Here is a 69,682-nt window from a genome sequence, read left to right on the forward strand (position 1 = left end):
GTTGTCGCCAATATATGTGTGTTTTAGATCCTATCTTGTAAGTTGTAGTCACCTACTATGTGTTATGACCTGGCAACCCCGGAGTGACAATAGCCGGAACCACTCCCGGAGATGACCATAGTATGAGGAGTTCATGTATTCACCAAGTGTTAATGCATTGGGCCGGTTCTTTATTAAAAGGTGAACCTTACTATCCTATAGTTTCCATTAGGACCCTGCTGCCACGGGAGGGATGGACAATAGATGTCATGCAAGTTGCTTTCCCTAAACACGTATGACTACATACAGAATACATGCCTACATTAGATTGACGAACAGAAGCTAGTTACATATCTCTCCGTGTTATAACTGTTGCATGATGAATCACATCCGGCATAATCATCCATCACCGATCCAATGCCTTCAAGTCTTTTCCTACTGGTCCTTGCTACGTTACTTTGTCGCTACTGCTGTCACTGTTGTTACTGTTACTCTGCTGCTACTACTGTTACTCTGCTGCTACTGGTTACTGTTGCTACTGCTGCTATCACCCTACTTTGCTACTGATACTTTGCTGCAGATACTAAATCTTTCAGGTGTGGTTGAATTGACAACTCAACTGCTAATACTTGAGAATATTCTTTCACTTCCCCTTGAGTCTAATAAATAAATTTGGGTTGAATACTTTACCCTCGAAAACTGATGCGACCCCCTATACTTGTGGGTTATCAAGACATTTTTCTAGCACCGTTGCCGGGGAAGCCCAGCTATATTCTCTGAGTCACTTGGGATTTATGTCTGCTCATCACTATGAGGAATCCGATAGATCCAAGAACTAAAGTCTTGCCCTCCACTACGAGGACAGGTAAGGAACTGCCATCTAGCTCTGCACTTGATTCACCTTCAGTTATGAGTAAGTTTGCAACATCACCTCCAGCTAAAATCTTGATATGTCGTCTGTGCTTGATGATGCTACTTCTGCTGCTCATGATGCTTATGATGATGCTATGCTTGATACTGCTTTGCCACTTGGTGCATTCCTTGATGCACAAATTGCTAGAGTTGCTGCTAGATGTGATGATACTTTTGAAACTGCTGATACTATTGAAGTAGAACCTGCTATTATGCCTGAATTGCATGTTAAGCCTGAGCGTTATGTTATGGAGGGAGAGATAGCTGAAGATTTTCTTGTGTGTAAGGATAGCTATGATGTTGAGAAATTACTGCGCAAGTGGAAAAAAATCTCTGAACGCTAGGATGAAATACGACCCGAAGTTTGCTACTTCGCGTATCTTTGTGACCGATAAGGATTACGAATTCTCTGTCGACCCTGAGTTAATCACTCTGGTCGAATCTGATCATTTTCACGGTTATGAGTCTGAAACGGTTGTATCCCATCTTACCAAACTACACGATATAGCCACCCTACTCACTAGTGAGGAAAAGATCTGCCACTACTATATCCTCAAGCTGTTTCCTTTCTCGCTAAAGGATGATGCTAAGACCTGGTTCACTTCTCTTGCTCCTGGTTGTGTGCGTAGCCCCCAGGATATGGTCTACTACTTCTCTGGAAAATATTTCCCTGCCCATAAGAAGCAAGCTGCCTTGCAGGAAATATACAACTTTGCTCAAGCTGAAGAAGAGAGTCTCCCACAAGCTTGGGGGAGGCTTATCCAGCTACTGAATGCTTTGCCTGATCACCCTCTTGAGAAGAACGAAATACTTGATATCTTCTATAATGGACTTACTGATGCTTCTAAAGACCACCTAGATAGTTGTGCTGGTTGTGTTTTTAGGGAACGAACCGTAGAACTAGCTGAGATTCTATTGAATAACATCTTGTGCAATGAGAATGCTTGGACTATTCCCGAACCACCTCCTAAGACAACTCCGAAGAAAAGAGGTGTTCTATTCCTTAGTCCCGAAGATATGCAAGAAGCTAAGAAATCTATGCGAGAGAAAGGCATTAAATCTGAAGATGTCAAAAATCTACCACCTATCGAAGAGATCCATGGTCTTGATAACCCGATATAGGTAGTAGAAGTAAATTCTCTTCGTACGTTCGATGAGAGTGATATTCCTTTTGATAAACCTGCTAGCCAATGCATGGATGAATTTGATAACTTCGTTGCCAAACAACAAAGTTTCAATGATTATGTTAGCAGACAATTGGAACAGAATGCTCGTATGCTTAGTCATTTAAGTGCTTGTGTGGACAAAAATTTCAATGATCTTAAACTTCTGAGTAAACATGCCTCTATGGTTACTACTCAAGTAGAACAAGTACTTAAGGCTCAGAATGACTTGCTCAATGAGTTGAATGAAAATTCTGTCAGAGTCATCACTAGAGGCGGTAGAATGACCCAGGAACCTTTATATCCTGAGGCTCATCCGAAGAGAATTGAACAAGATTCTCAAGGAGTTAGCACTATTGCACCTAGTCATCCTAGAAAGAAGAAGAAAGATGATAGGAATTTGCATGCTAGCAACCCTATTGCTGCTACACCTGAGAGTCCAAACGATGTCTCTGTCTCTGATGCTGAAACACAATCTGGTGATGAACATGAGCCTAATGATGATATCAATAGTGATGTTCATGATGATGCTCAACCTAGCAATGAAAAGGATGTGGAGATGGAACCTGTTGATCTTGATAACCCACATCCTTAGAATAGATGATACGATAAGAATGACTTCGCTGCTAGGAAGCATGGTAAAGAAAGGGAACCATGGGTTCAGAAACCCATGCCCTTTCCTCCAAACCATCCAAGAAAAAGTATGATGAGGATTTTGAGCGATTCGTTGAAATGATTAGACCTGTCTTTCTGCAAATGCGTTTGACAGATATGCTCAAAATGTCTCTGTATGCTAAGTACATGAAAGATATTGTGACTAATAAGAGGAACCTGAGGTTGAGATTTCCACCATGCTCGCTAATTATACCTTCAAGGGTGGAACTCCTAAGAAACTAGGTGATCCCGGTGTGCCCACTATACCTTGCTCCATTAAAGGTAACTACGTTACAACTGCTTTATACGACCTTGGAGCCGGTGTTAGTGTTATGCCTCTCTCTCTTTATCGTAGGCTTGAACTGGATAAGTTGACACCCACTGAAATCTCTCTGCAAATGGCCGACAAATCAACTGCTTTCCCTATCGGCATTTGTGAGGACGTGCCTGTTGTGGTTGCTAATGTCACGATCTTAACAGACTTTGTTATCTTGGATATTCCCGAGGACGATGCCATGGCGGTCATCCTCGGAAGACCCTTTTTAAACACCGCAGGGGAAGTTAAAGATTGCAACAAAGGCAATGTCACTTTCCATGTCAACGGTAATGAGCATATAGTGCACTTTCCAAAGAAACAATATCGAGTACATTGCATCAATGCTATCGAAAAAACTTCATCGATTCTTATTGGGAGATTTGAATGCCCTATTCCTCCTGTTAAGATGAAGTGTGATTTGCTTGTTGGGGAGATAGACATCCCCATTGTGGTAACCTAGTGACAATTCGAAAATTCTTCGTCTTCTTTTGTGATTCGAAAAGTTTGTCAAGGAGACTTGATCAACCTCATTGACGGATTTCTTTCGATGACCATTAGATGGATGAATCGAGGAGTCACAAACCTCTGTTCCAAGCTTTCACCTTCAATGGCTTAGAAGAAATGATAGGTTTAGTTTAGTTTTCCCTGTTTTCTATTTTAGCGTCCCGTGGAAAAGTACCCCGAAAATAAAAGTTCTCCGAACGTCGTGAAAATCAAGTGTGATTTTTTCTGGAATTTTTGAAAAATACTGGGACGAAGAGCTAGTGTGGGGGCTGCACTAGTGGGCCACAAGCCCTGGAGGCGCGGGCACCCCCCCTGGCCGCACCTACCAGGCTTGTGGGGCCCACGTGCACCCCCTCCACTTATTCTAGCTCTCATCTGCTTCTCCTACCTCCAGAAAAAATTGTTTCGCGACTCAAACCCGTGTTCTTGCTCTTCTTGCTGGGATTTTCTATCTCCTTGCTCAAAGCACCATTCTCCGAACTGTTTTGGGGAAATTGTGTTGGAAATATGCCCTAGAGGCAATAATAATTAGTTATTATTATATTTCTTTGTTCATGATAATCGTTTATTATCCATGCTATAATGGTATTGATTGGAAACACAATACTTGTGTGGATACATAGACAAAACACTGTCCCTAGTAAGCCTCTAGTTGACTAGCTCGTTGATCAAAGATGGTCAAGGTTTCCTGGCCATAGGCAAGTGTTGTTACTTGATAACGGGATCACATCATTAGGAGAATCATGTGATGGACTAGACCCAAACTAATAGACGTAGCATGTTGATCGTGTCATTTTGTTGCTACTATTTTCTCAGTGTCAAGTATTTGTTCCTATGACCATGAGATCATATAACTCACTCACATCGGAGGAACGCTTTGTGTGTATCAAACGTCGCAACGTAACTGGGTGACTATAAAGATGCTCTACAGGTATCTCCGAAGGTGTTCGTTGAGTTAGTATGGATCCAGACTGGGATTTGTCACTCCATGTGATGGAGAGGTATCTCGGGGCCCACTCGGTAATATAACATCACACACAAGCCTTGCAAGCAATGTGACTTAGTGTAAGTTGCGGGATCTTGTATTACGGAACGAGTAAAGAGACTTGCCGGTAAACGAGATTGAAATAGGTATGCGGATACTGACGATCGAATCTCGGGCAAGTAACATACCAAAGGACAAAGGGAATGACATACGGGATTATATGAATCCTTGGCACTAAGGTTCAAACGATAAGATCTTCGTAGAATATGTAGGATCCAATATGGGCATCCAGGTCCCGCTATTGGATATTGACCGAGGAGTCACTTGGGTCATGTCTACATAGTTCTCGAACCCGCAGGGTCTGCACACTTAACGTTCGATGTTGTTTTATGCGTATTTGAGTTATATGGTTGGTTACCGAATGTTGTTCGGAATCCCGGATGAGATCACGGACGTCACAGGGGTTTCCGGAATGGTCCGGAAATGAAGATTGATATATAGGATGACCTCATTTTGTTACCGGAAGGTTTTCGTGCATTACCAGAAAAGTTTCGGGCTCATCGATAGTGTACTGGGAGTGCCGGGAGGGGTGCTGGGTGTTGGGAATATGCCCTAGAGGCAATAATAAATTAGTTATTATTATATTTCTTTGTTCATGATAATCGTTTATTATCCATGCTATAATTGTATTGATTGGAAACACAGTGCATGTGTGGATACATAGACAAAACACTGTCCCTAGTAAGCCTCTAGTTGACTAGCTCGTTGATCAAAGATGCTCAAGGTTTCCTGACCATAGGCAAGTGTTGTCACTTGATAACGGGATCACATCATTAGGAGAATCATGTGATGGACTAGACCCAAACTAATAGACATAGCATGTTGATCGTGTCATTTTGTTGCTACTGTTTTCTGCGTGTCAAGTATTTGTTCCTATGACCATGAGATCATATAACTCACTGACACCGGAGGAATACTTTGTGTGTATCAAACGTCGCAACGTAACTAGGTAACTATAAAGATTCTCTACAGGTATCTCCGAAGGTGTTTGTTGAGTTAGTATGGATCAATACTGGGATTTGTCACTCCGTATGACGGAGAGGTATCTCGGGGCCCACTCGGTAATACAACATCACACACAAGCCTTGCAAGCAATGTGACTTAGTGTAAGTTGCGGGATCTTGTATTACGGAACGAGTAAAGAGACTTGCCGGTAAACGAGATTGAAATAGGTATGCGGATACTGACGATCGAATCTCGGGCAAGTAACATACCGAAGGAGGGAATGACATACGGGATTATATGAATCCTTGACACTGAGGTTCAACCGATAAGATCTTCGGAGAATATGTTGGATCCAATATGGGCATCCAGGTCCCTCTATTGGATATTGACCGAGGAGTCACTCGGGTCATGTCTACATAGGTCTCGAACCCGCAGGGTCTGCACACTTAAGGTTCGACGTTGTTTTATGCGTATTTGAGTTATATGGTTGGTTACCGAATGTTGTCCGGAGTCCCGGATGAGATCACGGACGTCACGAGGGTTTCCTAAATGGTCCGGAAACGAAGATTGATATATAGGATGACCTCATTTGGTTACCTAAAGGTTTTCGTGCATTACCGGAAAAGTTTCGGGCTCATCGGTAGTATACTGGGAGTGCCGGGAGGGGTGTCGGGGACCATCAGGAGGGGTGTCACGCCCCAAGGGGTCTCATGGGCTATGGGAAGAGATAAACCAGCCCCTAGTGGGCTGGAATAAGTTCCCACTAAGGCCCATAAGGTTTGAGAAGGAAAAAACACAAGGTGGAAAGAGTTTCCAAGTGGGAAGGTGGAATCCTACTCCAAGTAGGATTGGAGTAGGACTCCTCCACCTCCAATTTCGGCCAAACCTTTAGGTTTTGAGGCTACCTCCTCCCCTCCCTCCCTCCTATATATAGTGAGGTTTTAGGGCTGATTTGAGACAACTTTTGCCACGGCAGCCCGACCACATACCTCCACGGTTTTACCTCTAGATCGCGTTTCTGCGGAGCTCGGGCGGAGCCGTGCTGAGATTAGATCACCACCAACCTCCGGAGCGCCGTCACGCTGCCGTAGAACTCTTCTACCTCTCCATCTCTCTTGCTGGATCAAGAAGGCCGAGATCATCGTCGAGCTGTACGTGTGCTGAACGCGGAGGTGCCGTCCGTTCGGCACTAGATCGGAGCGGATCGTGGGACGGATCGCAGGACGGTTCGTGGGATGGTTTGCGGGGCGGATCGAGGGACGTGAGTACGTTCACTACATCAACCGCGTTTCTTAAACGCTTCTGCTGTGCGATCTACAAGGGTACGTAGATCGGAAATCCCCTCTCATAGATGGAGATCACCATGATAGGTCTTCGTGCGCGTAGGAAATTTTTTGTTTCCAATGCGACGTTCCCCAACAGTGGCATCATGAGCTAGGTTCATGCGTAGATGTAATCTCGAGTAGAACACAAAAGTTTTTTTGGGCGGTGATCTGCGTTTTGTTGCCCTCCTTAGTCTTTTCTTGATTCCACGGTATTGTTGGATCGAAGCGGCTCGGACCGACATTACTCGTACGCTTACGAGAGACTGGTTTCATCGCTACGAGTAACTCCGCTGCTCAAAGATGACCGGCGAGTGTCGGTTTCTCCAACTTTAGTTGAATTAGATTTGACCGACGAGGTCCTTGGATGAGGTTAAATAGCAATTCATATATCTTCGTTGTGGTGTTTGCGTAAGTAAGATGCGATCCTACTAGATACCCATGGTCACCATGTAAATCATGCAACAACAATTAGAGGACGTCTAACTTGTTTTTGCAGGGTATGCTTGTGATGTGATATGGCCAACGATGTGATGTGATATATTGGATGTATGAGATGATCATGTTGTAATAGTTAATATCGACTTGCACGTCGATGGTACGACAACCGGCAGGAGCCATAGGGTTGTCTTTAAACTAACGTTTGTGCTTGCAGATGCGTTTACTATATTGCTAGGACGTAGCTTTGGTAGTAATAGCATGAGTAGCACGACAACCCCGATGGCGACACGTTGATGGAGATCATGGTGTGACGCCGGTGACAAGAAGATCGTGCCGGTGCTTTGGTTATGGAGATCAAGAAGCACATGATGATGGCCATATCATGTCACTTATGAATTGCATGTGATGTTAATCCTTTATGCACCTTATCTTGCTTAGAACGACGGTAGCATTATGAGGTGATCTCTCACTAAAATTTCAAGACGAAATTGTGTTCTCCCCGACTGTTCACCGTTGCGACAGTTCTTCGTTTCGAGACACCACGTGATGATCGTGTGTGATAGACTCAACGTTCACATACAACGGGTGCAAAACAGTTGCACACGCGGAACACTCGGGTTAAGCTTGACGAGCCTAGCATGTGCAGACATGGCCTCGGAACACATGAGACTGAAAGGTCGAGCATGAATCGTATAGTTGATATGATTAGCATAGAGATGCTTACCACCGAAACTATTCTCGACTCACGTGATGATCCGACTTGAGATAGTGGATTTGGATCATGTACCACTCAAATGACTAGAGATATGTACTTTTTGAGTGGGAGTTCTTAAGTAATATGATTAATTGAACTAATTGTCATGAACATAGTCTAATGGTCTTTGCGAATTACGATGTAGCTTGCGCTATAGCTCTACTATTTTTATATGTTCCTAGAGAAAATTTAGTTGAAAGTTGATAGTAGCAAACTTTGCAGACTGAGTCTGTAAAGCCAAGGATTGTCCTCGTTGCTGCGCAGAAGGCTTATGTCCTTAATGCACCACTCGGTGTGCTGCACCTCGAGCGTCGTGTGTAGATGTTGTGAACATCCGACATACACGTTTCTGATGACTACACGATAGTTCAGTACAAAATACTTAATGGCTTAGAAGCAAGGCGCCGAAGACGTTTTGAAACGTCACGGAACATAAGAGATGTTCTAAAGAGATGAAATTGTGATTTATTGCTTGTGCCCTTGTTAAGAGGTATGAGACCTTCGACAAGATTCTTTGTCCACGAAGTAAAGGATAAAAGCTCAATCGTTGAGCGTGTGCTCAGATTATCTGAGTGCGACAATCGCTTGAATCAAGTGGGAGTTGATCTTCCAGATAAGATAGTGATGGTTCTCCAAAGTCACTGCAACCAAGCTGTGAGAGCTTCGTGATGAACTATAACATATCAAGGATAGATACAATGATCCTTGAGCGATTCGCGATGTTTGACACTGCGAAAGTAGAAATCAAGAAGGAGCATCAATAGTTGATGGTTAGTAAAACCACTAAGTTTCGAGAAAGGCAAGGGCTAGAAGGAATACTTCGTGAAACGGCAAAGCAGTTGCTGCACTAATGAAGAGACCCCAGATTAAACCCAAGACCGGGACTAAGTGCTTCTGTTATGAGGGGAACAGTCACTGAGGCGGAGCAACTCTAGACACTTGGTAGATAAGAAGGCTGGCAAAAGTCGAAACAAGTATATTTGATATACATGATGTTGATGTGTACTTTAATAGTACTCCTAGTAGCATGAGGGTATTGGATACCGGTTCGGTTGCTAAGTGATTAGTAACACGAAATGAAAGCTACGGCATAAACAGAGACTAGCTAAAGGCGAGGTGACGATACGTGTTGGAAGTTTTTCCAAGGTTGATATGATCAAACGTCGCACGCTCCCTCTACCATCGGGATTGGTGTTAAACCTAAATAATTGTTATTTGGTGCTTGCGTTAAGCATGAACATGATTGGATCGTGTTTATTGCAATACGATTATTCATTTAAAGAGAATAATGGTTACTCTATTTGCTTGAATAATCACCTTCAATGGTTTATTGAATCTCGATCGTAGTGTTACACATGTTCATGAAATTGGTGCCAAAAGATACGAGGTAATGATGATAGTACTACTTACTTGTGGCACTGCCGCTTGAGTCATGTTGGTATAAATTACATGAAGAGGCTCCATGCTGATGGATCTTTATACTCACTTGATTTTGAATCACTTGAGACATGCAAAAACATGCCACATGAAACAAGTAGAGTAACTTGTTGGGAGTAATGCATTTTTGATGTGTGCAGTCCAATAAGTGCTAAGGCACGCAGTGGATGTCATTATGTTCTTACTTCAGTGACGATTTGAGTAGATACAGGAGTATTTACTTGATGAATCAAAAGTCTGAAATGTTGAAAAGTTCAAAGCTATTTTGGAGTGAAGATCGTCGTGACAAGAGGATAAACAGTCTACGATATGATCATAGAGATGAATATCTGAGTTACGAGTTTTGGTACGCAGTTAAGACAATGTGGAAATTGTTTCGCAGTTTATGCCACCTGGAACACCATAGTGTGATGATGTGTCTGAACGTCTTAGCCACGCCCTATTTGATATGGTGCATACTATGATGTCTCTTATCGAATTACCACTATCTTTTATGGGTTATGCATTAGAGACAACCGCATTCACTTTAAATAGGGCACCGCGTATTTCCGTTGAGATGACACAGTATAGACTAAGGTTTAGAGAAATCTAAGCTGTCGTTTCTTGAAAGTTTGGAGCTGCGATGCTTATGTGAAAAAGTTTCAGTCTGATAAGCTCGAACCCAAAGCGGGTAAATGCATCTTCATAAGATATCCAAAACAGTTGGATACATCTCCTATCTCAAATCCGGAAGCAAAGTGTTTGTTTCTAGAAACGGGTTCTTTCTTGAGGAAAGGTTTCTTTCGAAAGAATTGAGTGGGAGGGTGATAGAACTTGATGAGGTTATTGAACCATCACTTCGACTAGTGTGTAGCAGGGCACAGGAAGTTGTTCCTGTGGCGCCTACACCAATTGAAGTGGAAGCTAATGATGGTGATCATTGAGCTTTGGATCAAGTTACTACAAACCTCGTAGGTCGACAAGGTCGCGTACTACTACAGAGTGGTATGGTAACCCTGTCTTGGAGGTCATGTTGTTGAACAATAATGAACCTACGAGCTGTGGAGAAGCGATGGTGGGCCCGGATTCCGACAAATGGCTGGAGGCCATGAAATCCGAGAGAGGATCCATGTATGAGAACAAAGTGTAGACTTTGGAAGAACTACTTGATGGTCGTAGGACTATTGAGTAAAGATGGATCTTTAAAAGGAAGACAGACGACGATGGTGATAAGTCACTATTAAGAAAAGCTCGACTTGTCGCAAAGATGTTTCCGGCATGATCAAACAGTTGACTATGGTGAGACTTTCTCACTCGTAGCGATGCTAAAAGTCTGTTAGAATTATGTTAGTAGTTGTTGCATTATTTTGAAATATTGCACATGGGATGTCAAAACATTGTTTCCTCGACGGTTTCCTTGAGCAAACATTGTATGTGGTACAACCAGAAGGTTTTGTTGATCCTAAAGATACTAAAAAGTATGCAAGCTCCAGCGATCCTTCAATGGACTGGTGCAAGCATCTCGGAGTTGGAATATACACTTTGATGAGATGATCAAAGATTTTGGGTTTGTACAAGGTTTATGAGAAACTTGTATTTCCAAAGAAGTGAGTAGGAGCACTATAGAATTTCTGATAAGTATATGTGGTTGACATATTGTGGATCAGAAGTAATGTAGAATTTCTGTAAAGCATAAAAGGTTGTTTGAAAGGAGTTTTCAAAGTAGTACCTGGATTGCGCTACTTGAACGTTGAGCATCAAAGATCTATGGAGATAGATCGAAAGCGCCTAATAGAAGTTTCAACAAGATGCATGCCTTGACAAGTTTTTGAAGGAGTTCAAAATAGATCAGCAAAGAAGGAGTTCTTGGTTGCGTTGTGAGGTGTGAATTTGAGTAAGACTCAAAACCCAACCCCAGCAGAATAAAGAGAATAGACAAAGGTCGTCTTCTATGCCTTGGCCGTAGAATCTGAAGTATGCCATGCTAGGTACCGCACCTGATGTGTGCCTTGACTCAAAGTCTGTTGAGAGGTACAGAGAGTGATCCATGATTGAATCACTAGCAGCGGTCAAAATTTATCCTTAGTAACTGATGGACTAAGGAATTTTTCTCGATTATGGAGGTGGTTAAAGAATTCATCGTAAAGGGTTACGTCGATGCAAGCTTTGACACTAATCCGAATAACTATGAGTAGTGAAACGGATTCGTATAGTAGAGTAGATATTTGGAGTATTTCCGAATAGCACATAGTAGCAGCATCTATAAGATGACATAAAGATTTGTAAAAGAACACACGGATCTGAAAGTTTCAGAACCGTTGACTAAAACCTCTCTCACGAGCAAGATGTGATCAGACCCCATAACTATATGGGTGTTGGATTCGTTGGAATCACATGGTGATGTGAACTAGATTATTGACTCTAGTGCAAGTGGGAGACTATTGGAAATATGCCCTAGAGGCAATAATAATTAGTTATTATTATATTTCTTTGTTCATGATAATCGTTTATTATCCATGCTATAATTGTATTGATTCGAAACACAATACTTGTGTGGATAAATAGACAAAACACTGTCCCTAGTAAGCCTCTAGTTGACTAGCTCGTTGATCAAAGATGGTCAAGGTTTCCTGGCCATAGGCAAGTGTTGTTACTTGATAACGGGATCACATCATTAGGAGAATCATGTGATGGACTAGACCCAAACTAATAGACGTAGCATGTTGATCGTGTCATTTTGTTGCTAATGTTTTCTGCGTGTCAAGTATTTGTTCCTATGACCATGAGATCATATAACTCACTGACACCGGAGGAATGCTTTGTGTGTATCAAACGTCGCAACGTAACTGGGTGACTATAAAGATGCTCTACAGGTATCTCCGAAGGTGTTCGTTGAGTTAGTATGGATCGAGACTGGGATTTGTCACTCCGTGTGACGGAGAGGTATCTCGGGGCCCACACGGTAATACAACATCACACACAAGCCTTGCAAGCATTGTGACTTAGTGTAAGTTGCGGGATCTTGTATTACGGAACGAGTAAAGAGACTTACCGGTAAACGAGATTGAAATAGGTATGCGGATACTGACGATCGAATCTCGGGCAAGTAACATACCGAAGGACAAAGGGAATGACATACGGGATTATATGAATCCTTGGCACTGAGGTTCAAACGACGTTGTTTTATGCGTATTTGAGTTATATGGTTGGTTACCGAATGTTGTTTGGAGTCCCGGATGAGATCACGGACATCACGAGGGTTTCCGGAATGGTCCGGAAACGAAGATTGATATATAGGATGACCTCATTTGGTTACCGGAAGGTTTTCGTGCATTACCGGAAAAGTTTCGGGCTCATCGGTATTGTACTGGGAGTGCCGGGAGGGGTGCCGGGGACCATCAGGAGGGGTGTCACGCCCCAAGGGGTCTCATGGGCTATGGGAAGAGATAAACCAGCCCCTAGTGGGCTGGAATAAGTTCCCACTAAGGCCCATAAGGTTTGAGAAGGAAAAAACACAAGGTGGAAAGAGTTTCAAGTGGGAAGGTGGAATCCTACTCCAAGTAGGATTGGAGTAGGACTCCTCCACCTCCAATTTCGGCCAAACCTTTAGGTTTTGAGGCTGCCTCCTCCCCTCCCACCCTCCTATATATAGTGGGGTTTTAGGGCTGATTTGAGACAACTTTTGCCACGGCAGCCCGACCACATACCTCCACGGTTTTTCCTCTAGATCGCGTTTCTGCGGAGCTCGGGCGGAGCCCTGCTGAGATTATATCACCACCAACCTCCGGAGCGCCATCATGCTGCCGGAGAACTCATCTACCTCTCCGTCTCTCTTGCTGTATCAAGAAGGCCGAGATCATCGTCGAGCTGTACGTGTGCTGAACGCGGAGGTGCCGTCCGTTCGGCACTAGATCAGAGCGGATCGTGGGACGGATCGCGGGACGGTTTGGGGGATGGTTCGCGGGGCGGATCGAGGGACGTGAGGACGTTCCACTACATCAACCGCGTTTCTTAACACTTCTGCTGTGCGATCTACAAGGGTACGTAGATCGGAAATCCCCTCTCGTAGATGGACATCACCATGATAGGTCGTCTTGCGCGTAGGAAAATTTTTGTTTCCCATGCGACGTTCCCCAACAAATTGCTCCTTGGTAAGTGACTCCTCCATTGGTCCAATTAGTTTGTGCTCTAGTGCCTTATACTTCGCGTATTTTTGCTACCTCGGTGACTCTGTTCTTGAGCTTTGTATGCTAATTTTAGCTGGTCCCAAGTAGTTTTGATGCGTAATATGGCCTCTAGGCACTTGAGGGAGTAGTTGCTACAAGTTTAGTTGAGCCTTGTTCACTTTTCCTTTGGGTCACTGAAAATTTCAGAAAAGGAAGATGTTCAGGAGAAACTATCATGGTGGTTCCTCAAGCAAGAGAGGTCCCCGTCTTGCGATTCGGGAACCCGATCCTTACCAACCGAGGAACACACAGGTACAACCATGTGAATGGCCTTCTGATGAATTCATGATTGAGGCAGGTTTCAAAGACGAGTTTGATACACTTGTTCACAACGTCGGACCCAAAGAATTCATCTCCGATAAATGTGAATAGTATGTTGCTCTCACTGCCTCTTTTGTTCGTAGATTCAAATTTTTAATTGGCCGTGATACATCTGTACTATTTGATCTCTATGACAAATCGTATACCATGGATTTAGAGGATTTCAATAGAATTTGCAAGATACCTATCTGGGGTAGTCTCAATGATCCTCCTAAATCTTCGGTTAGAGATTTTTTCTCTGGTATAACTGTCGTATAAACTAGAGATATTACACAGGCTACCATGGGGAGCATTCATTTTCCTTCCTTGCATTATTTTGCCCTCTTCATAGGCAGATGCATTAATGGAAGATTGAGCATTGTCACCTCTGCGCACCTGACCTTAGTATTCTTAAGAGCACACTAACGGGTGATAAAAGTTTCAACATGGGAGCTATTATAGCAAGGAGGCTGAATAATAATGCTAATGAAGGGGATTTCTTTGGTGGGATCTATGCCACTCGCATAGCAAATTTTCTTGGAGTACCCATCCGCGAAGGAGATCCCCCGCTTCATACAGCTTTCCTTGATCGCACCGCTTTGACACGCTATCAGTTCCTTGAGAGGGATGATGAATCCCTCCTATACCGTTTGATATTTAACCGGCAGCATGTTTTCCATATTACCCTTCCTACTCCTGCCTTCTTTGACTTTCAGGTAAAACGAAGGTATTACATAACCAGAGGAGAGGCAGAAGAGTATGAGAGGGAGGCAAAGGTTGCTCGTCTCCGTGAGGCAGCTATTCAGGCAGTGACTGCAGCGCTCCCGTACAACCCTCATTATGATTTTGGGTATCGCCCAGACCATCCTTGGGAGTAGACCAACTTAGGCCAAAATCCTAAGCTTGGGGGAGTACGTGTTTCTCACCGACTTTACATTCTTGCTTATGCTTTCACTTTGTTCGTCGGTGTTCACACTTTGCCACTGTATCATCCATGCTAGTTTATTTTATTTTTCTCGTTTTCTTTTCGTGTGTCTGTCTAGTTTGAGAAAACCCAAAAAGATTTTCTTGTTCTTCTTTTGCTTGTTGGGAGCTTTCCCGTGTAAATAGTTTTCTTTTTCTTTGGGTCAAGGTAGAAGACCATGGTTACAATGTTTAGTGGCTCTCGCATGCATACCTGTTTAGCTGTTAAAGAGCCATATTACTTTGTCTTCTCCTTTGTGTTTGCCTGCAGATTCAAGCTTTAGTCCAATGCACGAGCACTCTTATTATTGTTCACATCATTCGGTCGTGCAAGTGAAAGGCAATAATGACGATATATGATGAAGTGACTGAGGCTGGAAAAGCTGGTATGAACTCGATCTATTTTGTTTTTGTAAATATGACTAGCTCACTGTACCTAGTTCAGCTTTGTTGTGAGAAAAACATGTTTACAATGACAACTTAGAGATCATAGTTGTTGATGCCATGCTTAATTAGCTAGGAGCTTATAATGGTTTGTCTTGGTTGCCCACATGAATTTTGAGATGACTATGATGTAGTATGATAGGATGGTATCCTCCTTTGAATGATTCAAGTGGATTGACTTGGCGCATGTTCACGCATGTAGTTGAAACAAAATCAACATAGCCTCTATGATATTCATGTTCATGGTGATTTATGTCCTACTCATGCTTGCACTCAATGTTAGTTAATCTCAATGCATTTTCATGACTGTTGTCGCTATCTAGTTGGTCGCTTTCCGGTCTTTTGCTAGCCTTCACCTGTACTAAACGGGAATACTTCTTGTGCATCCACTTCCATAAACCCAAAGTTGTTCCATATGAGTCCACCATACCTACCTATGTGCGGTATCTACCTGTCGTTCCAAGTAAATTTGCATGTGTCACTCTCTAAACCTTCAAGAAATAATCTGTTTTGCATGCCCGAACCGCTCATGTGGTGACAGGGGGCTATTAGTATCTTCCATGCTAGGCTTGTTATCCTCGATATGTGTTTATTCACTATCATTCACGAGAAAGGGGCCGATAATTGGAATTCCCAGTTCCATGCTCAAATCGAAAAGATAATTGCAAACAAAACTCCCCCAGGATTGATGTTGGTATGGACGGTACCCGAGGATTAGGCTAGCCGTGGAGTGTGATTGATTGGTGGTGGGGGAGTCAAAACTTTACTTTTCTGTTTGGGAACAGCCTATAGCATGTGTAGCATGGAAGATGTTGAGAACTCTTAGTCATTGCATTGACAATGAAAACATGCCACCCAAAATTATTATCTCTGTTTTTTAAAGCTTGAGCTCTGGCGCCTCTGCAAATCAATGCTTCCCTCTGCGAAGGGTCTGTCTATTTATGTTCCTGTTGAGTCATCCTCCTCTTACTAAAGCACCAATTAGAGAGCACCTCTGTCATTTTTATGCTTTGCTTTTAATTGTGTTGAGTATGACTGTGACTGGATCTTCTTTGTCATGAATTACAATGTTTAGTCAGCCCTTGGTCTTTGAAGGTGCTCTTCATTTATCTTTTGCGATCTCAGAAAGAGCTAGCGAGATACCATCTGTTTGTACTGCTTCATGATTGTTTTGATTGAAGTGTTGACATTTGAGACTTATTATTATTTTCTCCCTAGTTGATTATGCCATTGATATGAGTTTACCGTGAGACCTAGATGTCATTTGCTTATGTGGTTTTCTTATGATCTTGCTGAAATTCTGGATATGAGTTAGACATAGTTGCAACAACAAGATCAAACAGAGTTCGTCAAAGTTTTTCTTTTGTCTCTTTTAGTTTGTCAACTGAATTGCTTGAGGACAAGCAAGGCTTTAAGCTTGGGGAGTTCATACGCCTCCGTCGTATCTACTTTTCCGAACTCTTTTGCCCTTGTTTTGGACTCTAATTTGCATGATTTGAATGGAACTAACCCGGACTAACGTTGTTTTCAGCAGAATTGCCATGGTGTTGTTTTTGCGCAAAACTAAAAGTTCTCGGAATAACCTGAAAATTTACGGAGAATTTTTCTGAAATTAATGAAAAATACTAGCGCAAGAATCAACCGGAGGGGTGGAGCTGTGAGCCCACAAGCCCACGAGGCGCGGCCCCCCTGGTCGCGCCTGGCAGGCTTGTGGAGCCCACGACGCTCCACCGCCTCCAATCTCAGCTCTATTTAGTCCGTCTCGCCCGAAAAAAATCAACGAGAAGAGTTCATCTCGTTTTACAATACGGAGGCGCCGCCACCTCCTGTTCTTCATCTGGAGGGGAGATCTGGAGTCCGTTCTGGGCTCCGGAGAGGGGGGATCGTCGCCATCGTCATCATCAACCTTCCTTCATCGCCAATTCCATGATGCTCTTCACCGTTCGTGAGTAATCTCATCATAGGCTTGCTGGACGGTGATGGGTTGGATGAGATCTATCATGTAATCGAGTTAGTTTTGACGGGGATTGGTCCCTAGTATCCACTATGTTTTGAGATTGATGTTGCTACTACTTTGCCATGCTTAATGCTTGTCATTAGGACCCGAGTGTCATGATTTCAGATCTGAACCTATTATGTTGTCGCCAATATGTGTGTGTTTTAGATCCTATCTTGCAAGTTGTAGTCACCTACTATGTGTTATGACCCGGCAACCCCGGAGTGACAATAGCCGGAACCACTCCCGGAGATGACCATAGTATGAGGAGTTCATGTATTCACCAAGTGTTAATGCGTTGGTCCGGTTCTTTATTAAAAGGAGAACCCTAATATCCCGTAGTTTCCATTAGGACCCCGCTGCCACGAGAGGGATGGACAATAAATGTCATGCAAGTTCTTTTCCCTAAGCACGTATGACTACATACGGAATACATGCCTACATTAGATTGACGAACTGGAGCTAGTTACATATCTCTCCGTGTTATAACTTTTGCATGATGAATCACATCCGGCATAATCATCCATCACCGATCCAATGCCTACGAGTCTTTTTCTAATGGTCCTTGCTATGCTACTTTGCCGCTACTGCTGTCACTGCTGCTACTGTTACTCTGATGCTACTGTTGTTACTCTGCTGCTAGTGGTTACTGTTGGTACTGCTGCTATCACCCTACTTTGTTGCAGATACTAAATCTTTCAGGTGTGGTTGAATTGACAACTCAACTGCTAATACTTGAGAATATTTTTTCGTTTCTCCTTGAGTCGAATTAACAAATTTGGGTTGAATACTCTACCCTCGAAAACTGTTGCGATCCCCTATACTTGTGGGTTATCAGGGCGATGCTGGCGACTGGCGGCGGGCGGCGCAGCGACAGGGCGAGGGGTTATGGTTCGATGGAAGAAAGGAGAGGACTGCCGAGAGGGTGAGAGCGGTTCGATGACCTCTCTTTTCGTCGGGTCGGGAAGGCCGAGAGGGAAACACTGCTTGGGCTTTCAGTGGGTTGCGCCCCAGGCCAACTTTTTTTTATATAAATGTAGGCCCAGAAATTTTTGTATGCCGCACGTAGGGCCGGTCCTGAGTTTTCGGGGGCACGGGGCGAACACGGGGCGAACACTATAACTCGGGGCCCTTTAGTACAAACAACAATATATATAATAAGCAATATATGTTTATATGAGATGTATCAAATATCATTTCATGTGGACTCAAAAGCAATACTCATCTCGAATTACATATGTATATAGAAATTTCATATAACATTTTGGGATGCATCATTAGCAATCTCATCTAGTAATTGTAATTGCAGGATGCATGCCTTTTACTAGGTGACATGAGGTTCTTAAATTTAAAGGAAAAATTGGTAATTCAAGACTAGCTGGAATCTACAAAATACTAAATCAATTAATAAAATCTTACCGATTTTAAAGTCAAACTCACAAATTATAAATGCATAAAGCCCAATAATATGTCACTTAACAATATCGAGTTAGTCGATTGTTATCAATGTCTTGTTGCAATAAGGAAATAGAAAAATTGATATATACTCGATCGTGACATGTAACTATTTTGAAATCACTAAGGCATGGGCTTGTAGGCTACCTTCTGTGCTGGATTCGTGTGTGGCCGCGTGAACAACGGAGACTCCCGACTGCCACTAGGCGTTCCTATGGCCACCTTGTTGTTGTTCACCTGGTCTGTTCCTAGTGACATCAACGGCTGCACGCGCTATGATGAAGCGAGGTGATGGCCTCGCGGTTAGTGGTAAGTCCGTGCGGTTGGAAAAGGGGATGGCATCGCGAGGTAATCGGAGGATTAGGTATAACAGAAGGTAATCTGATAAATCAGGCAAAAAAAACATTACGTCTCAAGCATCTTTTTTTTAGACAAACGTCTCAAGCATCTACGACTACGAACGTCGTGCGACTCTTGCACGCGTGATGGAGGTGTGGATTGCTCGATATCCACTAGCTATTTTGACCAGGCCCAACATAACACGCCACACAACATTGCATTTTTTTCTGCTCCGACTAAATTCACACAATCAGGCTTAACATAAGTGCACATACCTGAAGGCCCCTTTGTTTCGGATGCAGGGGCGGTCGCCCCCCTGCCCCCCCTCAGGAACGAGCAATGCTACCCGTACAGGAGTTTTACACGAGTTTTATGGGCTGAGCTAAGGTGGAATGTATTGATAGGTGATCAAGATGAAGCGGACCCCACCCCAAGAATCAGGGGAGGAGATTAGTGAGGAGAAAGACCAGTCCGTAAAACTCCTGTAAGAAGTTCCCTTACGTGTAGCATTTTTGCTCAGGAACAGCTCTGCCCCATGCAGTGGCTTGGGCTGTCTTGGGTCAAAATTCGCCCATGATAACATCCACGTGTACAACTTCACGTCAAAGGAATATTTAGTCTCAATCTATTCGTTTTTGAGAGTCCTCTAATTCTTAATATACTAGAATAAACCCGCTTGTGGAGTTTTCGTTTTTGAAGCAAACACACTCGTGGAGTTTTTGTTTTTTTGTAGGTAACACGCTCGTGGAGTTTTTATTTTGTGAAGCTAACACCCACTAGTGGGGACGGGGCCTTTAGCCCCGGCCCGTAAGGGGCTTTAGTCCCGGTTCATCAACCGGGACTAAAGGGGCGGGAGTAAAGGCCTAACCTTTAGTCCCGGTCCTGTTACAAGCCGGGACTAAAGGTGCTTCACGTGGGCGCCTCGTAGCGCCCCAGGGGCAGGACCTTTAGTCCCGGTTCGTTACGTGGACCGGGACTAAACAGTTTCAGATTTTTCTTATTTTTGGGGTTTTTTGAATGAAATTATTTTTGGTTTTTGGGTTTAGGTGCTCGGGAGATTAACGTGATGCCTCGTTTGGTGTTCGGGAATTAGTTTTCATATAATTTAAATAGAAATAATTATGCATATATATATATATAAGATTAACTTATCTGACACAATTATATGGAGATCTGAATTATCGGGACTAGAGCCCGTCTATTCGATTACATGGACGAACATCAGTAATGGCCCCTAGCTACACTAAATCGTCCTTTGTCATCTATAGCTTCCGTCCTCAGAAAGGTCGCAAGCTCCTCTGCAACAGCAATCGCCCGTTGCTCTGGTAGGACCTTCATCCTCATGGCCGTGTACTATATAAGAAGAGGAGATGAATATGAATATCAATCATGATAACAAAGAATGACGGGTAAAAATAGAGGTGTGAATGTTCATTGCTTACGTCGAATCTGTGATCCTTGTGCTCAGAGGTAAACGTGCGAATGGTCTCGCAAACATAGTATCCGCATAGATGCGTCCCCCGTGGCTGCTGGTCGCACTTTACGAGAATAGAATATATATAATCAAAATAATAATCTAGCATCATAAATGTATTGAAAATAGAAGTATATCATACTACCACTTACCTGAGCCGCTCTAAAGGTCAGCTTCTCAGGCTCGATACCGGGAGTCACGCACTTGAACCGCTTCCAAACCCTGCCCGACAAGGATAATGATTTCCTAAGTTTTTCATTAATTGATATATCAGAAAATCATCGAAAGAGACCGATAGAGCGCAAGAATGATTGAAATTACCCTTGGAGCATGTCCTGCAGGCTTTGGAACTGTTCCAAGGGTCTCGATAATGGGTCGAAGGCATCAACTCTTCCATTATCAATTTGAATGCCAACAGAATCCAATGGAAGCTGCACATGTATATGTATATATATGTCAGTAACTTATCAATTACACTTATAAGTGAATGGACACAAGAGAGTAAAGACCCTCACCTAAAGTTGTATGGAAACAGTATGTGGCCACAGAAATTTTGATCTGTTTGAAACCTTAGAAGGTTTTCCTCCGTCTCCTTGGGTATATCAGTTAGCGTCGCTATATGTATTTTATCTGGGTCAATAAACCTAATATTTAGGATGTTCTTACTTTTACAATCCAGAATCTTCATTCTGCATAATAGAGTGAGATCCCCGAAGAACCTGCCAGGTATGTTCGAACCTGCCCTCCAACGCAACCATGTAGCGACGGACGTGCTCATCCTCCTCGCTGACACGGTGACGTACCACCTTCGCGGTGTCCGGAAGCCTCGGCACCCTCACTGGCCCACGCGACCGCCACCAAACAAGGATCGGGTCAACGACGGGCTGGCTCCTCACCAACCTACGCCCCCCGGAAGGTAGCACCTCCCAATACCAGCCGGGCGGAGCCCAGTCCCGGACAGGGCCCCTCTGATCAAGCAGGTGTCCTCCGCCGAGTCGACGACGAGGATGCGGGATAGGCATCGTAAAATGAACTAAAAAAATAAACTAGTTTATTAATTTTCTTGCTAAAAATAAACTATTAACACTTAAGCATATAAAATAGCAAAATTAAACTATTAACACTTAAGCATATACAATAGAAAAATTAAGCAATAATCTAAGAAACACTATCAACACTTAAGCATATACACTACACAATATTTCTTCTTCTTGTAACCCTAAACTATTTTTCCTCTTCTTCTATTTCTCCTCTTCTTCTACTTCTTCTTCTACTTCTATTTCTCCTCTTCTTCTACTACTTCTCCTCTTCTCTTCTTCTACTTCTCCTCTCCTCCTCTTCTAATTTTTTCTCTTCTTCTACTTCTCCTCTTCTTCTATTTTTCCTCTTCTTCTCCTCTCCTCCTCTTCTTATTCTCCTTTTTCTTCTTTTCTTCTCATCCTCTTCTTATTTTCCTTTTTCCTAATTCTAAATATTACTAACCCTAATAATCTAGCACAAACCTAATAACAATAGGAATTAAATGACAAAAAAATATTTTTCTTCTTTTCTTCCCTTTTTCTTCCTTTCTTCTCCTTTTTCTTCCTTTCTTATCCTTTTTCTTCTTTTCTTCTCCTTTTTCTTATTTTCTTCTCCTTTTTCTTCTTTTCTTCTACTGGCCGGAGTGTTAGGGAGGAGGGGGCGGGGGGCTTACCGGCCGGAGGTGTCGACGGCGCGCGGCGAGGAGGGCGGCGCGTGGCGAGGAGGACGGCGGCGGCGAGGAGGACGACGGCGACGGCGAGGAGGACAGCAGGCGGCGGCGAGCAGGACGGCGGGCAGCCTGACGGCGTCGTCGAGTTCTTCGTTGTGCCACGCCGGGCAGGAGAACAAGGAAGAAGGAGAGAAGGAAATGCGATTTGGGTTGGAAATTTTCTAACTTTCGCTTATATAGGTGGATCTTTAGTCCCGGTTTGGGGCTCGATCCGGGACTAAAGACACCCTTTAGTCCCGGGTGGAGCCACGACCCGGGACTAAAGGCCCTTTTTCGGCAGACCAGTAGGCGGGAAGCAGGGGCCTTTAGTCCCGGCGCGGCGCTCCAACCGGGACTAAAGGGTGTCTTTAGTCCCGGGGCGTGACTCCACCCGGGACTACAGCCCCTCCTCGGCTGCACGATAAATTTAGTCCCACCTTGCCCAGCGAGGGGGACTAACACTTGTTTATAAGCCCCGTCGCAGCTTCTCCATCGAGCTCCTCTCTAAAGCAGGATTACGGGCCTAAACTCACTAAAAATTGAAACTATATTCGAAATTATGGAGAAAATTCAACCTGAATTCAAAGTGAGTTCACTTTCAATTTAGATTGAATTTTCTCTATAAATTCTCATATAGTTTCAATTTTTTTCTATTTTCATAATTAATAATTTTGACTATCCAAACTATTATCTATTTTGTTATTTTCAATTAAAAACTATGTTTATTAAAAATTCTTTTTGCATATTTGAGAATTTGACAAAACTATGATAACGAAAAGTGTTTGAAATTGAATAAATAATGCAAAACTATTTTCTATTTGCATAATTAATAATTTTGACTATTCAAACTATTATCTATTTTGTTATTTTCAATTAAAAACTATGTTTATTAAAAATTCTTAAAGTAGGTAGGGTAGCTCGCTCACATGCACGTTGCTTATTAGTGTAAGAGTGTAGACTGCACGAAGATAATGGTGGTTGGAGCACCAGTTGAGATTTTTATAGAGCAGAGTAGCTGAGAATGATAAGGGCTCTCCGTCTCATGTCATGTCAGTCAAATCGAGTCGATGGGGCTCTTCCGTCTTGTCCCGCCGCTTCGGTTAAGGACGGGCGACAGCTGCTTGGCTGGCACCCAAGTGAGCTTCGTGGCACTTGCATGCACCGTGCGTTGTCATCCTTCGTGTGTGCTGCTCTGCTCGTGCTCCGCGGTGGCACTGGCACTTGAAGCTGCTTGGTCGGCAGCTGGATGCACGTGGAATTAACATGAACGCTTGGTAATACATGTGTGCCGCGCCACGTGGCGAGGCCTTCAACTTTCTACATGTGGTCGCGTGCAAAAAAAATGCTCAATTTTTATAACACACTACATATGCAAACACTTATATACACATGCATATGCTTATTTCTATGAATATACACACGCATATTTTATTTTTTGAGCATCTTCGAGGGACTAAGCCGGCATATGATCTTGACATTTATGAAGTCATCTTAGACGCCTCGTTGTTGATGGGAACGTCTCCTTCCACTGAAAGCATATCATCGAAAATCCTGAAATAAATACAAAAATGATGTAAGCATCATGATTTAAACTCTGATGGGCTGGAATGACACTGTGCCTCTAACCATCCAATCATATATGGTGGACACTAGCTCACCTGATTTTTCAACCGTCGATGATGGTCGCTACTCCTACTTCCCCTAGTGCATAACCAATATCTAGCACAAGGAGAAGAAGGAGAAACGACCCCCCACAGCAACAGTCGACATTCTTCTTCTCTCATGTATGGTGGACACTCCCTCACCTGATTTTTCGACCGTCAATGATGGTCGCTACTCCTTCTTCCCCTAGTGCATAACAAATATCTAGCACAAAGAGAAGAAGGAGAAGCAACCCCCACAACAACAGTCGGCATTCTTCTTCTCTTATGTATGGTGGACACTCCCTCACCTGATTTTTTGACCGTCGATGATGGTCGCTATTCCTTCTTTCCCTAATGCATAACAAATATCTAGCACAAGGAGAAGAAGGAAAAGCGACCCCCACAACAAAAGTGGTTCCGCGGCACGCCACGTGGTTCCGCTGCACGCCACGTGGGACTAATGGTCTTTCATTTTTAAATGACTGTTTTAATCAAAAACAGATCTGTTACAAAAGGGATTTCATTTTTTGAACTTATTTGAACTGAAGACTTTTTGTATATATATGTGGTCGAAATGCATGATACCATGAAGTTAGAAAGGGCTAAACCATTCAAAAGTAGCAAATGAAGTTAGAAAGGGCTAAACCATTCAAATTTGGAAACTATAATGGCACAAACAGAAACTAGACATATATAAATTGGTCCAAGCAGTACATGATACTAGTTCAAACAGTACATAATAATAGCTATCATAGATATATATATTCGAGGTGACGCTGCCATAGTTGACGACTCGAATCAGAATGTCCACCTTATTCGAGGTGACGCTGGCCATAGTTGACGACTCGAATCTTGCGGTACAACTCGTATGAAACGTATGCATCTTTTGCTGCATACTCAATGTTGATACGATCAAGTGGGGCCTTCTCCCAAAGTTTGTGCTGAGACTTTGGGAAATTGGTCTTCATATCACCATATTCCTCGTCGATCAAGTCAACTGTCATATGAACCATCGAAGTCCTGACATGTCGAAGCCTGAATACCGTTTGGAGATCAATGAGGCAACCAGTTGGTATCTCAATACCGAAGCTGTACCTAGCTTGTCGTTCGTTATGTCAACGGTAGCAAAAGTGATGCCGCTGCGAAGGAAGTCCATGAGTTCTGGACAATGCTTGTCACTACTGCAACAGAAACAAATTAAAATGGAACAAATGTTACATACTGCTGCAATAAGGAAACATGTTTCACTACAACTAAAGAGAAAATTATCTTTAGGATTCAAATAGAACATATGCAATGGAACCTAGAGAGATCACTATAGCTATCCAATGGAACCTAGAGAGATCACTAGCTATATGCAATTTTCATGACTATGACATATCATATTGCTATCCAATGGAACCTAGAGAGATCACTAGCTATATGCAATTTTCATAACCTTGGATCAAAGAACACCGCATAAAATTGTATCACTACAACTATGATTTCAATGGAACATATTGAACCAATCAGATTTTTCAGATTGTGGAACACTATTCCAATCAGATTGTGTTCCCTTCAACTAATCAAAATTGTTTCACTACAACTATTTGAAGCGAACCAACTATGATTCCAATGGAACATATTAAACACTAGTTGATTCTAATACGATTTTTCAGATTATGGAACACTATTCCAATCAGATTGTGTTCCCCTTCAACTAATCAAAATTGTTTCACTACAACTATTTGAAGGAAACCAACTATGATTGAAACAAATAAACTTACAATGTCATTACCTTGGATCAAAGAAAGCCTCAAAACTTACCTCACCCATTGGAAGATCAAGACATGGTGTGCGAAGCATAGTTGGATGACGGCAACACCGCATTGATCGGCCGTGTACTCCAGATCAAGCCCCAAGAACTTCTCATGATCCATTGCGGCGTCAAGCCATCGTTCCTTCAACTGTTCAAGAAAATACGGCATCTCCCTGCTCTCGTTCGTGTACACAACATCGAGCTTGGTCTTGCCATGTGCGAGCACCTCTCCAAAGCAAGTTGGCATGGTGGAAGAAGAGAAGGGAAGAAGAGAGGAGAAGAACAGAGCGAGAGCGAGAGAGAAGAAGAAACACAGAAATGGCGACTCTGATTCGGTTCGTGCTTTTCATCGCCCGAAACGACACGGGATGCAAACCATTTGGGCCTTTAGTCCCGGGTTGAGCCACCAACCGGGACTAAAGAGGTATACCAACGGTTGCCACCACTACGACAGGCCACGTGTTAGGCCTTTAGTCCCGGATTGAGCCACCAACCGGGACTAAAGGGGGATACGAACGGTTGCCACCACCACTGCCCACCGCGTAGCCCTTTAGTCCCGGTTTGGGACACGAACCGGGACTAAAGGGTCCTTACGGACCGGGACTAAAGCCTCGAGGGAGGCATTGAGAATTGAGGCGACGTGGCCGGGCCTTTAGTCCCGGCCCAGAGGCAGGCCGGGACTAAAGGGTCCCGGCCAAAGGCCCGTTTTCCACTAGCGACCCTTGTGGAGTTGAAAGCCCATTTTGCACATATTTGTTTTTTATAGAAATTTGTAGATATTATGTAAATTGTAATTACAGTAATAATAAAACCTTTAGATATTCATGTTATAGATATTCTGCATACAACCTAAATAATCTACTTTAAAATTTGTTCATAAATTATTTTAAAATATTCATAAATTTGAAGATTTATGAATTATAAAAAAGTTTGTACAACTACAAATATTCAAAAGTTAAAATTTAAAATGTTTACATGAATACTAAATCGTTTATACTATTTTATTATATAATTTATTGAATACAAGTCATGAGAAAAACTGTACACAAGTTGATATTCATAAAAAAAAGTAAATATTTGTATTAATAATTTTATATAATTTAAATATAAGTTATGTGTATATAATTATGTATGGTTCACTAAACATATTTATTTAATAAACATTTTCAATGTCCATATTAACTTATAACTTTTTATATAATACACATGTTTATATTTAAATATTTTTACTTACTATCAATCGTTTGTTTGTACATTTTTTTTTTAACACAAGTATTTGAACATAATTTTCTTATTTACAATTTACAATTATCTTAAATATTTTTTACTTATGTATTCGTTAATATTTTTTGTGTGATACACAAGTTTATATTCAAATGTTTTATTTACAAATCATTGTCTGTATGTATTTTTTTATAACACACAATTATTTGATAATAACTTTTTTTGATTTACATCTGCAAATATTGCTTAAAAAATACCATGTGCAAACTGGGCCGCAGTATCTGCTGGCCATTAGTTTGACATATGGTACTGTTCATACATGTAAATTTTTTATCCTTAGCAGACATGAGACCGTCATACTTGTAGTGGCTGTACTGGCGATATCGCAAAAAAAAAAGTGACTGTACCGGCCGAAGTGGTAGTTACAATCTTGGTCGGCTTCTTCTGTGAATTAGAAAATAAATGGGCGTTTTGCCTAGATGTTCACCGAGCGCCAGCAGTTACTGACAGGTAAGCCCATAAGTATCAATAGGTCCACAATGTATTTTGTAACCGTGTGTGCACGCTTGAGTCAAGTTAAGTGATTATAATTTTATATTTTTAAAGTTCTAGCATTAAAATTAAACATGAAACGTAAGTTCAATGTCTACCGGGGATATTACTTTTACTTTGACGGGATATTACCTTTTTTAGTAGTACTAGCAAAAGGGCCCATGCGTTGCAACGGGAGAAAGAAATACCACACGGCACACGCTCTTAATTTATAAAAAATGTCTATAATTTAAGAATTTATAGTTACGATACTAATAAAGATGGTCTTATCCTACAAAAATGCAGTTCAAAATTTCACAGGTCTTCTATTTTAACACGGCTTGCATGTAGATTTAATACGTACAAACAATCAGTCAAGTGACCTTCAGTTTCATCTCTAATCCTGATTTTGTTGACGTGTTCATTCCCAACCCGGATGAGTACCGGTATGAAAAAAAGACGAATAATAACTTATTTATTAAGATTGCACCCTAGATAGTATTTTTATTAAATGTTTAACAGATAAAATAATATCATATTTAAATTCTACATATTTTTCTAATCAAATTCCATGTATAATATGTTAAATTTGGAGTTACGGTTTAAAAGATATGAGTATTTAAAAAAATATTTAATATATACTACGAGTTTAATGTCATAAACAGTAAGGGCTTTTTTGTAAAATCACTTCAGTGGGTTTTTCGACGGAAGCGATAGCCTCTTTATTATTAGGTAAAGACTACAACTTCGGTTTAAGACGTGAATTGGGGTCAAATCCAGCTTCTTAGATGTTTCAAGAACACTAAAGATTATTGTTCAAAATGAAAGTTTCACAAAACTAAAATCCACATGAAACAGTTTCAAGTGCCTGGAAATCGAAAATTTCTCTCCATTCCAAACAAGTTGAACCCCCCACGATGCAAACTCTGCAGGGGCATGGGCAGCCCATCGACCATCCTCTTACATCTCACTCTCTCACCCTGTGCTGCAGCTAGCATGCGTCACGCCCCACTGCCCCCCACATCCATAGCAGAACTGGAAGCTGCACCTGCACATGAAAGGTGAATCAACCATCAGAAGCCTTAGCAACAAAGCAAACACAAGCATGCAACAAACATGGAGAGTATATACCTGCAGGTGATGTGCAGGCAGCCGTCGGTTTTCTCCACGAAGAACTCGCACTTGGGGCACCGCTTCCACTTCTTCAGCTTGGCCGTCTCCAGCAGCAGCAGGTCCTCCTTGCCCCTGTCGCCCCTGCCGAGCTTCCTGTAGGCGGCGCAGTCGGCGCCGGCGTGCCACGGCACGCCGCACCGGGCGCAGAACAGCCGCCTGCACACCTGGCACTCGGACTGCGTTATGTCGCCGGCGCTGTCGTCGTCCGCAACCATCATCGCCGAGCAGTCCTTGTAGGGGCAGTAGGTCCTCTTGGCACCGAGCATCATGGACTCGCACAGCGCTGCGCCCCAGCGCTCGAACACCTCCCGCGGGAGCATGCCCTGGCAGAGCGCCGGGTCGAGCACTCCGGCGCACTGCTCCTCCGGGCACTTTACGTCGGCGATCCGGTCCTGGATCTTGGCCCCGATGTAGCCCGCGAGGCAGGACGTGCAGAAGGCGTGCACGCAGCCGCGGCTCGCGCGGTGCGCGTCCGACTCCGGCACGGCGTCCATGCAGATCTTGCAGAACACGAGCGTCGCCGTCGCCGTCGCGGAGGCAGATGCAGAGGAGCCGGGCCGCCCGGAACACGAAGATGAAGAGGCGACGGCAGAGGAGCACTCACCGTATATGACAACTGCGCTGCTGCTGGTGGCGGTGGTGCTGCGACGCGCCGGGAACGACGACCGCGACGACGTGGCGGTAGCCGCGATGGCGGACGACATGATCACCTCCTGGAGCTGGAGCTCGGCGGCGTACTTCTCGTCGGATATCGGGAACAGCTGATCGTCCTCGCCGGCGTCGGCGTCGTTCTGGGCGTGGGTGAGGGCAGAGAAGTAGAAGTCGTCGACGAGGCCGGTGAGGTCCGAGTCCGCCATTTCTCCGTGCGAGCGAGGTGAGGAGGTCGACGGCCTCTTTGGCCTGTCGCAGTGTTTAAGTAGCCACTCCCACTATAGCTCGACGTTTAATGTGTGGAAGCCAATGGGTCGTCTTTGGTATCCGGTGATGACTGATGAGGGCCAGAATTTCGAAGGGCTCCATTTTAATTACACGATTAAAATGGCTCCATTTTAATTACACGATTTTTCTTGTTTTTATATCCTCACGCGCCTTCACTACTCCAAGGTTTGGCTCCATTTTAATTACACGATTTTTCTTGTTTTTATATCCTACATTTTCCAGTAATTGTATTCTCCAGATACAAACCAAATACTTTCCCGTTCCAAAATACATGGGGTTTTAAATATGTACATACACAGACTGCAAGAATGCAATTTTTCATGCCGTGACAAGTATACTGATGTGTGTATAGTGTAGACAAAGTCTTGCCTTGCCGTGGCAAATGTATTGATGTTGATCCAGGCAACTAAATAATTGCAAAGGTGAAAAGAAGACAAGTGAATTTGTGGTAGTACTACATCCAAACAAATGTCTGCATCTTTGGACATGTATGCAGGTGCTAGCTCTTCACACCGCATCCAATTATTCAGTGATCATCTGTCTACATCTTTGGACAAGTAATCATTTCCATACAAGTTAGCAGTAGTTTCCATGCAAAGTGATGCAACGGTTGTCACATAACGCTGTGCTAGAGCTCATCATCATGAGCGACGGCCAAGTTCACTGGCGCGGCGACGTCGCCGCTGCTGTGGGCCTTGTGGTCTCCGAAGGCCCGGTTGAGGAACATGGCCAGCCTCACTCCCCCCTGCGCGATCCGCCGCGTCACGATCGGGAGCCTCGAAGCGAAGTATTCCTCTGCAGTTCACGAAGCATCACATTCAGGATGGACAGCATGGCATGATGAACACGAAGCTAGGTGGAGCGCGGCCGGCGGTGGCTTACCGGACAGTGTGTCTCCGTCGTGGACGCCGTCGTAGCCCCACTTGCAGGCCAACCCTATGCTCTCCGTTGCATACTTGGTCGGGCAGGACATGATGTCCGCGCAATCTTTCCACGATGACTCGTCGGACCACGATCCCTGGAGGAAGAAGACAGACATGTATATGTGAAGATTTTATCTAACTAGTCTGTAAATTTCGGACATTTTCCTGATCTGGTTGATTTGATTTTTAACTTACTTTGGTGATGTTGTGCTGGAGGTCCTGGCGGAAGGCGGCTATGTCCTTGCCGTAGCGCTCGGCGAGCACGGTGAGTATTATCTCCCTGTCCCATACCTGCAGATTACAGGTAAATTACTTTGGTTGATCTCTGCTTATGACATGTAATTGCGTGCACGCGAGAGGATCGCCGAGTTTGTTTACATGGTGGAGGTTGGACTTGTGTTTGAACCAGCGTAGGTTCACCGAGTTGCCCCCCATGTCGCTCGTGAACCCCACATGCATGGGCTGCACATACATACCATGGACAAAATACAAAAATTACCATGTCAGAGACTGATCTGTACAGTACAATATTCACTGGATTACTAGATTTCAGAAGGAAAAAATATATATACCTGGTGAATATCTCCCATGAAGTGTGACAGGAATAGCAGGGCTTCCGTCAGGTTATCTGAATTTGCAACAGTTGCAGTCAAGAACTCAGAATGAAGAGTGACACAAAACCGCTGGTTGACAAGTTGACATCAACACCGTCGCATAGATGCTTACACTTGCGGTCGGCGCTGCCTTGCTTGTAGTGCATGAGCTGCGAGGTGAAGTTGGCGACGGCGCCGGCGACGCACATGTCCTTGGCGCCGCTGGGGTCATGGCAGTCCCCTGTCCGACCATCAGACATATATATCATGATTTCAATCGTGTCGATTAGTTCAGCAATTCAGAAGAAGTTGTGCTCCTCGACGTTACTGGCGTAGTCGAAGGTGCAGGCCTTGTCGGGGGTGTCGATGAAGTGCAGCGGGCTGGTCCACCGGTACTTGTACCAGTGCCTCACCTGGTCCGGCCACACGCACATCGCCGACAGGTCCCCGCCCGCCTCCTCCGGCAGAAGGTTCTTCACCGCCTGCGCCGCCGCAGGCTCCAGCAAATCCTGCAACAACAATAACAACAACAGAATCAATCAACCATTTACAGTTTCAGTGGTGCCAATGCTAATGCAAGATGTGAAAACCTGAATGCCAAGTTGTTTGTTGTTACCTGCGCGATCTGGCAGGTGAGCATGTGCCCCTCGGCGCTCCACGCCCGCGCCGCCGGCGCCGAGATGAGCACCAGCCCGAGCACCGCCGCTACCATGAACGCGCCTGAGGATGCCATTGCCAATGTCGGTCTGACGGTCTCGTTGCTCAAGGCACCTGTGTACTTGGGATGGAAGATTCAGAGGACGGGGCGGCGATATATACACAGGGGAGTTGGATGTGAGGAGGGCGGCGAGGTTTCTTTGAGTGCACGCATGGCATTGGCATTGGTGGGTTCCTTGCTCGTGGGCATGCTTCGCTTAGCTCCATTAATGACGTGCTCGGGATCTAGTGGTTGTGCTTCAGTGGAAGCCGCCTTTACCTTCCTGTTATCGTGGAAACTGACGGGGTTGCTGGTTCTGCATGCGTTGCCGATGCTTCAAGCATCACCCCTAAATGCCAGAACTGGGCCGGGCCTGGGTTGATCGCGTTGGGCCGGGCCTGGGTGGAGTGCCTTGGGCCGGGCCTGGGTGGGAGAGTAAAAGGGCCGCGGCGGGGAAGCGGCCGACGACCGAGGATAATAAACTTTCAGTTTGACACATCCGAAGCGGGTGGGGTTGCTGTCGCCGGCGGCGATGTCGACGGCTGCAGCCACCGCCGCCCTGACGTCCTCCCCCTTCGCGCGGCGGCCTCGGGCCGCGCGGGGCGGCAGGCGGACGGTGCGGCTGCGCGCGTGCGTGTTCCACCCGGAGGTGGCACGCGCGGTGGAGTCGCTGCAGACGGAGTTCCGGGAGGTGGACGGCGCCATCGCCCTCAACTCCTCCCGCGTCTCCGCCGCCTTCCGCGCCGCCCGCGTCGCCCCCCACGTAACCCCACACCTCCGCACTGCTCTTTCTCTACTCTCTTTACCCACGCTGCCTGCTGCTCACTGACGCGTGGGCACCGGCCTGCAAACTGCAGCACTTTGGCGGGTCGACGGGGTACGGCCACGACGACGCCGGCGGCCGGGAGGCTCTCGACTCCGTCTTCGCCCGCGTCGTCGGCGCCGAGGCCGCCATCGTGCGCCCCCAGGTTTCCCCATCCATCCACCCCACACTCCGCTGTCGCGCTCTACTGAAGAGCTTATCTCGCAGCGACGAACTGAACTCTTCTTCTTACTCGTTGGTTTGCCAGTTCTTCTCCGGCACGCATGCCATCGCCTGCGCTCTGTTCGCGCTGCTGCGGCCTGGGCACGAGGTAATTAGTATCGACATGACTATACCGAAACGCCAAAAAAAGATTCTGCTGGACTCAGAAAACTGATGACAGACAACTCCTGCTGCAGCTCTTGGCAGTGGCCGGGCCTCCCTACGACACCTTGGAGGAGGTCATTGGGATCAGGGGGTCGGCCAATGTAGGATCGCTCAGGGACTTTGGAGTGACCTACCGAGAAGTTCCGGTGAGCTGATTTCTCCCCTCAGAGTCCAGTCATCTGCTACTCTGTGTTACATTCTGCTACTCTGTATGTATGTATTACTTTGCCTCTGCTACTGTGTGTTATATTGCCCCTTGGATAGGTTGCTGATGTAAATTCAGTTATAGCTAGGAGCAGATGGTGGCCTCGACTGGGATGCGCTTGCACATGCCGTCAGACCGGAGACCGGGTGCGCTCTCATACAGAGGTCCTGCGGTTACTCGTGGCGCAAGAGCCTGGGTGTAGATGATATCCGTAAAGCCATCGATTTGATCAAGGCAAGATTATTAATGTATGCTCACTATGTATCTGGGGTGGGGAGGCAGAGTATTCCTCATCTACTTAGCTCATCTATGTAGTATGTGCTGACATTATTCGTAATTTGGGTCTCACTTCAGATGCAAAATCCAAACTGCAAGGTCATGGTTGACAACTGCTACGGTGAATTCGTTGAGACATCAGAGCCTCCAATGGTGGTATGTTCACGACGGTCATCAACATATGAGTAACAGAGCACAGCACTCCTGCCTATTTCTAATCGGGCATTTGCATGACAGGGAGCAGATCTTATTGCCGGTAGCTTGATAAAGAACCCAGGTGGTACCATCGCGCCTTGTGGTGGCTACATTGCTGGGAAGAAAGATTTGGTTGCCGCAGCTGCAGCTCGCCTATCGGCACCAGGCCTTGGGGTGGAGTTTGGGTCAGCACCTGGACATGTTATGCGAGCAATGTTTCAGGGTTTGTTTCTTGCGCCGCAAATGGTTGGAGAGGCAGTAAAAGTAGGCTGCTTCTCATTTCTTGCCTCTCTGACGAAATTATGCATGCAATTGCAACTTGCAAGTAACATTCTTATACCATCCACAGGGGGGTTTGCTGATTGCAGAGGTCATGTCAGCCAAGGGCTATAGAGTTCAACCACTTCCAAGGGCACCACGCCATGATATTGTACAGGTTGGTTTAAGTTCAACATTAATTAGTCTGAACTCTGAAGAAGCTTTAGCATTAATTCACTAGCACATTAGTGTCCACACCAGCAAGATATGACAGTATCCATGCATAGCTACTGCAATGTGTCACAAATTCAGAAAGCTTATGTGAGGAAACAGATTTCAGAAAATAAACATTAATAGATTACTAGATTAGCATAAGAGAACTGATGGCTGCAGAAACCATGTAATTCAAAGTTTGATCCTGACAGAAGGTCAAGCAATCCCTTTTAAGTCATTAGGCTGTGCCCGTCCGTGTTACCAAGCAATCCCTTTTAGGCCCTTTTAAGTCATTAGGCTGTTCTCGTCCGTGTTACCAAGCAATCCCTTTTAGGCCCTTTTAAGAGTAAAATAACAAAAAATATTTGTCTTACTCACAGGCAGTAGAGCTTGGCAACAGGGAGAGACTCATAGCATTCTGCGAAGTTGTTCAACAAACTTGCCCAGTAGGATCATTTATTAGGCCAACCGCTGGGGAAACTCCGGGTTATGCTTCAGAGGTGTGTTTTTTTTTTTGAATAATATATTTGAGGGCAGTTCATTCCATGTATTTACTTTTTAGCTCTAACTGTAGTAATTTTTCTCCCGAAACTATATATTTGCTATGTTATGCTATCCACGCAGTTTTCCTTTTTTTTGCTTTGATAATACAAGAGCGCTTAGTTCACCTGAATCAGGTCATTTTTGCTGACGGGACATTCATGGATGGAAGCACAAGCGAGCTATCATGTGACGGGCCCTTAAGAGATCCATACGCTGTGTTCTGTCAGGTCAGTTGAGAATTGGCATGCTTGCATCCTGATTATTTGTGCTAATGCACGGCATACTGTAATGGTCAGTAAGACTAAATTTGGGGAGTCTGGAGCATCAAGCACGGCTTCTCCTCCCTTGCACTGATGGCTCTTCTCCCTTGAACTGTATCCCTACAGGGAGGAACACATTGGACGCAGTGGGCTCTTGTCCTGAGTGAAGTTCTGAAAGTCATGTAGCTGTTTTTTTTTTCGAAAAGGAGGCATCGCCCATGTAGCTGTTTGTTAGTTACCAGAAGATGTCCCATTTCTACAATGGTGGTCATACGGCTGTTTATCACCAAAAGACCTTCCAGTTGATGAATGGTAGGCTCTTTGTTAACTATAATTGATTAGTAATTTTTATTATGTTTGAGTTACTTTGTATTTCCGGTGATCTTTTATAATAGATCTGTTTCTTTCCACACAAAAAAACTATAATTGATTAGTGAGTGTTTGTCGATGAAGTGAGAATCATGAGGTAATCTTCATAATTTGCATTTTATCGATGCTGTCATATCTGACAATGGTGCTAACTCACAGAAGGAATGGAATTATGTACTTAATGCAGGAAGCATGATGCTCACAAAATTCTTTTGGTTGAACCCGATGAGTGATTTAAAGCAACACATGCCGGAGCATCATTGACATTGGATGGCTTCTGCCATTGACTTGGCAGTTCATCAGGTTACCGCTTCAAACTATAGGAGTTATTTAAACTTAAAAAAAAAACGTAGTAGTTATTTTAGAAATGCCTAACAAAGGGCACCCCAGGGGCGCTCCTTGATCGTGGTTTGTTTGAGATTCTGGTTTCAGAAAGCCTAGAATCCGAGAATCAGAATCTGTAGCCTTAACAAAGGCCACCCCAGGGGCGCTCCTTGATCGTGGGAGGATGCATGTACAATAAAATGGCGAACATGATATAATGCTCTACAGCTGCACCTGATGCTCGATCAAATCACGTACCCCCTTTTCTTTTAGGGTGATGAAATCACGTAGCTGATATTCGTACCAGAATCCCACATCTCTTTGGAGGATACGCGAGCTGGAAGTGACATGGATCTCTCTCTTCCTCTCTGGCATTGACTTAATGATACATCCCCTCGCAAAACAAAAAAAGACTTAATGATACATCGTGGGCAGCATGTATCTTATATTTATTATTTTATTTCACTTGGCAATCCAGAGAAGATGTAATAAAATTGGAGGGCAATTTATTTGATATTATCCCCGACGGAATTAGAAATAGAGAATAGCTAGCTATAAATATTACCTGTCATTCGCTCTTGGGCTGCACAAAAACACAAATCGATCGATCAGATATCCGCCTATAGCTTGCTTGCTAGCTTTGTAAAGAGACGACATGGATAGTTTGCCTAAGCGCGATGCCAACTACGTTCCGCTGAGCCCCATTACCTTCTTGCCGAGGGCGGCCTCCGTCTACGCCGACCGCACCTCCATCGTCTACGGCAATACCACCTTCACCTGGCAGCAGACGTACCACCGCTGCTGCTGCCTCGCCTCCGCGCTTCAGCAGATGAGCATTCTCAAGAATGATGTCGTACGTTACGTCCTGCTCATCTAATTTTTCCTTTTTCTTTCGCAATATAATGGTATATACTATAACTATTAACGTACGTAGGTATCCGTTCTTGCACCCAACACGCCGGCCTTGTACGAGATGCACTTCGCCGTGCCCATGGCTGGCGCCGTTCTCAACGCCATCAACACGCTCATGGACGCCGCCAGCGTGGCCACCATCATCAACCATGCCCAGCCCAAGGTCCTCTTCGTGGATTACCAGTACATCCGCGTCGCGACCGAGGCCGTTAGAGGCATCGACGCGCCGCCGCTCCTTGTCCTCATCAACGACATCGACAAGCCGACGGGCGCCGCCATGAGCGGTGCCAGCCTCGAGTACGAGCAGCTGGTGGCACGAGGCGGCCTGGTCCTGGCGCGCTACCCGCCGCACGATCTCCGTGATGAGTGGGACTCTCTCACCCTCAACTACACCTCCGGCACGACGGCGGCGCCCAAGGGCGTGGTGTACAGCCACCGGGCCGCCTACCTCAACACGGTGAGCCTCATGCTCCAGTGGGGCATCCGGCACGAGCCCGTCTACCTCTGGTCGCTCCCCATGTTCCATTGCAACGGATGGACCTTCACCTGGGGCATCGCCGCGTGCGGCGGCACCAACGTCTGCATCCGCGCGCCCACCGCCGTCAACATGTACAATGCCATAGCAGCCCACGGCGTGACGCACATGTGCGCGGCGCCCGTGCTATTCAACATTCTCATAGAGGCCCGGCGGGAGCCGTTGCCCCGTCCCGTGCAGGTGCTCACAGGCGGCGCGCCGCCGCCGGCCGCGCTCCTCCAACGCGTCGAGCATCTCGGCTTCAAGGTGACCCACGCGTACGGCATGACGGAGGCCACCGGCGTGGTCATGGTCTGCGAGTGGCGCCAGCGGTGGGACACACTGCCGGCTTCAGAGCGCGCGCGGCTCAAGGCTCGGCAGGGCGTGAGCGCGCTTTCGCTCGCCGGCGCGGACGTCAAGGACCCCATCACGATGCAGAGCGTGCCCAGGGATGGCACCACGCTCGGCGAAATAATGCTGCGCGGCAGCAACATGATGAAGGGCTACTTGAGAAACGAAGGCGCCACGGACGGGGCGTTCCGTGACGGGTGGTTCTTAACCGGGGACGTCGGCGTCGTACACCCCGACGGGTATGTGGAGATCAAGGACCGGTCCAAAGACGTGATCATCTCCGGCGGGGAAAACATCTGCAGCGTTGAGGTGGAGTCGGTGTTATACCAGCACCCGGCGGTGCGGGAAGCGGCGGTGGTGGCCATGCCGCACCCTCGCTGGGGCGAGACGCCCTGTGCCTTCGTCTCGCTCAAGGAAGGCAACGCAGCCAAGGTCAAGGAGGATGAGATTGTCTCCTTCTGCCGCAACAAGATGGCGCACTACATGGTGCCCAGGAAGGTGGAGTTCATGGATGACCTACCCAAGAACCCCACGGGAAAGGTGAAAAAGCTTCAGCTGCGTGAGAGGGCGCGTGCCTTCACTCTCAGGGCTACCCAAGGTGAACAACTTGGGCACTTTGCACTCACCACGGCATCCAGGCTTTGACATCTCCTTCACCTCAACTGGCCTGCAGTTGGACGCGTCGCAACTTCTTACTGGCTTTCAACTGACAGTAGGGAGAAAGCAAAGTTAAGATTGAACTTCTACATATTAGTGCCATAATTTGGTGATATACACATATAATTTTTTTCTACAAACTCGATGATTATTTACAGTTCTCGGACACAACCTAGCAAAGAGACGAACCAACTTGTGGTTGAATGGTTAGGAGGACAATGATATCTTCTGCACGTCAAACTTTAAGTCAAGTCACACACTTGACAATATGATGTGTACACTTTGCCTCTCGGGGGTGCTCATAGGGATATGATGTGAATGCGTTTATACAGATGAGTGTATGTGAGCGACTTTGAATGTACTGTATTAAAAAAAAGGTACAAAAGGGAGCATTAGCTCAGTGGCTAGGCATGTGATTGTACAGCTTAACCACCCAGGTGAGTTTACGCCATATTTGTTCTTCCAAAGAACTCCATTCCAGTATTCCTGAGGTCGGAAAGATGAAGTGGTTACAGGAGCTAAGAGAATTTCATGTTTAGAAGGAAAGTGCTGGATTTGAACTCAGCCAGCTGGGGGGGCTGACAGAGCTTGGACAGCTTGCTATATGTAATCTTGAAACCGTGGCATCCAAAAAAGAAGCTAATGATGCTAAATTGAAGGATAAAAGAAATCTGAAAGAATTGAAATTAGTTCGGTGCAGGGCAACATATCACAGATGGTGATGTTCTCGAGGGTCTTCTTCAACCACCCCCTAATCTCGAGGGTCTTCAGTGACATATCACAATACAATCTTAGAGAGCGGAGGGGCGGCCGGGCGGCGGCCGAGATGCGGAGGGCGACGGGGCGCGGAGGGGCGGCGGGGCGACGGCCGGAGCGCGGAGGGGCGGCGGGGCGGCGGCGGCTGAGGCGGATTCCTCCCGCACGGGGGAACCAACTGCCTCCCGCGCGAGGTGGGAAAACGAGTGCGGGTTGGGGGCAGTTTTCCCTTCCAACCCTCACTTCTACAGGCTGGGAAGGGGTTTGAGGGTTGGACCTCTAGTTTTTTTTAAGGGTTTAAGGGTTCTAGTGTACGCCGTTTTTTGATAAAAACTGTAAAAAAACGGTTATTTTTAAGGGTTTGAGGGCTCTACTAGAGATGATCTAACCAACCTCAAACTTGAGAATATTGCCGCGATGCATGTGTTTGGGCCTGGATTTGGTGGTCTTACAGAGACAAATTTTATGCACTTGAAGACAATTAAGGTGGACTATATGCCAGAACTTGTGGAATGGGTCGGGGGACCCAATTGTCTTTTGTTTTCAAGGCTTGAAAGCATTGTATGCAAAGGTTGCCCCTTCTGTCCACATTTTCTTTCTTGGAGTGTTGTACCAACCTTTGTCAACTTATTATTGATGATTGCGCAGAGATTACTCAGTTGCCCCCTCTGCCTCATACTTCTACATTAACAGAGTTTGCTGTGGGTTATGGGTTTCTGCCAAGTTTGTATTGTGATGGAAAGCGGGTGTTTGCTGCTGATTACTCCCTCCGTTCCTAAATATAAGACCTTTTAAAAATTCCACTATGAACTACATACGGATGTATGTAGTCATATTTTAGGATATAGATTCACTCATTTTGCTCCGTATCTAGTCTATAGTGTAATCTCTAAAAGGTCTTATATTTAGGAACGGAGGGAGTATAAAGGTGCTTTGGCCTTCCAAAATATGGATAAAGTAGAGGATATAGATATTCGTAGGTCACCACACGTTTCATTGTCAGTGTCGGACCTCCAAAAGATGAAGTCCCTGAGAAAACTATCTGACAAAAGTTGCGCCAGCATATTCTCTGCAGAATGGTTCAATCCAGTCGTCCTAGAGGAATTGGCAGCCCATGACAAGTCTTTGGACGAAGAGAATATCTCTGTAGCAACAGGTCTGATCCCAAAGGTGGCAATGAGCAAATCTTTTCATCCAGGTTCATTCCAACTGGAGGAAATGGAGGTGGAGAGCATCTCGGCAGTGCTTATTGCTCCCATTTGCAGACGCCTTGCCGCTACCCTTCGCAAATTAATGTTCATCTGTGATCGAGGGACTGAAACCTTAACGGAAGAGCAAGAGAAAGCACTTAATCTTCTCACCTCCCTCCAATATCTACGTTTTCCATCCTGCAAACTGCGGTTTATCCCTCGGCTATACGGCATTTCTTCTATCAGGGATTTTTCTTTAGGAGGCTGTGAGGGACCCATTCACTGCCCCCCAAGGAATTTTCTAAGTGGCTGCAGTCGTGAGATAAAAGAGCAAGCCGAGAAACTTAAAGAAGCAAACCCTTGTTTATCTGTAGAGGTACGTAACACTCATTTTTTGAATCCAGAAAATTGTTAGAAAGGCAGTAAAAATAGGCTGCTTATCAGTTTTGGGCTCTTCTAAGAAATTATGCTTGCAATTGCAATTGACAGTCTTGTACTATCTACAGACAACCGCTTCCGAGGATTCCATGCCATGATAATGTACAGGTTGCCTTCCGTTTAAATTAAATTGTCCCAAAGACTCTTTTTTTGCTACGTTTTGTTATCTGCGTAGATTCCTTTTTTGCTTTGCCACAAGAGTGATTAGTTAGTTTACTTGAATCAGGTCAATTTGCTGACGGGACATTCATGAATGGAAGCACAAGCGAGCTATCATGTGATGAATATCCATATGCTGTCCTCTGTCAGGTCAGTTACTTGCACTAAAATGCACAACCCTTGAGGCAAATTGCATGCATAATTGTACTAATGACTCTTCTCCTTGAAATATATCGATGCAGTTGTGAGATAAAAGAGCAGTCTGAGCAACTAAAAGAAAGCAAACCCTTGTTTATCTGTTGAGGTACGTAAAACTCACTTTCGTTGGAAGGGGTTGGGGTCGAGACGAAAAAGGAACGGGCAATGGTACGCACCTATGATCAGCTCTCATAGTGGGAGAATCATTGTCAAGTTAGGCGCAAAAGAGGGGGTTGAAACCTATCTAGTTTCTGAAATCTCATGATTTACTCGTGTCATTGAAGAAGTAGCCAATCGAAGAAGTAGGGGTCACACATGTATTTGAAGTCGGTATCTGCAGGTGAGGGCATGCAAAATCAACTTTAGAGTATATGAAGCCACATGATTGCTTAATTTAATTTGCATGGCACACATTTAGTACATTCCAAGCTTCTATGTTTGCTCATGTAACTATTACACGGTTTCATTTTTCATAGTCACAACTGTAAATTTCATATACAATATTGTTAGATTTTGTTCTCCCTCATATCAGACATCACCTTTGAAACGGCACATGCCAGTTTGCATGTAGCAGCTGCATGATTCCACTTTTATAAACCTCCTCAAGTAAAAAGTTTGCTGTCAGGAATACTAAGACTATATTTTCGACCATCTTATTTTCAGAACTAGAAGACAGGCAGCCAGGTCGAATACAGGACAGGAGGTGCAACTGTTCTGTGCAAATTGTTCCTCATCTTGGATAACCGCCTGACATCCAGAGCTAGCCAAGCCGGTGAGTCGATTTCTCCCCCTCCCAGTCACCCACTACTCTGAGTTACATGGTGCTTTAGGTTGCTGGTGCGGATTCAGTTGTAGCTCGCGGCAGATAGTGCCCTTGACTGGGATGCGCTTGCACATGCCGTCAGACCGAGACTGGATGCACGCTCATACATAGGTCGTGCAGTTACCTGGCATAGCTCATACTCGTAGAGCCATCGATTTGATCAAGGCAAAATTATATTCTAAATTTAGGGGCAGGTATGTTGCATACCTGGCGAACTCACGTGTTTGCTGACATTGTTCATGGTTTGGATATCCTTTTAGATGCAAAATCCAAACTGCGAGGCCATGGTGGACAACTGCTAATGTGGATTCGTCAAGACATCAGAGCCTCCAATGGTGGTATGTTCATGTCGGTCATCATATAATCATATGAATGACATATAAGTTTCACCTATTCGGGCATTTGCATGGCAGGGAGAAGATCTGGTTACCAGTAGCTTGGTAAAGAACCCTGGCGGTACCATTGTGCCTTCTGGTTGTTATGTTGCTGGAAGAAAGACTTGGTTGACGCAGCCGCAGCTCGCCAATCTGCACCTGGCCTCGGGGTGGACTTTGGGTCAGCACCTGGCCATGTTATGCGAGCTGTCTCAAGGCTTGGTTCTTGCTCCGCAAATTGTTGGAGAGGCAGTAAAACTAGGTTGCTTATCAGTTCTTGCCTTTCCTAGTAAAGGTCATGTCAGCCAAGGACTATAGTGTTCAACCACTTTCGAGGGTCCCCAGCCATGATATTGTGCAGGTCGCCTTAAGTTCAACATTTAGATTGTCCCAAAGACTGTTTTTTTGCCATGTTTTGTTATCTGCATAGTTTCCCTTTGATACAAAAGTGATTGGTTCGTTCAGTTGAATCAGGTCATTTTCGCCGTCGAGGCATATATAGATGGAAGCACAAGGGAGCTATCATGTGATGGGCCATTAAGAGATCCATATGCTGCCAGGTCAGTTGCTTGTACTAAAATGCACAGCAGACTCTGATGGGCACCAAGTTTAAGGTTGAGAGCCTGGGCCATCAAGTGTGCCTTCTCCTCCCTTCCACTGACGGCCCTTCTCCCTTGAAATGTATCGATGCAGGGAGGAACGCATTGGACACAGTGGGCTCTTGCCCTGGTGAAGTTCTGGAGGTCATATATCTGCTTGTTTCTAGAAGACTGCCCATTTCTTGAATGGGTAGGCTCTTTGTTAACTCGTATAACCGATTGGTGAGAAAAATAAAATAATCGATTACTCAGTATGTGTCTATTGATGGGAATCATCAGGTAATCTTCATAATTTGCTTGTTATCGATTCTATCAAATCTGACACGGTGCTAGCTAGCTAACTAACTGACACAGGATTTCCTTGATGCAGGAACGATCATGCTCACAAAATATTTTGGTCGAATTGCAGAGTGATCTAAAAGCAGCAGATATGTTTCAAGTTTGTGAAGAGTTCAGCAGGCTTGCACTGACTGATTAGCAGGGTAACTTCAAGCCAGAGCATCATCCATACTGGATAGCTTCTGCCACCGAATTGCCAGTTCATTAGGATACCGGTTTGAACTGAATGGATTAGTTAGAAATGCTTTCAAATCAATGTACCTATTGTATGAGTTTGCCAATTCAATAAGAGATAGATGACTGTCACAGCACTTTATTTTGGGGGATTCTTTTGTGTACAATGAATCCACAGTGCTGAAGTGTTAGGGTGGTTTTTTTATGTTATATTTCAATTGTCACTTAATGGCCCAGATCAGTTTGCAGAGTCTGCTCATAAACATCCACAGAAAAAAATGTTACTTTTTACGAAGATTATTGTATCCTGGTTTAACACTCAAGAAGCCATTCTTGTAAGGAGTCAATTTCTGGTCATGAATTACTTGATTTTCCTGGTCAAACATAAGTGCCTCTGTCTATTCTTGTCACTATGATTAGTTTTGCATCTTTTGCTTAGTATGGATGAGCCATTTATGCATATGGAAGTATAAAACACAGAGTGTAAACATGGTGCTGCGTGTATGACAGCTGTGGCTCCGGTCTACGAGCAAACTTATGATCAAAGATATCTTCATAATGAGATCAGATGCAAATGCAAGCAACATAGTTACTGCTAAACAAAAGTCAAAGAGAGACAAACCTCACACCCCCAAGAGCATGTGCCTCACCTTGAGCCAAGTGAGGCATCCCAGAGTATTGTTCCTGCATTCCTAAGAAAGTAGCTTTTCCTTTCCAGAATCCAAGCAACCGAAAAGAAGGCCAAGTTTCTTCACACTGCGGCCACAGATGTCCTCCTGCTCCGCAATAAACAGAGCAATGGCTGGAGGTCCTGGGAGGATGCTAGTGAGAGGGTGCACTGCAAACAAAATGGAGATGGATGGAGGTAGTAAGTACAGATCAAGGGGCCACACAATGGGCAGCAACAACTACAAAAGGCTCCCCTACCTGCTGCTGCTGCTGCTGGCCATCGGCGCCGCCACGCTGAGCGTCAGCGTGCTGCACAAGATGAGGGAGCGGCGCCTCCTCTCAGTCCTCGTCCAGGAACGCGAGCAGCAGCTCATGTCCCTCCAGGTCCGCCTCGAGGTATGAATATGGTTTCTGGCATGCCATGCATCAGAACTGGTTTGCTACTTCTCTGTGCCTGCATCTCTTTGCAATGCTGCCAGTAGATTATGTTTGCCCCATTTTGGTGATGTATCACCTGAACTCTGAAGTGCTCTACGCATCTAACCAGTAAGCTGAGTTTAGTCCTCTTATTCACTGAACGACGTCACGTAAATGTAGCCCTAGGACCTGAAGCAAAAAATCTCAGGTGCCAATATTAGCAGTTCCAAATAATAAATATTACTGGGCAGGCTATGAATATCTTCTTATCTTCAGTGGATGAAAGAGTCTTACATGAGCAATCATACAGGCTGTAGCTGAAAGATTCTAACCTCGATTTTCAATCAACATCATGGTCACAGATTACAAGTACCAAAAGTGATTCCAGCCTCCCCATAGGGCATATAGGCTTGGCATGTGGCTTGTGCAAATACTCATAGCACCAATTAACAGAAGTACAGATAGAACACAACTGCACTAATGCACTCACAAAAGATCTATAGTCCAATAATGAGCATAATGTCAAATATGAAATTATGCATTTGTAGCATTCAATATCATAAAAGAATTCCACTCCATACGAACACAGAAATCTTGGGCTGGAAATATCATATCGAAATATTACAGCAAATATATAAACATATAATATTCAACTGAACATCTTTTTGATTTACAACCTAAGGATAGCTATGAAAATGATATTCTTGTAGCACTACCACATGCCGAGCTTAAACTATCTGCCTATTCCATTAGTGTGCTTTTATAGATACATTTTATTTGGTTTGTTCACAAACCTGTTTTTCAAAGTAAATGATATCTCATTAACCAAATATTGCTATTTCATTTGGCCAGAATGAAAAAGAAATCAGTAAAGAGATGAGGAGAAAAGTGGATGAACTGGAAGCTAAGACGTCTATCCTGAGCATTGAGAGGACAGAACTGAAGAACAAGGTCATGAATTCAGAAACAACCACCACCTATCTTACCAACACCCAGAAAGAACTGGAGGCAGCTCTTGTGGAGAAAGAGAGCCATATCAACCAAATGAAAGAGATTGTAGCTGCTTCAGGCCCTGACCAGATGTCGGCTATAAAGGAACTCCTGCAACAAAAGGAAGCTGAGCTCGAAGAGATAAAGACCAAGTTCCAGGACTACAAGAAACCAGACACGGAAGTCGGCGACAACGAAGTGTTACGCACAAACAATGAAAATGCAACTTCTGACACTGTAGCACCCGAGAATTCTGCAAGCTCTGGTGATAGAACACCTGCTCCAACAGAAGATCATTCCTATAACACCACTGCATCAGAGAGCAACCATCAAGACGAGAGAATTTTAGAGAACACAAACGATGATGATGCAAATCCTGATGCTGTGATACCTGAGGAAAAATCAAATTCCAGTGATTCCATGCCTGCTACAGGAGAAGAACTGCATTCCGACAACACCGCTGCATCCGAGAGCAGCCACCAAGATGAGAGAGCTGCAGTGGGCACAAACAACGAAGATGTAACTCCTGACACTGTGATAGGTGAGGAAAAAGCAAACTCCAGTAGTTCCACACCAGATCAAGCAGAAGAACTGCAATCCTACAACACCACTGTATCCGAGAGCAGCCACCAAGAAGATAGTTCATCGGAAGGTCAGTTTGTAAAGTTCACAACTAACTTCGAAGATGATGCCTTGCAAGAGAAAACAGATGATGCCAACCAAAGTTCAGATGACCCCCCTCCAAAGGGAACACATTCAGAGGAATCTGAACTTCGTAAATCAGCAGACAGTCAAGAAATCAGCAAAGAAGAACTAGATGGGAAAAAACAATTGGATGACCCCCAAGGTGAAGTCAGCAAAGAAGTTGCTAGAGAACCAGAGAAGGAAATCAACTCTGATGGTGAGATGAAGATCTCAAAAGACAGTCAAGAAATCAACAAAGAAGAACTAGATGGCAAAAAACAATCGGAGGACTCCCAAGGCGAGGTCAGCTACCACAGCAAAGAGAGTAAGCTGCTTGAGCAGGAAGATGGAAAAGAAGTTGCTAGAGAACCAGAGAAGGAAATCAACCCTGATGGCGAGATGAAGATCTCAAAAAACAGCTTGACTGAAGCCAACCAGGAGATAATGCAGGTCGTGGGACCTGTTGCCAGCCCTGCAGATGTCAACCTCAGCTTGTCAAATAACAGTGAATCAAAAGAAACAAGTAAGAGGCATAGGAAGAGGAAGTCCAGATCCAAAAGGAGGAAGAGGACCGACGTTGCTGCCAGCAATGTTGATGGAGAAGCCATCAAAGCTAGGTAGATGCCACAGCAAATCCGTAAGGACTGTTTGGGTTTGAAGAAACACCGCAATACAATGATGGAAGGTACAGAAAGGAGAAATTGCAAAAGCATATTACAAGAGGCAAAATCTAGATCACTGTCATATGTTGAATAGCTATGAAGAGAACAATGGGAAATAATATAGCTACACAGCTTGTATAATTAGTTGCCAGTTTGAAGCTGATGGCAGCATAAATAATTATTTATTTCCTGAATACTGTAAATTGATTCTTCGGTGAAACTAATAGTAAACCATGTTACACTTTACTTCCTGCGAACACTTAGCTGCATCGTAGTTTTCACTAGAAAGTTCTTTCAATGATAAATTTCTCTCTGAGGTTAAACATAAGAATGTTATGTACGATTATTACTACAAGCACATGTGCCGAAGACATGTCTGCTAACCATATACAGGTACAACAGATATATGAAAAAAATTACAAGACAATTTTCTCACAGCAGGCACAAATCTGCACCCTCTGAATAAGCTTTATTGGCCTCACGCAGAAAAGGTACAAACAAAATTGAGTGACTATGAATAGAAATTAACTTCTGAATCTGGAAATTATATAAGATAATTCTTCTTCTGAAGATGTATAAATAACCAGACAAAAAAAAGGAAGATCTGTCTGAATATCCAATAAATATGTATCTCAAAACTTGTTGTAGCACCTCAATAATTTAAATCAATTCTACAATTATGCCCTTCCTCCAGTCACACCAAAAAATCAAAATGGAAAAAATTACATTGGTGGCTGCAAGTTATGAAGCCATGTAATTGATGCTGTTCAAGGTAGCAGCCTACTGAATGCCAATCTTAGCTCTTCTGCTATTACCTGTGTGGCCGGTCATATCTGTAGTCGATGTACCTTATCAACTACACATGCCAGCATAAACAACTGTCCATGTTTAATCTGAGGGTGTAACTTGTGAATGAAGCTTATCGAATTCACAAGAATGTTCGTGTGTGCCTGTTCAAGCTATGCATTTGAAGGACGTCCATCAGAAGGTCACAAAAAGTTCTAATATTGATACACATTAATCAGCGCATGAAGCACCGTTGAAGCAGAGGGTGTGAATAATCCACATAGTTGTCCCAGAAGCCCTTGTACTTCTCCATCCCAATTTTCAGCCATGGCTTCAAGTTTCCATTGTAATGCAATACTGCACCTTCTTTAATAGCATCAGGATCAACAGTTGTGTAGCCCAGCCCCAAGACATGCCATTTTGGGTTCAGTGCTTCAACCAAGCCATAGAAAGCAAGAAGCCCAGGTGGTAAAGATCCGAGCTTCCACAGGGTATGATCAGCATTGCGCTCCTGCCAATAATGATATATACCTGTAACATTCTTGTTCCTCCATTCAACAAGATCAAGCACATTCATACCAAACGCCCAGCCACAAGCATCAGGATCAAAATGAGCACGAATCAGAGGATGAGAATGATTGAGATACTTATGAAATCTGTGGAACGTCTCCATGCAAGTCTCAACTGCCCCCATAACGTTGCCGTTGAGGTTGATTGTAAACAAATCTGACAGGTCCTTCTGAACAACAATGTCATCATCAAGAAATACCACCTTGTGCAGTTCTGGATAAATTTCTGGGATGTAAAACCTCAGGTGGTTGAGCATTGATAGGTACTTTGGATTTCTGAACTTGATTGGTGTTCCGCGATTACCACTGCCAGAGAAGTAGAAATTCTGTGTAGCAGCATCCTGGAGCTGTTTAAGAACAGGAACATAGGAAGCATTTAGCCAGGTGAAGTCCTCCACCTTCTGTATCTCCACAATGGCCCCTCTGTAGTCATTCAAGGCAAACCACGCCCTCATTGGGTCATAGTTGACCTCGTCGGTCACCAAATGAAAAACAATCTTTTCAGGGTGCTTTGAATTCAGAGTGGTAGAATTGACGACAACGGAGACAGCAATGATGTTGTCCGAGAAAACACAATAGTGATAGAGGCTGTTATCCCTCAGATTGCTCTGCACTGCAGGGCTCCTATCCAAGAACTTCCTCTGAAGCTCGGCACTGTTGAACCATTCCATGGTTAACCGGACACCAAGGCAATAAAGCCCCTTTGGGAGCTCCTCGGCAGCGATCTGGCCATACTTTGTGCTCTTATCCGCCTCGGCCTTGGACTTCTCCTCCAGGGACAGAATCTGGCCCTTGAGCTTCAATATGGTGACGGCACTGTCGTAACGGAACTGCTGAGCCTGATAGAACAGCACGGCCATGTCCCTGATCGCCTTCTCCGCATCCTCCTTGACCACCGTGCCACCGTTGGCAGCAGCACGAGCGAGGATGCTCTGCTCCCGCCGCACCAGCGAGCCGAGCTCCGCCACGAACTGCAGGTTGTTGGCTTCTTTGGCGACCGTGATGTAGGTCTTTGCGAGGGAAATCTGGTCCATGAGCTGACGGGAAAGCGAGTGGGCGCTCAGCATTTCGTCCGTCATGTTGTGCGTGTCCGTGATAACCTCGAGGTAAGATCTCTGCACATCAGAAGTTGAGAGCGTTTATTAGACGCTGGTCCAGCATTCATGATGTTGTCTTAAATAAACAGTTTAGCAGCGTGTACTCGACCTGCTAAGTAAGTAGCACTACACAGATAGTAGCAAATTCAGCGGTTATGATGAGTAGTCTAACACCTAGAATCTGATGGTTCCGGGGCAGACACGATTTACGAGATGCGGCGCGGCTCAATCGGTCGTGTAAGTATTACCTGGCGGAGGAGAGGGGAGGAGACGGCATCGGCGTCGGCGTGGGCGGATCGGGAGGGGTCGTCGGTGGCGGGCGGGGAGGAGGGGTCGGGGGAGCCGGCGAGGCCGAGGAGGAGGAGGGCGCAGGCGAGGGCGAGGAGGAGCGAGAGCAGGAGGCGGGCCCAGAGCGGGCGCTGCTGCCACCGCCGGCGGAAGGACGGGCGCCGCTGGTCGAGGAACGGGCGCCGCCTCGTCGTCGGGTCGAGGAGGCCCGCCGGCCGCACCATCCCCGTCGGCGGGGGAGGAGGGCGCCCGACGGGATCTCGCGGGGGCGGGGGCGGGGGCGGGGCTTCCCCTTCTCGTCCACGCGGCGCGGGCCTCAGATCTCGCACGGCGCGGCAGCTTCGTGTGTTGTCCCTTTGCTTGACTGCGGCCGCGACTGCGACTGGTTTGATTCCCCCTCCCACCGATCTCTTCCGTTGGCAGCGGCGGCAGCTGGGATGGGAATGGGATCCACGCGGTAATGAGTTTCGAGCCGAGACCTTTTTCCCGGTTCACCGCGGTGCTCTGTCGACGTAGTGTAGTAACAACTGCCCTGCGCCGCGCCGTGGATGGATGGAAGCAAGGCCGGCAATAAGAGCATCTACGGCGTCTACCACAAATCCGACTCCTCAACTTACAAAACTCTAGCACATCTCGTAAAGCTTTGTTTTTAAGGTTAATGTCGTCGCTTTATTTAAGGGGACTGCTACGCATCTACCGGTGGATATTTATTAAATATCCATCACCTGAACAGCCGTTCGATCTCGCGCGTGTAGCCGTCCGATCCGCTGCGTCTGATCCGCTCTGGACGCAATTCCTGAAACGATGCTCGAGTTGCAGAAACTTTCGCTTTGTTGCAAAAAATAAACTTTGGATCCGTTAATTCCTGAAACAACGGTCGAGTTTCAGAAACAATTTGCTTGTTGCAGAAGCACTACCCCAGCCGGGATCCGGTCTGGCGCGGGGAGGCAGGGCCGACGCGAGTCGGCCGGCGGCAGGAACACGACGGCGATGGCTGGGGGCTCCGGCGCCGGTGGCTGGGGCTCCGATGGCGGCAGGATCGGCCGGCGGCGGCGCACCACGGCGGGGCGTGCGGGACCGGTGGCGGAGGGGGTGGCAGGGCCGCAGCAGGCCGGCAGCAGAGGGGGCGGCGGGGCTGCAGCAGCCGACGGCGGAGGGGCGGCGAGCCACAGCAGGCCGGCGACGCGAGGTCGTCGGGGCGGAGTACGGACTGGACAGTTTCTCTGAAACAACTGCCCAGTTTCAGAAACTGTGCCCCAGTTTCAGAAATCGATTGATGCGTGGGACGAGGAAGCGGTGGACAGTTTATTTGGATCCGCCGGTGAAAGGTAAGAGTTTCCCTTTATTTAAGGGAAAGGATTTCCGTCGGCTGGTGGATTATACTCACTGCGTCCACCTCCTCCTACTCTCAACACGCGTCATGTGTAAATGCCGCAGGTGATCATTGGAGGACGTCGCTAGCCGTCCTTTCTTCTATGGGGCATGCTACGCATCCACCGGCGGATGTTTAATAAACATCCGCCACTTGGAGGACCGTCCGATCCGCTCCGGTCAGGCACCCGATAATTCCTGAAACGATGCATGAGTTGCAGAAGCTTTCGCTTTGTTGCAAGAAATAAACTTTGGACCCGTTAATTCCTGAAACAACGGTCGAGTTTCAGAAACAAGAAATTTTTGCAACAAAGGTAATGTTTCAGGAATTTTTGCAAACAAAACTCAAGCTGTGGAAATTTTTTGGAACGTTCATGGGCGGCTGGCGGCGGCCGGATGGCGTCGCGGCCGAGCGGTCGGTGGGGTATCCGAAGTAGGTCATGCCGTAGGGGAGCTCCGCCGTGGCGCGATACTCCGGGATGTTGTCCACGACGAGGTTGTCGGCGTCCGCCGCAGCCGTGGCGGAGCGGCGACACACTGCGGCCGAGACGAGTCGACGGAGCGGCGGCGCACTACGGCCGAGAGGAGTCGGCGGAACGCCATCGGGCAGATCTGGTGGACGGCCTCTCCGGCGCGCGGAGAAGGTGGAGATCTGGCTGTGCGGAGGAGGTGGAGATCTGAAGGACGGTGGCCCAGTTTCTGAAACAACGAGCTAGTTTCAGGAAATTGTTCGTGATCGAGGCGAGATCCAACGGACTAGTGGGCGGTGGATGGATCGCGCGGATCGGCCGGTGAATGATAATCTTTTCCCTTCTTCTATCCTCCTTTTCCTCTCTAACTCCTCCTGTCCCGCCTCCCTATGACCGCAGCCATGGTCGCCGCTCGAGCGTGCACACCCGAACTCCACTCCAGCCATCAATGGCCTAGCTGCACCGCTTCAGCCTCCCCTCTTGCCCTCCGTCGTTGCTCTAGTAGGTCGATGCTTTTTTATAATTTCTGCAACAAGGGCTTTATTGCAAAAGTCCTTCCACAACATCATATCTGTTGCAGAAATTTCTCGATTCACGCCGTAAACGACATCATTATTTTCAAAGAAAAATTTCTGCAACATTATTCATGTTGCAAAAGTCCTTTCTAATAATTTCTGCAATAAGGGGTCTTGTTGCAAAAGGCCTCCCGCAACATCATATCTGTTGCAGTAAATTTTCGATTCACACCCCAAACGACATCATTATTTTCAGAGAAAAATTTCTGCAACATTATTCATGTTGCAGAAGTCCTCCCGCAACATCATCTATGTTGTGAAAAATATAAAGAAAAAAAATAGTTTTGCAACACCATTTGATTCGCACCGCACACGATGTCACTATTTTCTGTAAAAAAAAAATTGCAACATTGTCCATGTTGCAAAAGTCCTCACGACAACATCATTTATGCTGCAAAAAAGATGAAGATTAAAATAGTAATTCTGCAACACCACCTTTGTTGCAAAAGTTTTTCTACAACATCATCCATGTTGCAAGACATAAAAATAGCGCGGGAGATCCGACGACTACTTGTTGCTCAATCCAACGGTCCAGGAGGTGGTGGATGTTTTTAATTAATCCATCGACGGACGCGTAGCATCACCCTTTATTTAATCATAAAAATTACAAATCTCATCTAAAATAACATTGAATATGTAGTGCGGGGAAATCCCAATTAAACCTTATAAAGTTTATCACCAACACCGACTCTCGCTAACTTATGTGCGACAACATTAGCATAACGACGCACCCACGAAACTCTAAAATCAGAGAAAGATGCAAGCAAATCCTTGGTCTCATGTATCCATGGACCTGCACTTGACATGTCCTTTCCCGGATTCCTTAGCTTCTGCGCAACACTCTAGGAGTCTAGCTCGACGTGGACCTTATTTGCATTGATCTCCTGCGCCACTTAGAGAGCTCGTTTGCAGGCTAAAATCTCCACAGACTCGCAATCCACAACACCACGAAAGAGGTGGCATAGTCCAACCCTCAACGCCCCTTCATGGTTCCGGATGACATCCCCAGCTGTTGGAAATATGCCCTAGAGGCAATAATAAAATGGTTATTATCATATTTCCTTGTTCATGATAATCGTCTATTGTTCATGCTATAATTGTATTAACAGGAAACAGTAATACATGTGTGAATAAATAGATCACAATGTGTCCCTAGCAAGCCTCTAGTTGGCTAGCTCGTTAGTCAATGGATGATCATGGTTTCCTGATCATGGGCATTAGATGTCATTGATAACGGTATCACATCATTGGGAGAATGATGTGATGGACAAGACTCAATCCTAAGCATAGCACTAGATCGTATTGTTCGTATTCTAAAGCTTTTATAATGTCAAGTATCTTTTCCTTCGACCGTGAGATTGTGCAACTCCCGGATACCGTAGGAGTGCTTTGGGTGTATCAAACGTCACAAAGTAACTGGGTGACTATAAAGGTGCACTACGGGTACCTTCGAAAGTGTGTGTTGGGTTGGTACGAATCGAGATCGAGATTTGTCACTCCGTGTGACGGAGAGGTATCTCTGGGCCCACTCGGTAGAACATCATCATGAGCTCAATGTGACTAACGAGTTACTCACAGGATGACGTGCTACGGAACGAGTAAAGAGACTTACCGGTAACGAGATTGAACAAGGTATAGGTATACCGACGATCGAATCTTGGGCAAGTTCTATACCGACAAACAAAGGGAATCGTATACGGGATTGATTGAATCCTTGACATCACGGTTCATCCGATGAGATCACCGTGGAGCAAGTGGGAGCCACCATGGGTATCCAGACCCCATTGATGGTTATTTGCCGAAGAGGTGTCTCGGTCATGTCTGCCTGTCTCCCGAACCCGTAGGGTCTACACACTTAAGGTTCGATGACGCTAGGGTTATAGGGAATTGTTATACGAGGTTACCGAAAGTTGTTCGGAGTCCCGGATGAGATCCCGGATGTCATGAGGAGCTCCGGAATGGTCTGGAGGTAAAGATTGATATATAGGACAGATGGTTTCGGACACCGGAAGTGTTTCGAGCATCACCGGTAACGTACCGGGACCATCGGAGGTGGCCCCGGGGGTCCACCGAAGGGGGGCAACGACCCCGGGAGGTAAGGTGGGACAAGTGGGAAAGGGAACCAGCCCCTAGGTGGGCTGGTGTGCCTCCCCACTCAGCCCAATGCGTGGGGGGAGAAAAGGGGGGGCAAACCCTAAGCCAGGTGGGCCTAAGGCCCACCAGGGGTGCGCCACACCCCTCCTCCCCCCTTGGCCGCCGCACCAGCCCCCATCTAGGGTTGCCGCCCCCCCAGGAGAGGGAAACCCTCAAGAGGGCGCAGCCCCTCCCTCCCCCTATATATTGTGGGCACTTTTGGCCATTGGAGATCAGACTGTTGCCTCTCTCTCGGCGCAGCCCTGCCCTTCTTCCTCCTCCTCTCTGCCGGTGCTTGGCGAAGCCCTGCCGGGAGACCTCGACTCTCCATCGACACCACACCTCATGCTGCTGGAGTTCTTCCCCAACCTCTCCCTCCTCCTTGCTGGATCAAGGTGCGGGAGACGTCACCGGGCTGCACGTGTGTTGAACGCGGAGGTGCCGTAGTTCGGCACTAGATCGGAATCGCTGCGAGTACGACTCCATCAACCGCGTTCTAGCAACGTTTCCGCTTAGCGATCTTCAAAGGTATGAAGATGCTCTTACCCCTCTCTCGTTGCTGGTCTCTCCATAGGATGATCTGAATATGCGTAGGAAAATTTTGAATTTATGCTACGTTACCCAACAGTGGCATCCGAGCCAGGTTTTCTATGCGTAGATTCTATGCACGAGTAGAACTCAAAAGTTGTGGGCGATGATTTGTCAATTTTCTTGCCGCTACTAGTCTTATTCTTTTCCGGCGGTATTGTGGGATGAAGCGGCCCGGACCGACTTTACACGTACGCTTACTTGAGACTGGTTCCACCGACAGACATGCACACCGTGCATAAAGGTGGCTAGCGGGTGTCTGTCTCTCCTACTCTAGTCGGATTGGATTTGATGAAAAGGGTCCTTATGGAGGGTAAATAGCTTTGGCATATCATCGTTGTGGCTGTCACGTAGGTAAGAAGACGTTCTTGCTAGAAACCCAAATCAGCCACGTAAAACTTGCAACAACAATTAGAGGACGTCTAACTTGTTTTTGCAGGGTTTGACATGTGATGTGATATGGCCAAAGTTGTGATGTTGCATGTATGATGTATGAGATGATCATGTTATTGTAATAGGTTTCACAACTTGCATGTCGATGAGTATGACAACCGACAGGAGCCATAGGAGTTGTCTTAATTTATTGTATGAGATGCAACGCCATGTGCTTACTACTTTTACTTCATTGCTAACGGTTAGCTATAGTAGTAGTGATAGTAGTAGTTGGCGTAACGACTTCACGGAGACACGATGATGGAGATCATGGTGTCACGCCGGTGACGATGATGATCATGCGATGCCTGAAGATGGAGATCGAAAGAGCAAAGATGATAATGGCCATATCATGTCACTATATGATTGCATTGTGATGTTTATCATGTTTTACATCTTATTGATTAGAACGACGGTAGCATAATAAGATGATCCCTCTTAAAATTTCGAGGACGTATTCCCCTAAGTGTGCACCGTTGCGAAGGTTCGTTGTCTCGAAGCACCACGTGATGATCGGGTGTGATAGATTCTAACGTTCGCATACAACGGGTGTAAGCCAGATTTACACACGCAAAACACCTAGGTTGACTCGACGAGCTTAGCATGTACAGACATGACCTCGAATACAAGAGACCGAAAGGTCGAACATGAGTCGTATGGTTGAATACGATCAACATGAAGTTGCTCACCATGGTGACTAGTCCGTCTCACGTGATGATCGGACACGGGTTAGTCAACATGGATCATGTATCACTTAGATGACTAGAGGGATGTCGATTTAAGTGGGAGTTCATACTTAATTTGATTAAATGAACTTAATTGTTATGAACTTAGTCTAAAAGTTGTCTTTATAAATATTGTAGATGGCCAACGTCAACCTCAATTTCAACACATTCCTAGAGAAAAACAAGCTGAAAGACGATGGTAGCAACTATGCGGACTGGGTTCGCAACTTGAAGCTCATCCTTGAAGCAGCTAAAAAGGCTTATGTCCTTGATGCGCTGCTAGGTGACCCTCCCGCTCCCGCAGCAGCCCAGGAAATTCTGAACGTCTGGCAAACGCGGAGTGATGACTACTCTCTAGTTAGGTGTGGCATGTTATACAGTTTAGAAACGGGGCTGCAAAGGCATTTTGAGCAACACGGAGCATATGAGATGTTCCAAGAGCTGAAGCTAGTTTTTCAAGCTCATGCCCGTGTCGAGAGATATGAAGTCTCCGACAAGTTCTTTAGCTGTAAGATGGAGGAGAACAGTTCTGTCAGTGAGCACATACTCAAAATGTCTGGGTTACACGGTCGTCTGACTTCACTTGGAGTCGAACTTCCGGATGATGCTATAATCGACAGAATCCTCCAGTCTCTCCCACCAAGCTACAAAGGCTTTGTGCTTAACTACAACATGCAAGGGATGGAAAAGACCATTCCCTTGTACTCGATGCTCAAGTCTGCAGAAGTAGAAATCAAGAAAGAGCATCAAGTGTTGATGGTCAACAAGACCACTAGTTTCAAGAAAGGCAAGGGTAAGAAGAACTTCAAGAAAGACGGCAAAGCTGTTGCCGCGCCCGATAAGCCAGATGCCGGGAAGAAGAAAAAGAATGGACCCAAGCCTGAGACTGAGTGCTTCTATTGCAAGGGAAAAGGTCACTGGAAGCGGAACTGCCCCAAATACTTAGCGGACAAGAAGGCCGGCAACGTTAAAGGTATATGTGATATACATGTTATTGATGTGTACCTTACCAGCGCTCGTAGTAGATCCTGGGTATTTGATACCGGTGTTGTTGCTCACATTTGCAACTCAAAGCAGGAACTGCGGAATAAGCGTAGACTGGCCAAGGACGAGGTGACGATGCACGTGGGGAATGGTTCCAAAGTCGATGTGATCGCCGTCGGCACGCTACCTCTACATCTACCGACGGGATTAGTTTTAAACCTTAATAATTGTTATTTAGTACCAGCTTTGAGCATGAATATTGTATCAGGGTCTTGCTTAATGCGAGACGGCTACTCATTTAAGTCAGAGAATAATGGTTGTTCTATTTATATGAGTGATATGTTTTATGGTCATGCTCCGCTGGTGAATGGTTTATTCTTGATGAATCTCGATCGTGATGTTACGCATATTCATAGTGTGAGTACCAAAAGATGTAAAGTTGATAATGATAGTCCCACATACTTGTGGCACTGCCGCCTTGGTCATATCGGCGTTAAGCGCATGAAGAAGCTCCGTACTGATGGACTATTAGAGTCTCTTGACTTTGAATCATTTGACACATGTGAACCATGCCTCATGGGCAAGATGACTAAGACTCCATTCTCAGGAATAATGGAGAGAGCAACCGACTTATTGGAAATAATACATACTGATGTGTGTGGTCCAATGAACGTTGAAGCTCGCGGTGGCTATCGTTATGTTCTCACTCTCACCGATGATTTGAGTAGGTATGGGTATATCTACTTAATGAAACACAAATCTGAGACGTTTGAAAAGTTCAAGGAATTTCAAAGTGAGGTTGAGAATCAACATGACAGAAAAATTAAACGTCTGCGATCTGATCGTGGAGGGGAATATTTGAGTCACGAGTTTGGCACACACCTAAGGAAGTGTGGAATCGTTTCACAACTGACGCCGCCTGGCACACCGCAACACAACGGAGTGTCTGAACGTCGTAATCGCACTTTATTAGATATGGTACGATCTATGATGTCTCTTACCGACCTACCACTATCATTTTGGGGATACGCATTAGAAACTGCAGCATTCACTTTAAATAGGGCACCGTCTAAATCCGTTGAGACGACACCGTATGAACTATGGTTTGGCAAGAAACCTAAGTTGTCGTTTCTTAAAGTTTGGGGCTGCGATGCTTATGTGAAGAAACTTCAACCAGAAAAGCTTGAACCCAAAGCGGAGAAATGCGTGTTCATAGGATACCCTAAGGAAACTATTGGGTATACCTTCTATCTTAGATCCGAGGGTAAAATCTTTGTTGCCAAGAATGGATCCTTTCTAGAGAAAGAGTTTCTCTCGAAAGAAGTAAGTGGGAGGAAGGTAGAACTTGATGAGGTAATTACACCCCCTCTCGAACAGGATAGTAGCGCAGCGCGGGAAGTTGTTCCTGTGGCGCCTACACCAACTGAAGAGGAAGTTAATGATGATGATCATGAAGCTTCAGATCAAGTTACTACTGAACCGCGAAGGTCCACAAGGGCACGCTCCGCACCAGAGTGGTACGGCAACCCTGTGATGGAAATCATGTTGTTAGACAACGGTGAACCTTCGAACTATGAAGAAGCGATGGCGGGCCCGGATTCCAACAAATGGCTTGAGGCTATGAAATCCAAGATAGGATCCATGTATGAGAACAAAGTATGGACTTTGGTGGACTTGCCCGATGACCGGCGAGCCATAGAAAATAAATGGATCTTCAAGAAGAAGAATGATGCAAACGGTAATGTAACCGTTTACAAAGCTCGACTTGTCGCAAAGGGTTTTCGACAAATTCAAGGAGTTGACTACGAAGAGACTTTCTTTCCCGTAGCGAAGCTGAAATCAGTCTGAATCATGTTAGCAATTGCCGCCTTTTATGATTATGAAATTTGGCAAATGGACGTCAAAACAGCGTTCCTGAACGGGGACCTTAAGGAAGAGTTGTATATGATGCAACCAGAAGGTTTTGTCGACCCTAAGGGTGCTAACAAAGTGTGCAAGCTCCAGCGCTCCATCTATGGGCTGGTGCAAGCATCTCGGAGTTGGAACATTCGCTTTAATGAGGTGATTAAATCGTTTGGGTTCATACAGGTTTACGGGGAAGCCTGTCTGTACAAGAAAGTGAGTGGGATCTCTGTAGCTTTCCTCATACTGTATGTGGATGACATATTATTGATGGGGAATAATATAGAGATGTTGGAGAGCATAAAGGCCTATTTGAACAAAAGTTTTTCAATGAAGGACCTTGGAGAAGCTGCATACATATTAGGCATCAAGATCTATAGAGATAGATCAAGACGCCTCATAGGTCTTTCGCAAAGTACATACCTTGACAAGATATTGAAGAAGTTCAATATGGAAAACTCAAAGAAAGGGTTCTTGCCAGTTTTGCAAGGTGTGAGATTGAGTAAGACTCAGTCGCCGACCACGGCAGCAGATAGAGAGAAGATGAGTTCTGTCCCCTACGCATCAGCCGTGGGCTCTCTAATGTATGCCATGCTGTGTACCAGACCTGATATAAACCTTGCCATAAGCTTGGTAGGGAGGTACCAAAGTGATCCCGGTATGGAACACTGGACAGCGGTCAAGAATATCCTTAAGTACCTGAAAAGGACTAAGGAAATGTTTCTCGTTTATGGAGGTGACGAAGAGCTTGTCGTAAAGGGTGACGTCGACGCTAGCTTCGACACAGATCCAGATGACTCTAAGTCAAAGACCGGATACGTATATGTGTTGAATGGTGGGGCAGTGAGCTGGTGCAGCAGCAATCAAGAAGTCGTGGCAGCATCTACATGTGAAGCGGAGTACATAGCTGCTTCAGAAGCAGCTCATGAAGGAATTTGGATGAAGGAGCTCATCACCGACCTTGGAGTGGTTCCAAGCGCGTCGGGTCCAATGACACTCTTCTGTGATAACACTGGGGCCATTGCCATAGCCAAGGAGCCCAGGTTTCACCGGAAGACGAAGCACATCAAACGCCGCTACAACTCCATCCAGGACCATGTCCAGAGTGGAGTGATAGATATTTGTAAAGTACACACAAATCTGAATATTGCAGACCCGTTGACTAAACCTCTTCCACGAGCAAAACATGATCAACACCATAATGCTATGGGTGTTCGATACATCACAATGTAACTAGATTATTGACTCTAGTGCAAGTGGGAGACTGTTGGAAATATGCCCTAGAGGCAATAATAAAATGGTTATTATCATATTTCCTTGGTCATGATAATCATCTATTGTTCATGCTATAATTGTATTAACAGGAAACAGTAATACATGTGTGAATAAATAGATCACAATGTGTCCCTAGGAAGCCTCTAGTTGGCTAGCTCGTTAGTCAATAGATGATCATGGTTTCCTGATCATGGGCATTAGATGTCATTGATAACGGGATCACATCATTGGGAGAATGATGTGATGGACAAGACCCAATCCTAAGCATAGCACTAGATCGTATTGTTCGTATGCTAAAGCTTTTCTAATGTCAAGTATCTTTTCCTTCGACCGTGAGATTGTGCAACTCCCGGATACCGTAGGAGTGCTTTGGGTGTATCAAACGTCACAACGTAACTGGGTGACTATAAAGGTGCACTACGGGTACCTCCGAAAGTGTCTGTTGGGTTGGTACGAATCGAGATCGGGATTTGTCACTCCGTGTGACGGAGAGGTATCTCCGGGCCCACTCGGTAGAACATCATCATGACCTCAATGTGACTAACGAGTTACTCACAGGATGACGTGCTACGGAACGATTAAAGAGACTTACCGGTAACGAGATTGAACAAGGTATAGGTATACCGACGATCGAATCTCGGGCAAGTTCTATACCGACAAACAAAGGGAATCGTATACGGGATTGATTAACTCCTTGACATCATGGTTCATCCGATGAGATCACCGTGGAGCAAGTGGGAGCCACCATGGGTATCCAGACCCCGTTGATGGTTATTTGCCGAAGAGGTGTCTCGGTCATGTCTGCCTGTCTCCCGAACCCGTAGGGTCTACACACTTAAGGTTCGATGACGCTAGGGTTATAGGGAATTGTTATACGAGGTTACCGAAAGTTGTTCGGAGTCCCGGATGAGATCCCGGACGTCATGAGGAGCTCCGGAATGGTCTGGAGGTAAAGATTGATATATAGGACGGATGGTTTCGGACACCGGAAGTGTTTCGAGCATCACCGGTAACGTACCGGGACCACCGGGACCACCGGAGGTGGCCCCGGGGGTCCACCGAAGGGGGGCAACGACCCCGAGAGGTAAGGTGGGCCAAGTGGGAAAGGGAACCAGCCCCTAGGTGGGCTGGTGTGCCTCCCCACTCAGCCCAATGCGTGGGGGAGAGAAAAGGGGGGCAAACCCTAAGCCAGGTGGGCCTAAGGCCCACCAGGGGTGCGCCACACGCCTCCTCCCCCCCTTGGCCGCCGCACCAGCCCCCATCTAGGGCTGCCGCCCCCCAGGAGAGGGAAACCCTCAAGGGGGTGCAGCCCCTCCCCCCCCCTATATATTGTGGGCACTTTTGGCCATTGGAGATCAGACTTTTGCCTCTCTCTCGGCGCAACCCTGCCCTTCTTCCTCCTCCTCTCTGTCGGTGCTTGGCGAAGCCCTGCCGGGAGACCTCGTCTCTCCATCGACACCACGCCGTCGTGCTGCTGGAGTTCTTCCCCAACCTCTCCCTCCTCCTTGCTGGATCAAGGTGCGGGAGACGTCACCGGGCTGCACGTGTGTTGAACGCGGAGGTGCCGTAGTTCGGCACTAGATCGGAATCGCTGCGAGTACGACTCCATCAACCGCATTCTAGCAACGCTTCCGCTTAGCGATCTTCAAAGGTATGAGGATGCTCTTACCCGTCTCTCGTTGCTGGTCTCTCCATAGGAAGATCTGAATATGCGTAGGAAAATTTTGAATTTATGCTACGTTACCCAACACCAGCTCCATCAGAATTCATCTTGAGCCAACCTTGGTCACGAGGGCACCACTTTTGCCATGATGGAGGTCCTGCTGGGCACTTCGGACTGCCGTGGACAGATTTCCACTCATTCATATGATTCACAACGGTGCCTATGATTTCATGACGAGGCGCAATCCTTTTACCATCCCTGGCCTCATTTTGCGCCAGCCAAAGACCATAAGTTACCTGGACCATGGCCGCCCTCTCGTCATCAGAAGCCTCAGAAAACCAACCAAGAAGCCAGCACGCTAACTTGCTCTGGGAGTCGACCTGACTCGGTACCCCCTTTTCTGAACAAAGCAGCTGCCAGCAAAGTCTCTTCACGACCACACACAACACAAAAAACACCTGGTTTTATCCTCCGACGATGGAGCTCGACACCCACAACAAGACCATTTCGAATCAGCCTCCACATGTGAATTTTGGCCTTGGCCGGTGCATTTCTATCCCACATTGACATATATCCCCTATGCTTCGCCAGAGAGCTCGAGGATTCCGGTTGTACGGTCCTCCTCCTCTTCATGGTCATCCTCAGATGATACATCGATTTCACGGAGAAGATATCATTCTTTGTGAAGTTCCAAGCAGGGTAATCCTCCATGGTCGCCCCCCAATAGCAATTTGCCTAATATCTGCTGCAACATCCTGAGAGAACGTCTCCTGCAATTTGGCCTCATCCCATCTCCGACCATCGTTCGTGAGCAGGTGAGACACTTGGATCACCCCCGCTACATATACTTGCCCCAACGGTTGCATACTCCCAACTCTGGGGATCCAATTGGCATGATGTATACTCACTTTGTTGTCATCTCCTATGCGCCATATAAGCCCCTCCCGCAGTAGGTCCCTGACATGGAAGATACTCCAGAAGGTATATGAAGCTGACGAGGAGGTTGTAGACGACAGGATCGAGTCCTCCTTGAAGTAACGCGCTTTGAGAACACGGGAGCATACAGAAGAAGGCACTTGTAGAATTCGCCATGCCTGTTTCGCCAGCAGCGCTTGGTTGAAGGCCTCTGGATCACGAAAACCCATCCCTCCATCACGTTTTGCAGCACACATCTTATGCCAAGATATCCAATGTACCTTCCGCACCCCATTCATTGTTGCCCACCAGAATTTTGAAGAGATTGAAGTCAGATTCCGGCACGTCTTCTCCGTGAGATGAAAGCAACTCATGGTGTTTGCAGGTACAGCTTGGAACCCATAATTTATCAATACTTCTCTTGCTGCTTTGGACAATCCTTGTCCCTTCCATCCATTAACCTTGCCTTTCGAACTTCCTGTTGTTGGAATTATGCCCTAGAGGCAATGATAAATAAGTTATTGTTATAATTCTTGTATCAAGATAATCGTTTTTTATCCATGCTACAATTGTATTGAATGAAGACTTAGATACATGTGTGGATACATAGACAAAACACTGTCCCTAGCAAGCCTCTAGTTGGCTAGCCAGTTGATCAAGGATAGTCAGGGTCTTCTAACTATGTACAAGGTGTTGTTGCTTGATAAATGGATCACGTCATTGGGATAATCATGTGATGGACTAGACCCAAACTAATAGACATAGCATGTTGATCGTGTCATTTTGTTGCTACTGTTTTTCTGCGTGTCAAGTATTTATTCCTATGACCATGAGATCATATAACTCACTGACACCGGAGGAATGCTTTGTGTGTATCAAACGTCGCAACGTAACTGGGTGACTATAAAGATGCTCTATAGGTATCTCCAAAGGTGTTCGTTGAGTTAGTATGGATCAAGACTGGGATTTGTCACTCCGTGTGACGGAGAGGTATCTCGGGGCCCTCTCGGTAATACAACATCACACACAAGCCTTGCAAGCAATGTGACTTAGTGTAAGTTGCGGGATCTTGTATTACGGAACGAGTAAAGAGACTTGCCGGTAAACGAGATTGAAATAGGTATGCGGATACTGACGATCGAATCTCGGGCAAGTAACATACCGAAGGACAAAGGTAATGACATACGAGATTATATGAATCCTTGGCACTGAGGTTCAAACGATAAGATCTTCGTAAAATGTGTAGGATCCAATATGGGCATCCAGGTCCCGCTATTGGATATTGACCGAGGAGTCCCTCGGGTCATGTCTACATAGTTCTCGAACCCGCAGGGTCTGCATACTTAAGTTTCGACGTTGTTTTATGCGTATTTGAGTTATATGGTTGGTTACCGAATGTTGTTCGGAGTCTCGGATGAGATCACAGACGTCACAAGGGTTTCCGGAATGGTCCGGAGACGAAGATTGATATATAGGATGACCTCATTTGATTACCGGAAGGTTTTTGGAATTACCGAAAATGTACCGAGAATGACGAATGGGTTCTGGATGTTCACCGGGGGGCAGCCCACCCCGGGGAAGCCGATAGGCCTTAGGGGTGCCGCACCAACCCTTAGTGGGCTGGTGGGCAAGCTCAAAGAGGCCCCTGCGGAGGGAGATAAGAAAAAAAAAGAGAAAGAAAAAAAAGGGGAAGTGGGAAGGAAGGGAAGGACTCCACCTTCCAATCCTAGTTGGACTAGGATTGGAGGAGGAATCCTCCTCCCCCCCTTCGGCCGAACCCCTTGGGGCTCCTTGAGCCCCAAGGCAAGGCCCCTCCCCTCCCACCTATATATACAGAGGTTTTAGGGCTGATTTGAGACAACTTTTCCATGGCAGCCCGACCACATACCTCCACGGTTTTTCCTCTAGATCGCGTTTCTGCGGAGCTCGGGCGGAGCCCTGCTGAGATTAGATCACCACCAACCTCCGGAGCGTCGTCACGCTGCTGGAGAACTCATCTACCTCTCGGTCTCTCTTGCTGGATCAAGAAGATCGAGATCATCGTCGAGGTGCACGTGTGCTGAATGCGGAGGTGCCGTCCGTTCGGCACTAGATCGGAGCGGATCATGGGACGGATCGCCCGACGGTTCGTGAGACAGTTCGCGGGGCGGATCGAGGGACGTGAGGACGTTCCACTACATCAACCGTGTTTATTAACGCTTGTGTTGTGCGATCTACAAGGGTACTTAGATCTGAAATCCCCCTCGTAGATGGACATCACCATGATAGGTCTTCGTGCGCGTAGGAAAATATTTGTTTCCCATGCGACGTTCCCCATCAGTGGCATCATGAGCTAGGTTCATGCGTAGATGTCATCTCGAGTAGAACACAAAAGTTTTTGTGGGCGGTGATGTGCGATTTGCTGCCCTCCTTAGTCTTTTCTTGATTCTGCTGTATTGTTGGATCGAAGCGGCTCAGACCGACATTACTGGTACGCTTACGAGAGGCTGGTTTCATCTCTACGAGCAACTCCGTTGTTCAAAGATGACCGGCGAGTGTCGGTTTCTCCAACTTTAGTTGAATCGAATTAGGAGGTTCTTGGATGAGGTTAAATAGTAATTCATAGATCTCCGTTGTGGTGTTTGCGTAAGTAAGATGCAATCCTACTAGATACCCATGGTCACCACGTAAAACATGCAACAACAATTAGAGGACGTCTAACTTGTTTTTGCAGGGTATGCTTGTGATGTGATATGGACAACGATGTGATGTGATATATTGGATGTATGAGATGATCATGTGGTAATAGTTAATATCGACTTGCACGTCGATGGTACGGCAACCGGCAGGAGCCATAGGGTTGTCTTTAAACTAACGTTTGTGCTTGCAGATGCGTTTACTATTTTGCTAGGATGTAGCTTTAGTAGTAATAGCATGAGTAGCACAACAACACCGATGGAGACACGTTGATGGAGATCATGGTGTGGCGCCGGTGACAGAAGATCGTGCTGGTGCTTTGGTGATGGAGATCAAGAAGCACGTGATGATGGCCATATCATGTCACTTATGAATTGCATGTGATGTTAATACTTTTATGCACTTTATTTTGCTTAGAACGACGGTAGCACTATGAGGTGATCTCTCACTAAAATTTCAAGACAAAATTGTGTTCTCCCCGACTGTGCACCGTTGCTACAGTTCGTCATTTCGAGACACCACATGATGATCGGGTGTGATAGACTCAACGTTCACATACAACGGGTGCAAAACAGTTGCACACGTGGAACACTCGGGTTAAGCTTGACGAGCCTAGCATGTGCAGACATGGACTCGGAACACATGAGAGACCGAAAGGTCGATCATGAATCATATAGTTGATATGATTAGCATAGGGATGCTTACCACTGAAACTATCCTCAACTCACGTGATGATCGGACTTGAGCTAGTGGAATTGGATCATGAACCACTCAAATGACTAGAGAGATGTACTTTTTGAGTGGGAGTTTAGCAAGTAATTTGATTAAGTTAAACTCTAATTATCTTGAACATAGTCTAAGTCCACTTTGAATATATTTGTGTTGTAGATCATGGCTCACGCGACAGTCACCCTGAATTTTAATACGTTCCTAGAGAAAGCTAAGTTGAAAGATGATGGAAGCAACTTTGTAGACTGGGCTCATAATCTTAAGTTGCTCCTGCAAGATGGGAAGAAGGATTATGTCCTTAATGCTGCGCTAGGAGATGAACCACCCGCTACGGCTGACCAAGATGTTAAGAACGCTTGGTTAACACGTAAGGAGGACTACTCAGTAGTTCAATGTGCAGTCTTGTATGGCTTAGAGCCGGGACTTCAACGTTGCTTTGGGCGTCATGGAGCATATGAGATGTTCCAGGAGTTGAAGTTTATATTTCAGAAGAACGCCCGAATCGAGAGGTATGAGACCTCCGATAAATTCTATGCTTGCAAGATGGAGGAGAATTCGTCTATCAGTGAACATGTGCTCAAAATGTCTGGGTACTCAAACCGTCTAGCTGAGCTGGGGATTGAACTCCCGCAAGAGGCTATCACTGACAGAATTCTTCAATCACTACCGCCAAGCTATAAGGGCTTTGTGTTGAACTACAACATGCAAGGGATGAACAAGTCACCCGGCGAGTTGTCCGCGATGCTGAAAGTCGCAGAGTCAGAACTCCGTAAAGAGCATCAAGTGTTGATGGTGAATAAGACCACTAGTTTCAAGAGAAACAGCAAAGGAAAGAAGGGTAATTCAAAGAAGAGCGGCAAACCTGTTGCCAATCCGACGAAGAAACCCAAAGCTGGACCTAAGCCTCAAACGGAGTGCTATTATTGCAAGGGTATGGGTCACTAGAAGCGCAACTGCCCCAAGTATCTAGCTGATAAGAAGGCGACCTAAGAAAAATCAGGTATATTTGATATACATGTTATTGATGTGTACTTAACCAGCTCTCGTAGTAGTGCCTGGGTATTCGATACCGGTTCTATTGCTCATATTTGCAACTCGAAACAGGAACTGCGGAATAAGCGAAGGCTGGCGAAAGATGAAGTGACGATGCGCGTGGGAAATGGTTCCAAGGTTGATGCAATCGCCGTCGGCATAGTTTCACTTCAGTTACCATCATGATTAGTTATGAACTTAAATAGTTGTTATTTAGTGCCTGCGTTAAGCATGAACATTATATCTGGATCTTGTTTATTATGAGATGGTTACTCGTTTAAGTCAGAGAATAATGGTTGTTCTATTTCTATGAGTAATATCTTTTATGGTCATGCACCCGATGTGAGAGGATTGTTCATATTGAATCTTGATAATGATAATACACATATACATAACAGTGAGACCAAAAGAGTTAGAGTTAACAATGGTAGCGCCATGTTTTTGTGGCACTGCCGCTTAGGTCATATTGGTGTAAAGCGCATGAAGAAACTCCATTTCGATGGACTTTTGGAGTCACTTGACTTTGATTCACTTGACACGTGCGAACCATGCCTCATGGGTAAAATGAATAAAACTCCGTTCTCCGGAACAATGGAACGTGCAAGTGACTTGTTGGAAATCATACATACCGATGTGTGTGGTCCGATGAGCGTGGAGGCACGCGGCGGATATCGTTATTTTCTCACCTTCACTGACGATTTGAGTAGATATGGTTATGTCTACTTGATGAAGCACAAGTCTGAAACATTTGAAAAGTTCAGGCAATTTTAGAGTGAAGTTGAAAATCATCGTAACAAGAAGATCAAGTTCCTACGGTCTGATCGTGGGGGTGAATATCTGAGTTTCGAGTTTGGTGCTCACTTAAAACAATGTGGAATTGTTTCACAGTTGACACCGCCTGGAACACCATAGCGTAATGGTGTGTCCGAACGTCGTAATCGTACTTTATTAGAGATGGTGCGATCTATGATGTCTCTTACCGATTTGCCGTTATCGTTTTGGGGTTATGCATTAGAAACAACTGCATTCACTTTAAATAGGGCACCATCAAAATCCGTTGAGACGACAGCATACGAACTGTGGTATGGCAAAAGACCAAAGTTGTCGTTTCTTAAAGTTTGGGGATGTGATGCTTATGTCAAAAAGCTTCAGCCTGAAAAGCTGCAACCCAAAGCGGAAAAGTGCATCTTCATAGGTTAATCAAAAGAGAAAGTTGGGTATACCTTCTATCTCAAATCCGAGGGCAAAGTGTTTGTTGCTAAGAACGAAGCTTTTCTCGAGAAGGAGTTTCTCTCGAGAGAATTGAGTGGGAGGAAGATAGAACTTGATGAGGTTGTCGAATCTCTCATCCCTCTGGATGGTGGCGCAGGGCAAGGGGAAACCCCTGTCGTTTTGATGCCGTTTGAGGAGGAAGTTAATGATGATGATCATGAAACTCCGGATCAAGTTCCTGTCGAACCTAGCAGGTCGACGAGACCGCGTACTACTCCAGAGTGGTACGGTAATCCCGTCTTATCAATTATGTTGTTAGACAACAATGAGCCTGCGAATTATGAAGAAGCAATGGTGGGCACGGATTCCTAAAAAAGGCTGGAGGCCATGAAGTCCGAGATAGGATCTATGTATGAAAACAAAGTATGGACTTTGGAAGTACTACCTCAAGGCCGCAAGGCTATTTAGAATAAATGGATCTTTAAGAAGAAGACGGACGCTGACGGTAATGTGACCGTTTATAAAGCTCGACTTGTGGCAAAGGGTTTTTCACAAGTTCAAGGAGTTGACTACGATGAGACATTCTCACTCGTAGCGATGCTTAAGTCCGTCAGAATCATGTTAGCAATAGCTGCATTTTTCGATTATGAAATCTGGCAGATGGATGTCAAAACGGCGTTCCTTTACGGTTTCTTTAAGGAAGAGTTGTATATGATGCAACCCGAAGGTTTTGTCGATCCTAAAAATGCTAACAAAGTGTGCAAGCTCTAGCGATCCATTTATGGACTGGTGCAAGCATCTCGGAGTTGGAATAAACGCTTTGATGAGGTTATCAAAGCATTTGTGTTTATACAAGTGGTTGGAGAATCTTGTATTTACAAGAAAGTGAGTGGGAGCTCTGTGGCGTTTCTAATATTATATGTGGATGACATATTGCTGATTGGAAACAACGTGGAGTTTTTGGAGAGCATAAAGGATTACTTGAATAAAAGTTTCTCTATGAAGGACCTAGGAGAAGCTGCTTACATTCTAGGCATTAAGATCTATAGGGATAGATCGAAACGCCTGATAGGACTTTCACAAAGTACATACCTTGATAAAGTTTTGAACAGATTCAAAATGGAACAGTCCAAGAAGGGGTTCTTGCCAGTTTTACAAGGTACGAGATTGAGTAAGACTCAGTGCCCAGCAACTGATAAAGATAGAGAGCATATGAGCACCGCCCCCTATGCTTCAGTCATAGGTTCTATCATGTATGCAATGTTGTGCACTAGACCGGACGTTAGCCTGGCCATAAGTATGGCAGGTAGGTTCCAGAGTAATCCAAGAGTGGATCACTGGACGGCGGTCAAGAATATCCTGAAGTACCTGAAAAGGACTAAGGAGATGTTTCTCGTGTATGGAGGTGACGAAGAGCTCACCGTAAAAGGTTGCGTCGATGCAAGCTTTGACACAGATCCGGACGACTCTAAGTCGCAGACCGGATACGTATTTATTCTTAATGGGGGTGCGGTAAGCTGGTGTAGTTCCAAGCAAAGCGTCGTAGCTGATTCTACATGTGAAGCGGAGTACATGGCTGCCTCGGAGGCGGCTAAGGAGGGTGTCTGGATGAAGCAGTTCATGA

General features: G+C 45.6%; 6 protein-coding genes and 1 long non-coding RNA gene across 14 annotated transcripts; 4 read left to right on the forward strand and 3 right to left on the reverse strand.

The window, feature by feature from the left end:
• Window positions 1-28,548: 28,548 nt before the first annotated feature.
• On the reverse strand, window positions 28,549-29,610 carry LOC123428879 (probable E3 ubiquitin-protein ligase RNF144A-A). Its single transcript, XM_045112990.1, has 2 exons — window positions 28,705-29,610; window positions 28,549-28,621 (listed from the first exon to the last, which is right to left on the reverse strand). The coding sequence occupies exons 1-2, from the start codon at window positions 29,601-29,603 to the stop codon at window positions 28,549-28,551; spliced, it is 972 nt and encodes a 323-aa protein (XP_044968925.1). The 5' UTR covers window positions 29,604-29,610.
• A 389-nt stretch (window positions 29,611-29,999) lies between these two features.
• On the reverse strand, window positions 30,000-32,037 carry LOC123428229 (endonuclease 1). Its single transcript, XM_045112422.1, has 8 exons — window positions 31,818-32,037; window positions 31,530-31,710; window positions 31,335-31,442; window positions 31,181-31,236; window positions 30,987-31,070; window positions 30,804-30,899; window positions 30,568-30,703; window positions 30,000-30,480 (listed from the first exon to the last, which is right to left on the reverse strand). The coding sequence occupies exons 1-8, from the start codon at window positions 31,932-31,934 to the stop codon at window positions 30,314-30,316; spliced, it is 945 nt and encodes a 314-aa protein (XP_044968357.1). The 5' UTR covers window positions 31,935-32,037; the 3' UTR covers window positions 30,000-30,313.
• Window positions 32,038-32,318: 281 nt separating this feature from the next.
• Window positions 32,319-35,485, forward strand: LOC123428228 (uncharacterized protein YnbB-like). 2 transcript variants are annotated; one of them, XM_045112420.1, is made up of 12 exons: window positions 32,319-32,661; window positions 32,756-32,866; window positions 32,969-33,031; window positions 33,120-33,233; window positions 33,377-33,526; window positions 33,647-33,724; window positions 33,806-34,027; window positions 34,113-34,199; window positions 34,615-34,734; window positions 34,912-35,004; window positions 35,164-35,219; window positions 35,258-35,485. In XM_045112420.1, exons 1-12 carry the CDS (start codon window positions 32,431-32,433, stop codon window positions 35,259-35,261), a joined length of 1,329 nt encoding a protein of 442 aa, XP_044968355.1. In that variant the 5' UTR covers window positions 32,319-32,430; the 3' UTR covers window positions 35,262-35,485. The 2 variants fall into 2 exon arrangements, with proteins under 2 accessions (XP_044968355.1, XP_044968356.1); XM_045112421.1 differs by lacking the exons at window positions 35,164-35,219; window positions 35,258-35,485 and having other exon boundaries at window positions 34,898-34,990.
• Window positions 35,258-38,251, forward strand: LOC123428227 (trans-cinnamate:CoA ligase, peroxisomal-like). Of its 2 annotated transcripts, none has more exons than XM_045112419.1 (3): window positions 35,258-35,349; window positions 35,594-36,583; window positions 36,665-38,251. In XM_045112419.1, exons 2-3 carry the CDS (start codon window positions 36,386-36,388, stop codon window positions 38,150-38,152), a joined length of 1,686 nt encoding a protein of 561 aa, XP_044968354.1. In that variant the 5' UTR covers window positions 35,258-35,349; window positions 35,594-36,385; the 3' UTR covers window positions 38,153-38,251. The 2 variants fall into 2 exon arrangements, with proteins under 2 accessions (XP_044968354.1, XP_044968352.1); XM_045112417.1 differs by lacking the exon at window positions 35,258-35,349 and adding an exon at window positions 35,412-35,503.
• Window positions 38,252-39,827: 1,576 nt separating this feature from the next.
• LOC123428232 lies at window positions 39,828-43,443 on the forward strand. 6 transcript variants are annotated; one of them, XR_006622516.1, is made up of 9 exons: window positions 39,828-40,486; window positions 40,617-40,656; window positions 40,775-40,857; window positions 40,950-41,245; window positions 41,569-41,677; window positions 41,989-42,066; window positions 42,142-42,463; window positions 42,568-42,662; window positions 42,796-43,443. It is a non-coding gene; the product is annotated as an uncharacterized LOC123428232 (long non-coding RNA). The 6 variants fall into 6 exon arrangements; XR_006622514.1 differs by having other exon boundaries at window positions 39,829-40,486; window positions 40,950-41,073; window positions 41,190-41,245; window positions 42,142-42,662; XR_006622515.1 differs by having other exon boundaries at window positions 39,830-40,486; window positions 42,577-42,662.
• Window positions 43,444-44,058: 615 nt separating this feature from the next.
• Window positions 44,059-46,887, forward strand: LOC123428231 (otolith matrix protein OMM-64-like). Its single transcript, XM_045112424.1, has 2 exons — window positions 44,059-44,279; window positions 45,153-46,887. The coding sequence occupies exons 1-2, from the start codon at window positions 44,064-44,066 to the stop codon at window positions 46,593-46,595; spliced, it is 1,659 nt and encodes a 552-aa protein (XP_044968359.1). The 5' UTR covers window positions 44,059-44,063; the 3' UTR covers window positions 46,596-46,887.
• A 273-nt stretch (window positions 46,888-47,160) lies between these two features.
• Window positions 47,161-49,833, reverse strand: LOC123428230 (probable galacturonosyltransferase 10). Its single transcript, XM_045112423.1, has 2 exons — window positions 49,337-49,833; window positions 47,161-49,106 (listed from the first exon to the last, which is right to left on the reverse strand). The coding sequence occupies exons 1-2, from the start codon at window positions 49,598-49,600 to the stop codon at window positions 47,658-47,660; spliced, it is 1,713 nt and encodes a 570-aa protein (XP_044968358.1). The 5' UTR covers window positions 49,601-49,833; the 3' UTR covers window positions 47,161-47,657.
• Window positions 49,834-69,682: the final 19,849 nt, after the last annotated feature.

Source organism: Hordeum vulgare, chromosome 2H, assembly GCF_904849725.1.
Source record: "Hordeum vulgare subsp. vulgare chromosome 2H, MorexV3_pseudomolecules_assembly, whole genome shotgun sequence".
NCBI lineage: Eukaryota > Viridiplantae > Streptophyta > Magnoliopsida > Poales > Poaceae > Hordeum > Hordeum vulgare.

What these genes read in the sequence shown, in the direction of transcription:
- LOC123428229 (XM_045112422.1), bottom strand. Translation starts at nt 31,934, where the DNA reads ATGGCATCCTCAGGCGCGTTCATGGTAGCGGCGGTGCTCGGGCTGGTG. An exon ending in TCACCTGCCAGATCGCGCAG is followed by an intron (nt 31,711 to 31,817) that starts GTAACAACAAAC and finishes TTGTTGTTGCAG; the next exon opens with GATTTGCTGGAGCCTGCGGC. An exon ending in ACAAGTCCAACCTCCACCAT is followed by an intron (nt 30,900 to 30,986) that starts GTAAACAAACTC and finishes TGTAATCTGCAG; the next exon opens with GTATGGGACAGGGAGATAAT.
- LOC123428228 (XM_045112420.1), top strand. Translation starts at nt 32,431, where the DNA reads ATGTCGACGGCTGCAGCCACCGCCGCCCTGACGTCCTCCCCCTTCGCG. An exon ending in CCGCCCGCGTCGCCCCCCAC is followed by an intron (nt 32,662 to 32,755) that starts GTAACCCCACAC and finishes TGCAAACTGCAG; the next exon opens with CACTTTGGCGGGTCGACGGG. An exon ending in CTCCGGGTTATGCTTCAGAG is followed by an intron (nt 34,735 to 34,911) that starts GTGTGTTTTTTT and finishes CACCTGAATCAG; the next exon opens with GTCATTTTTGCTGACGGGAC.
- LOC123428230 (XM_045112423.1), bottom strand. Translation starts at nt 49,600, where the DNA reads ATGGTGCGGCCGGCGGGCCTCCTCGACCCGACGACGAGGCGGCGCCCG. An exon ending in CCTCCCCTCTCCTCCGCCAG is followed by an intron (nt 49,107 to 49,336) that starts GTAATACTTACA and finishes TCTGATGTGCAG; the next exon opens with AGATCTTACCTCGAGGTTAT.
- LOC123428231 (XM_045112424.1), top strand. Translation starts at nt 44,064, where the DNA reads ATGGAGATGGATGGAGGTAGTAAGTACAGATCAAGGGGCCACACAATG. An exon ending in CCCTCCAGGTCCGCCTCGAG is followed by an intron (nt 44,280 to 45,152) that starts GTATGAATATGG and finishes TCATTTGGCCAG; the next exon opens with AATGAAAAAGAAATCAGTAA.
- LOC123428879 (XM_045112990.1), bottom strand. Translation starts at nt 29,603, where the DNA reads ATGGCGGACTCGGACCTCACCGGCCTCGTCGACGACTTCTACTTCTCT. An exon ending in TGCCTGCACATCACCTGCAG is followed by an intron (nt 28,622 to 28,704) that starts GTATATACTCTC and finishes TTTCATGTGCAG; the next exon opens with GTGCAGCTTCCAGTTCTGCT.
- LOC123428227 (XM_045112419.1), top strand. Translation starts at nt 36,386, where the DNA reads ATGGATAGTTTGCCTAAGCGCGATGCCAACTACGTTCCGCTGAGCCCC. An exon ending in GCATTCTCAAGAATGATGTC is followed by an intron (nt 36,584 to 36,664) that starts GTACGTTACGTC and finishes TAACGTACGTAG; the next exon opens with GTATCCGTTCTTGCACCCAA.